Source organism: Thalassophryne amazonica, chromosome 14 (genome assembly GCF_902500255.1).
Source record: "Thalassophryne amazonica chromosome 14, fThaAma1.1, whole genome shotgun sequence".
Lineage (NCBI taxonomy): Eukaryota > Metazoa > Chordata > Actinopteri > Batrachoidiformes > Batrachoididae > Thalassophryne > Thalassophryne amazonica.
The window spans coordinates 49753990-49822881 of record NC_047116.1 but is presented as its reverse complement, the minus strand read 5'-3'; the positions used below and the strand labels follow the sequence as shown (position 1 = coordinate 49822881).

Here is a 68892-nt window from a genome sequence, read left to right as displayed (position 1 = left end):
TTTTTTTTTTAGTTTTATACTTAAGGGAATTAATCCTTATTTGCAGGAACAAAAAGAAGCGTTTGTACTGAAAAATGTGACTTGCAGGATTTAAAAATAACTACACATTATTTCATGACAGCACTGTGGAAAATTGAGTCCTAACATTTTTTTTTATAGAAACCCAAAAGGGACACCATTGTTCTGTCTAACGACAACAACACTACAAATATCTAGTGTTTCATATAATCTTTTTTGAATTTCCGATCCAACACCTTAAATAAATACTATGAAATGCCTAAGCATTTCACATTTCATGTTACACATTTGACCATATTCTCCAGTCAGTAGAGTTTTGGTTCAGGCAGAAAAATCAATACATTGTGTGTGTGTGTGTGTGTGTGTGTGTGTGTGTGTGTGTGTTTGTCATTACTCAACGCATTCTAGGCTCTGTGCAGCAATTACCATCCGCAGACATTTCCGAATGCTGAGATCTGACAGTCCACTAATTACTAGTCATTGCAGGTAGTTTCCCAGTAATCCTCTGAAGGATGTGCAAATTCTGTAACTGTGCACCTCCTCAAGGTCCGGTATGAAGCACAGTCTGGAGGTCATGGGATGAATCAAATCACGGTATTTGACACAGATGGTACCAATCTGGGTCACACTGCACTGCAAGGGTATTCAAAGATTATTTCTGTTGGGTTCTCATAAAGGTACTGAACAAATATGTAAATTAAATGTCAGGTGCGAGTGGGACCATGTGCTGGTGCCCCACGTCTCCACATCCACACTAAATAACCAGTGGGATCCTGAATGCGCAAACCACCCAGACAGACAAACAGTCCATTCTATACCTCTCAAATAGTCATCTGTTTGCTGTAGCAACAAAACACACAAACAAACAAACCACAACCAAAAAAAACAAAAAAAACAAAACAAGGTACCTCTTGCACACATGCACAGATGGAGGGTGGTGCTATATAACCCAAAGGTGCGTAGGGTGGGGAAGACGTATTATCAGCGGTGGAAAACCCCCGGTTTCAGTAAGTAAAGGTCCTACCATGTATTACTTCTACCTGTGCACCTAAAACAGGTGATTTCACTGATTAGCTCATCTACCTGCCTGAAGAGTTTATCTAATTAGAATCCATTGGATTATTAGGTGGATTGGACAAATATATCACAGAAGTTTTACTTGCTGAAGCCGGGGTTTCCACCTCTGATCATTATGCATATTAATTTTGGAAAAAACTGGGCAGATGTTATAGACATTGCTAACAATGATACAGTGTACAGAGTCCACAGTGTTTGAAGAGGTTCTATTGCAAAAATCTTGACTAAAAGATGGGCCAAACTTTCATAGGGTGAGGAAACCTAGTGTATGATTAGGCATTTCAGTTTTACAATGAGTTGGATAAGGTATGGAAATATAAAGATGTAACATTTCAGATACAATTTGAGAGAGGTGAAATAATAGACTTGAGGCCAGATTTGATGTGTTCTTCAATTTTTCAATTTCAATTTATTTTCATTTATATAGAGCCAAATCACAACAGAGTTGCCTCAAGGCGCTTCACACAAGTAAGATCTAACCTTACTAACCCCCAGAGCAGCAGTGGTGAGAAAAACTCCCTCTGAGGAAGAAACCTCAAGCAGACCAGACTCAAAGGGGTGACCCTCTGCTTGGGCCATGCTACAGACACAAATTACAGAACAATTCACAAATATACAGGAAATATACAGGAATATACAGGAAATGCTGTTGGTGCACAGAACAAGAGGGTCTCCAGCACAAATACCACACCCATCTCTGGGTGGAGCTGCACCTTAAACAGAGAGAAAAAAAAACAGAATCAGGCATCAGAATCAGATTCTAGTGGTTAAGGCGTTGGGCTTGAGACCAGAAGATCCTCGGTTCAAATCCCCAGCCTGACTGGAAAATCACTAAGGGGCCTTGGGCAAGGTCTTTAATCCCCTATTGCTCCCGGTGTGTAGTGAGCGCCTTGTATGGCAGCACCCTGACGTCGGGGGTGAATGTGAGGCGTTATTTGTAAAGTGCTTTGAGTGTTGTGAAAGTGTAGTGACACGGACCCACAACAGGGGCGCAAATGAATGGTCAATAGATGAGCCAAAAAGTAACAATTTAATGTTGTGAAGGTGCACAACGAATATACAGACAATCTCAGAATCTGATAACAGTCAATCCACAAAGGTGACGTGTGGGCAGGCTCGAGGATAGAAGACGTCTGTCCTGAGAAGAGCCGGAACCACACGATTTCCGCCGCCACCCGAACCTGGTGAATACTGGAGCCGCCAAGTCCCGAATTCCCAGGTGATCACCGTCCCCGACTGTCGGATCTGGTACTGCTGGCGAAGAGCAAAGACAGTCAAGTGTGGGTGTGTGTACACCCCGTTAACAACAACGGTGGGAATGCCACCTCCACCTCTAATACATACTCGTGCAGCGTCTGTGTAACCACTTATCTGACGGGAAGTAGGACAAACAGTCGCGACCCACGCCGGTCCTCCGGTTAGACAGCTGCAACACAATCAATCAATACAGGCAGGAGAAAGTTACCTCCATAGAAGTACGATATCTCGGCGATGAGGTGGAGATGACGTCTGGGTTTTATGGAGTGAGATGATGAAGAATGAGTGACAGGCTGTCAGGAAATAATGAGTGACAGCTGTCACTCCCGGCTGTGTCCGTGGGGCAGTGCCCTCTCGTGCCTGAAGCCCGCACTTCAGGCAGGGCGCCCTCTGGTGGTGGGCCAGCAGTACCTCCTCTTCTGGTGGCCCACACAACATTGAGTGTCTGATGCAGATGGAAAAGTGCTATATAAATACAGTCCATTTACCATTAAATAAAAAGAAAGACAAGAAATACAGTATAATTTGCCAGCATTAAACAACAAGGAAACGCAAGAAATACTAACGTGATTGCTGGTCACTAGCCCTAAGCTTCACTAAAATACCAGAATTTAGATAAAGTTGAGGCTTCTGCACACTCTGTTTACTAATAAAATGAATTAAAGAGTAAAAAGTGTGTTCTTGTGTGAAAATTATTTTAGCTCCACTATACCTTCAACCTGTGATTAGTGGTACTACACACAAAAGTCCAGATACAGCCACAGAAGCCTCCAACTCCTTTAGCGTTGCCATGGGTTTCTTGGTGGCTACCTCACTATTCTCATTGTATGGTCACTCAGGTTTTGAGAACTGTCTACTGAAGACAGATTTATCAGAGAATACCATACGTATTATATTTATTAATGACTGATTGTAAATGAAGTCGCATACATATTCAGTGATTTGCAAATGTTTATTACAGTGAGAATGAACACCTTTTCTGTCCGTTTCACTTTGGTTGTTTCCACACATAACAAGTCAGAAGGTTTAAATTCTAACTGTTGGGGATATGTTTGCATGTTCTTGAATGTTGCCTAAATGGAACACGCTTGTCAGACTACAATAGCAAAGATTTTTCCTTTAACTTAATATAAATATTGGCCTTTTTGCCTCAGTATGACTCTAAAGATGAGTAAAAATAAATTTGCTGGTACTGTTCCTGCAGTAGTAATATAAAGAAAGTTAAGGTGAGTCGTGGAGGCAGATATGTACTTTTCAACACTGGTCCAACACATTTCTGCTCTTTCCCTGTTCTGCCATAAGCTGATTATCTCATTCAGGTGTGCTCAGCCATTTAAAAGCTCACAGACAGCTAAATGTGGTAATCAGTTTGTGGCAGAACAGTGAGAGATCAAAAATGTGCCAGTTTGGATGGGTGGGGTGGGGGTGTCTGAGGACCAGGACTGGGAACCACTACAATAAAAAACAAACATGGTTTGACAAACTGATGTTTTTAATTTAATGCTGTTGTTGTGTAACTGTTTCATTAACATACAATGTAGTTTTCATCCAGCTTTTTTGTGATTCATAGAAAACTCTGATTCTTATTCTGAGTCTCACTGTTGCACAGAAACAAGGGAATCAATTGTGGATCAGTCAGTAGGGAATTCCACGCTGTTTCAGACTACGTGGAATGTAGATTTCCGATTGCAGCGATGCAGTTTATGCAATAATCAGCAGTGTTTGATCATCACAGCTTGAGAAGTAATGGGGTTTTCAGAAAATTTTAATTTGATGCTTGAAACATGTCACAACACGGCTGTCTTTCATGTATGATACAGTACTCCTCCCTATACTGTAACTATTTGTGTTTCAGCACCACAGGCTACATATTCTCTTGGCATATGTTATTCAGAGTGAGAGCCAAACTGTTTCTGCTTGTCTGAGCAGGACTGTGAGGAGCCCTGGGGGGGCTCTGTCTGTTCCACAGGATACTGGGATGCTCGCTGGAAATGCCCCATACTCCTCATCAAGCATTGAACAAGTCATCTTTTATGTCTCATTATTGTAGATTTACAAGGAAGTAGCTGAGAATAGTCTGACAAGTATATTTCAGATATTTAAATGTGCAGTTTTTTAAAAAGATCTAGGAATTGGTCTGCCTCAGAAATTAAAGTGCGTCACTGTGTGTTTGACACAGCTGAATGGAATTTAAACATAGCAAATACAATGGTTAGGTGAGAAAATGATCACAATTACATATTGCAAAAACTCAGTAATGATGAAAAGTTTGAACAGTTATGCTCCTGATAGACATATAGTTTTTAGTATGCACTTCAAAGTGCATGTCCATTTCCAACTGCAAAGTGTTTGTTGTTGCTGCCGAAGAAAGCACGGAGATGCCATCATGTGCAGAGACAAATTTTCTGCATAGAAGGCACCATCAATCAAAATGCCTGAGCGTTCATAACCAAAGACATTCTGCTACTGTAGTACTAGTAGTAGTAATGATAGCATTTATTTGTGTAACACTTTCTGACCTAGCGTTCAGTGCTTTCCAAAATAAAACTGTATGTTAAGCTTCAGGTTTCTTCTGGTTTCCCTTATCAGGATAGTCTTCAAACTGCCAGCATTATTAAATTGCCATATTTGCGCATCTGAATGTCTTGAGGGCTCCGCACAAAATTTTACCTGAAAAGAGGAAGGATGTTTTGCACAAGCTCGGCCAAATATTGTTTGTCAGACTGCCAATTTCAATAAAATGTCTGATTTCCACAAAAATAAATCACTTGTCTGTGTCTGTTTTTGTCCTATCATTTTGTCATTTTTTTAAATGTATTCCTTGTCAGCTGATGTCTGGCCCTTTTTCATTTCAGCAGCAAAAAAAAAAAAAGTTTTGAACATGCACAACTTATTTTGCGGATGGAAAAAGGACTTATGTTTAACAAAAACAAACACAAAGTGATAGCAGTCACCCTGTGACTGGCGCCACAAAGCTAGCCATTGTCACAGAACAGTTCCCGTTTCTTAAAGTGTCTTTCAGAATAAGAGCACAGGTGAAATGGATGACATCATCACAAGTCAGATGCAGATGAAAGGAGAAAAATGTGAACTTTTTTGCTTTTTACAATGTGTTGGGGTTCATGGAATTAATTTATTTTACCTGGGCATTTAATAAGCTTTAATTTAAAAAAAAAATTTGGGTGGGTGTTTAACCAACTTTCTTCAAAAAAGGGTGTGGGCTTATGCATGACCCTGGGCCCTTAGATGCACGAATGCGGTATATACGGTGATAAATATCAATGTGGAAAAGTGCAGTGACACTATATTTTACTATATTGGCTAAGCCTAGCACATACATCTTACAACTTCCAGCTTTGACAAATATTGTGTGATTACAGCTGTTTGAACAAACCTGTGAAGACATGTTAAAAGAGATGTGTGTTTTTAACTTAGAATGTAGTCAAACAGTAAGATCATATCTGCTGTGTTTCAGCATGCATGTCTGAAAAGAACTTCTGTGAGAGACAAGACCCCTTTCCGTCCTAACCTGATAGCTAGACCTCGTAACATCCTTTTTGTTAACCATCCCCCCACCTCTCTTTATGTTTCTGCCTCTCCCACAGCGTCTGTGACACAAATCACTGGAAATGTGAGAGAACATGACATTTGAATAGTGGCATGTCATTCAGACATGAACTTGGTCCATGCATTAAGAGGAAATGTTGAAGTTTAGTCTTTGTAGTAACTGCATTACTATTCGTTTTCTTATTTCAGAGAATTTGTAGAAGATTTTACTCAATTTTGTCAGTATGTGTAATGTATTAGGGCTGCAAGTAACAGCACTTTGACATAAACTCACGCAATTAATTAAAGTTTGCCTTAACCATGAAAACTGCGTCCAATTTGGCAACTTTCCATAAATGAAGTGATGCAAGGAAACTCTTGCATCAGCTCAACTCTATATGATCATAAGTTAAATCATTGGACATGATCCATCACATAGTGTGTATAAAAGGGCACACATTGTGAGACATTTGTTTTTGACATCAAATAAAAATAAAATTATTTTGTGTGTGCAACAATAATACTTGTAATAATGATAATAATAACAATTATACTGTTTAATGCCAAAGTGAAAATAAATCTGATCTATTTACACTTAGATATTTACAAGTTCTTAGTCTGCAAAAGTCTGAAAATACTTGTATTAAAAACTGATCACCACCAAAGACGCAACTTCAGATTTCTTGACAAAACTCCAAAGAAGATTTTTTTTTTCCGGTCAGTTCAATTAAATTTATATAGACAGCACTAAATCATAACCTGTCAGCTCAAAGCCCCATATGCAAGTATAATGCCTGTAAATAACTAGTTTTTTTTGCCAGTTTTCTTCAGACAAGTCAGGGGATAGATACATGAACATTTCCAAGTCACTGAATATGTCTTAGACTTTATTTGCATAAATTGTGAAGAAATGTAAACAATATGGCACTCTATGGTAAATCTTTATGGAGTAGACAATTCTCAAAAACTGACTGACTGTGCAAGAAGGAGAAAAGTGAGGAAAGCCACCAAGACACCCAGACAACCCAGAAGAAGGTATAGGCTTCTATGGCTGTGATTGGAGAAATTGTGCATAGTTATAGAGCAGGGATGGATACATCCCCTGACTTGTCTGAAGAAAACTGGCAAAAAAAAAAGACATTCCATTACTTATGGAACCCATCATCTTGGCTTTTGTATTTTTAATGAATTTATATCAAGGTATAGAGATTTGCTTTCAGTTAGAGTTTAAGGAAGATAGTTTTTGAAATTTTTATTTTTCATATTTTTTGTATTTGAAATGGCATAAACATATTAAAATATGTGAAATACCAAGTGTTCCAGTTATTTTGGAGGGCACTGTATAAGAACTGTTCAATGGTGCCATGATATTACCTGATGACAGTATTCCAAGAATGCCCTTGTGTTTCTCTTTTCTGTTTGCTTTTACACTGCTAGCATACAGCATGACTTCAGCTCCGGCAGCAGTGTTGCAGACTGTGTTGGAAGTTCATCCATGTGTTCACTGGAGTCTTTGTCTCTGTTTTCACTGGTGTTCATAGTATGTGACATGTTGCATTTGTTAGTGTGTCTGCACATGCACTCTGACCATTTGTGGGCTGACACAAGCGACCTCAGTCAGTGTGTTTCCTTTAAATCTCCACTCTGAGTCACCTGGAGACATGAGTGGACATGCCTGCATGTCCGCCGAGACACTAACTACATGATGAGTCACAGCAAGGGGTCAGTATCCTCTCTGGCTGAAATAACATCAGGGAAGGTGTAGAAAAGCTGCAATGAGTCTTGTAGGTATTTAAGTACTATGGAGATCTTCAGGAACTATGTGTATATATTGTACATGCAAACTTGAATAATGTAATATGATCCAGCACAACATTATTATTATTTATTTAGATTTTGTTGTCATTTGGTCAGGTCTCAAATGCATCTTTATGGTTGAGGGCAAAGTCTGTGGTGTTGAGTTATTGGACTGCTTTATGTTGTAACTTTTTGGTTGCTCCATATTCCCTGCACTCGTAACAGCGTAGTAGGGCTTCTGTGATTTGTCAACATAATTGTATATTTTTTATTACACTGTTATGTTAAAGAACATAACATAACATTGCCAGGCCAGATATATATATTTAATCACAGCAGTGAAAAATAATATGAGTGAAGGGATGTGCGGTGGTGCGAAGCTTGCTCATGATACACTGAGTTCCAAACAGGACGTGCCAAATTTTGAGTCCACAGTGAAACAGGAAATGTGACATGTCAAACACTTTCTGGATCAACACTTCCAAGTTTGACAGACGAGATCTCATGGAATCTCGCGGAAATACAGTGGCAAGTTCAGACTGAAACAGGAAGTGCTAAATTTTGAGTCCACAGTGAAACAGGAAATAAAATGTCAAACACTTCCTGGATTGACAGACAAGATCCACAGAAGCTCGCGGGAATACAATGGCAAGTTCACACTTAAACAGGAAGTGCCAAATTATGAGTCCACAGTGAAACAGGAAATGTCAAATGTTGAACATTCCTGGCATGGGTAGAGCTAGAGCGGAGGCCAGGGTTGCACATTGCACTGGACCCCCGAAAGCTGATTGGACACAGATGATTGACATGTCTCAGCACATGCAAAAATAAAAACAAAAAGCTGCATTTTGAATTCAGTGACACATATTGACTGCTAGGCCCCTCCAGTACAGTAGTTGGGTGTGTACTCTAAAAGTTCTAATCGACCTCAGTAGAAGAAGAAAAATTTTGACTAAGATTTTAAACTGAAAACGTTATTTGAACTGCAGACTCCAAATGACACCAAAGTTATATCGGTGAGTAAACGACCGTATTTTATGCGGCCCAGGTTGTTAAAGTGGCATTTTCCTTTAATTCAGATTGCCTTAAATACTACACTAAGTTTCATTGATGAGCCAATGTACGAGGGCTGTCAATAAAGTAACGGTCCTTTTTATTTTTTCAAAAACTATATGGATTTCATTCATATGTTTTACGTCAGACATGCTTGAACCCTCGTGCGCATGCGTGGTTGAGTGTGACGTCATACAGCCCCTCGTCGTCGAAATTCCTTTGTCTGAGAAGTTGCTGAGAGACTGGCGGTTGTTTGATCAAAATTTTTTCTAACCTGTGAGACACATCGAAGTGGACACAGTTCGAAAAATAAGCTGGTTTTCAGTGAAAATTTTAACGGCTGATGAGAGATTTTGAGGTGATTCTGTCGCTTTAAGGACTTTTCACGGTGCGAGACGTCGCGCAGCGCTCTCAGGCGGCATCATCAGCCTGTTCAAGCTGAAAACCTCCACATTTCAGGCTCTATTGATCCAGGATGTCGTGAGAGAACAGAGAAGTTTCAGAAGAAGTCGGTTTCAGCATTTTATCCGAATATTCCACTGTTAAAGGAGATTTTTTTAATGAAAGACGTGCGGACGGATCCGCGCGTCGGGACGCAGCCGACGCGGTGCGGCGGCACAGGAAAAACACCTCCGTGTTGATAACCATTTGTAAAATCCAGGCGGCTTTTGATGGCTTTCAGTGGAGTGAGTATATATGAGAAATTGTTTAACAGGCAGGACATGTTCCAACTTGTCCTTAAGGCTTTCAACAGAGGTGTTTTCCTGTGGCGGAGCGTCGCGGCGGCTGCGTCCCGACGCGCGGACCCGTCCGCACGTCTTTCATTAAAAAAATCTCCTTTAACAGTGGAATATCCGGATAAAATGCTGAAACCGACTTTCTGAAACTTCTCTGTTCTCTCACGATGTCCTGGATCAATAGAGCCTGAAATGTGGAGGTTTTCAGCTTGAACAGGCTGATGACGCCGCCTGAGAGCGCTGCGTGACGTCTTGCACCGTGAAAAGTCCTTAAAGCGACAGTCTCACCTCAAATCTCTCATCAGCCGTTAAAATTTTCACTGAAAACCAGCTTAATTTTTCGAACCGTGTCCACTTCGATGTGTCTCACAGGTTTAGAAAAAAATTTTGATCAAACAACGCGCCAGTCCTCTCAGCAACTTCTCAGACAAAGGAATTCCGACGAGGGGCTGGACGACTCCTCCCACAAGGAGTGCTCACAGGCGAATGACGACACCGACAGGCGTGGAAAAACTCACGCATGCGCACGAGGGTTCAAGCATGTCTGACGTAAAACATATGAATGAAATCCATATAGTTTTTGAAAAAAATAAAAAGGACCGTTACTTTATTGACAGCCCTCGTATGTTTAGTGTTTGTAATGTAGGTAGACAAATATGACTTGGTAAGAGTCACTCGCAAGCCGATAAAGTGTGGTCAACCCTGGCGTTGAGCTTGGACAGCAAAAATGTAGATGAGTTGGTGAGTTAGTCTATCCCAGCCAGCTTGTACAAATAATAACTCAAAAGAGTTTATACAGTCAACCTTCATGTGAGCATCATTCATCTTCTGCCACTTATCTGGGACCGAGTTGTGGTGGCAGCAGATGAGTCAGTTGTCCCACACTTCTCTGTTCTTGGCCAACCGTGTAACTCTTCCTGGGGGATCCCATGCCAGCTTGGAGACATAGTCTAGTTCCTCCAGCATGTCCTGGGTCTTCCCAGAGGGCTCCTATTTGTTTGGACCTGCTTGAAAGACCACCATAGGGAGACAAGCATGGGGCATGGACAGGGGCATAAACCAAACAGGCTTGCGCAGCTGTTATCAGTTATGGATAGTTGATGGGTGTTGGATAAATTATCAAACATATGAATGGCTGTATTCCAAACATAGTTTGTCTGAAACTTGAAGTCTGGAGCACTTTGTGTGCTTAATGCAGTGATTTTCAACCTTTTTTGAGCCGCGGCACCCTTTTTATATTTACAAAATCCTGCGGCACACCACCAACCAAAATAATATTATAATTCTATTACCTCTGGTTTTGCGCAAAACCCAATTATCGCAATAGAAAATCGATACAGAAAACCACCGCATTCGAAAATCCTCAAGCATTTTGCGCCTCTGATCTCAAGTAGGGCTGTCACGATTAGGAAATTTCTGGAGACGATTAATTGTCAGACAAATAATTGCTATTGACAAATATATTGTCTATTTTTTTCCCTTTATATTCTACTATTGTAGTATAATACACAACTCTGGAAGAACATTGGCTTCTGTGAGTGGAGAAGAACTGGGAATGGTGCAACATTTTATTTTATCTCATTTTACATACAGTCCCCACTTTTTCTGAATTGTGGTTGTTTCTGTTGCATTTCTGAAATTGTTTTCTCCTCATCAGTCACGTTTGGTGCTTAAACACTGCATTAAGCTCAGATTGAACAAATAAATACCTTTGGAAAATAACAGCTGTTAAAGTTCAGAGTTCTCACCCTGCTTTTTGTGATCTGTGCGTTTGAACATTTTTTTTTTTTTGTGGCTCAGTTCATTCATATATTCTCATTTTTTAAATGTGTTTTAAAGATATTTGACTGTTTATTTCATCTCATGATCTCATAAATTCAGCATACGACGCGCACATGGTGTGAACAGGATGGTAACGGCAGAATCACACCTTTAGAGAAAGTTCAGAGAGAAGTAAAAGCAGCTTCACGTTTTGTTTTGTTAACATGTTCACTCAGGTTAAAATCCTCTCTCTGCTCCGCGCTTGCTGCACACTGAACGTGTCGCGCTGCATTCAGGAATCTCCCTCACCCACCCCCTCCCTCGCAGTCTGCAGCCTATTAACTCCACGCTGCGCGCACACACAGGCACAGACACAGATACACACACCGACAGCTCCGCATTTTAGACGGCTTTTGAAGAAGACGGCACTGTTTTAATCGGCTGTCAGCCTCCTGTTATTGTCCCGCCTTAAGACGAGAGCGAGGCTGCAGCACAATGACGTCAGATTCTGAGTCGTTTTATGCTTTGTGGATAAAATAAATAATTCACGGTAATCGCGAATATGAAAAATAATCGCGAATATGAAAAATAATCGCAATTGACGAATATTGTAATAATTGTGACAGCCCTACCCACGGCACCCCTGACGTTCGATCACGGCACCCCGGTTGAGAATCACTGGCTTAATGCTCTGCTCTGTCCTGCAAACAGCTAATCCCTGCAGTGAGAACATGATGCTGTGGAGAAGAGAAACTAAAACTGGAATTAAATAATTGATAGAATGTGTGATTGGAGTCTGACAAAACTTTTTGTTGGGACTACAACTAAAGGTGTCCTGACACTTGCATGACTTTGATCCGCACACTCGCACGCACTCCGCTGCGCACAAGAATAAACTTGTCTCAAACTTGTAAACTGTTGTAAACTGTGCACAGCTTCATGCAAGTGCGCAAACAAAATTTTGAAATGTTCAAAATCTCCATCACACATTCATTGCGTGAACTTAACATGAACATTATGCAAACAATTAAAGAACACTGCATGTGAGTGCGAGTGATTGCGTCAGCGCACCGTGTCAGAGTGCAGCTTGTCTGAACGATTATAACGAGATGTTTAAATCTATCATAAACATACTTTTAGTCCCCTTCACACATAACATGAAAGATGCAGAAACCGGAAGAAAATCTGCAAACCAAACACAAAATGGGGAACCACAAAACATTCCACCTGCTGTCGTGAGGAACGCACGGTCGCACAGGTGTGCACCACACACCGGCGACGATTTCATGCATGCTTGTGCATTTGCACGAACACAGTGCGAGCAGCTGGAATGTATTGCACCACATCACACTTCTGCTGTGGAAAAAAAAACACACACGCCATAAAAGACCAGCGCATTTTATTGAATCCCTCTTATTGAGCAGACAGTACAAGCATGAACCGTCTGTTCCTCTGTAGATGACCCATGGTCATAGACATACAGTCATGACATGACATGAATGAAGCACTGCGCTCTGATCATGTCCACATCTGCTGGCCTGGCATGTCCAGCTGGTCCCGCATGCATGTTCAGCCCGACACGCATGTCCTGTGGGCGCGTACCGCAGGACAGACACTGCGTAATGTGGAACAGAGCTCACATGGGTGAGATGACATTTTGATCGCCTGCTGCATGTTATGATCTGAACGGTCCCTTTCACCTGGGTAGTCTGTCAATGTGCATGCCATGCGCTTGCTCGCTGCAGCCCATCGCAACAGCGATATATGTTTTTATGTATGTCCATGTGGTGGCCAGCAAGCAGACACATGCGCGTCACAGTGGACAGTCGTTAGGGTCATGTTCATCAAAACACAGTGCGTGTTCTCCAGCCGTGCATCCAGACCAGAGATCTCAGCAGCTGCTGCTGTCGATGGCCACGCCCCCTGTTCGTTCAGCGCACACCACCAACGTGTCACTCTCTGTTTCTGTGTTATGTGATCCTTTGTTTTTGTAATTTGTTATGTAATTGTGTATGTATGAGTGTAGTACTTATTAATATACCTGTCCTGGCGGAGGTCCTCTGTGTTGACACGTCGTGTGCACTGAGCTGTCATTTGCAGCTGTCAGTGAGTCTCTGGTCAGCAATTAGCTGGGAGGTGACTTGCTGTGCTGTGTGCACTCAGACGTGACTGGCCACTTCCCATCTTGTACATACTGCATATCAGCAGTTCATGAAGTGCACTCCCACTCCCCCCCCCACACGCACAAAACACAGGCACGCCTCATGTGTTGGAGGGAGTGCACACAACACACGATACACACACATGGCACATGTGTGGATGGGGGAGCAGATACTCTGCATACCACGTGTTGCTTGGCAACTCCACAGTCGTGGGGACACTTCCAGCTGGATAGTGGTTTGTCTGCTCACTATTTTTGTGCTAACAGTGGAAATGGCCACACATTTTGTAAGTGTTCAGCCAGCGGTGTTGGATGTTCATGCGTGTCACCTGGATTTGACCAACATCTGCCGTGAGAGTGATCGAATTTGCCCTATTGACGTTTCAAATCCCGCAAAACCTCGGAGAGGTCGCCGCACTGCGAGATCTCAGTAACACTGAGAACTGCATTGAGACGCTCTGATCACGCTGCACTTTGACCGCTGCACACAGACAACACCATTAACATCGCAACATAAAACTATTTTTATATTGTGCGTAAAACTCTCGTGAATATATTCTCTGGGTTTTTAGATGTTATTATTGTGTTTATTTTATGTAAACATGCGAGAATCACAGGCTGTCTCTCCGTTATTTTCAATGCTGCTGTGAGCTACACTTGCTTCCTGATCATGTCGTTATGGGGGAAAGTGAAGTTTGCTCTTTAATGTCTTGATTATTGTTCTTTATAACACTGTTTGTCCTCTTTGTTCGAGACTAATATATATAATATGTCTGAAATTCAGTTTGCGTTTATTAAATTCCATGCAGATTAAACGTAACAGACATGGATTATTTGTTATTATTGTTTTAGCAAGTTTCAGGGTATCATGCAGGCAGTCTCTTATTAACGTGATGGAAAGCATTAAAAAAATACATTTTGTAGTATAATATTAATTTATAACTGTCATCGTGTTTTATTTCTATATGTTGTTGACTGCAGCGACTCTCTGGCACGCAAGGGATTACAGAATACATCAATAGGGTGAATGGGCTCTCACAGGACACGCTCTGTCTTTGGGCCGCTGTTGTGTGTGAGTAGTTGTAGCGACAGGTGTACGAAGTCATTAGAGGCGGCTGGGATTTTTCACAAATGGCATGCAATTCCTTTCTTCAATGCACTAGTCGGCTTCAATGTGGTATGTGTGAAGGGGGCCGTTTCAGCTGCTCACAAGAACGAATGAACATTCAACTGTTTTACCAAGCCATTCAATATAACATTACAAGTAATTACATTTTTAGACGATTCCAAATGCTTTCTCCACCTTCATTTAGCGCGCGCGCGAGAGAGAAAAAATTTGCTGCTGGAGCAGTCCTCTGTGATTCCGAAAGCGATTAGAGGTGTTTTCAACAGCCAGCTCTGAGAAAAAAATTATTAATCCGCTAGGAAATAATTATTTTATATATGTAGCATCCAGTGCACAATGCGTGGCATCCAGTGGAACAAAGCAGGGTGTCCAGCTGGGAACACAGCGGGTGGAGATCGTCACAATGAGGTGCTGCAAGTGCACGGATTAAAGTCGTGCAAGTGTCAAGGCACCTTAAGTGATGTCTGACTCACATTGAAAAGCTTCAAAAGTTGTTCACACATTGCTCCTAAGTGCACTTCAAAAGGCAGACATGACAAGCTGTGTTAAATGGGGTCTCAGTACATCACCAACTGATTCCAGACAAATGCTTCAAAAATGTCTTGATTTGGTAATGAAACATATTACAATTTCATGTTTAATGGCTATTTAGCACAGCACGTGCATTGCTTTTATGTAAATGGTATGCTGAGAAAACATTATAAATACCCTTAAACATACCTCTCTATACTGTTATACCTCTAAATATACCTCTATACCTCCAATACCTTTACAAAATACACCTATGAAGTCTGTCATACCATAGAACCAACAGATAACTGAAAAAAGCATGAGTGTGTTGTACATTTGTCATTGTATCTTTATATATTTACAAAAGCTATATATAGGAAAGGTAGAATTGGTCAGTCTGTTACATAATACCAGTGGTGTCAAAAGTACACACATTTGTTACTTAAATAGAAGTATAGATACTGCAGTTTAAAAACACTCTGGTAAAAGTTGAAGTATCAACTTGACCTCTTTACTCAAGTAAAAGTGAAAAAGTATGTGCTCCAAAACCTACTTAAAGTATAAAAGTATAAAGTAACCTTTTAAAAAAAAAAGGTAGATGCCACTATATGAATTGAAAGCTTAATTTAAAAACTGATTCGTTCTACATGTGGCCCAAGACCCGAAACCCAAAATTACCCCCCAACACCACCTGCACGCAAATGTTTCAATTCTAGAAGCTCTGAAATGCAATCTGGGACTATTCCAGACAATAAACTGCAGTGAGTGCAGCATCCATTTAGTGAAGGAAGAAAAAAAAAAAAAATACAACTTTCCTTATTCAAATTCATTCCAGTAATATTCTGCTCTTACTAGGATGCAGCAGTTTTCTAGTTTGGCAGATAGTTCTGGAGAAAATCACAACACATTGAAAATATGGTTGACCGAAACAACTGTCATTAAATAAGACAAGGATGAAGTGGAGGTGTAAGAGTCACTAGGTGTTCACAGGAAACACTTATTTCTGTATGTATGTATTTATTTATGTATGTTCATTGTTAGTTGCGTTTATATTTTCTGTTGTGTTTCTATTCAGGTTCTTTTTGCCTCTTTCTATAAAATTGTATATAATAATCATTAGATTATTAATATATAAACAAAAATAAATTTACAAAATATTACAATTTGAAAACAAATGCACTCGAATGTGATGACAGCTGCTTAATGGATTTTGGATGTGGATGTGGATTGGATTTGGATGTGTAATTTGGATATGTGTATTAGGGATGTGCAATATGTATGATGATGTGTGTAATTAAGTTATGTAAATTGTATGAGTTATGTAATTATGTCATGGCAGTTTGACTTTTTACTTGTGCAGCTCTTGGAGTCTAAGACAAATTTCCCGGAAGGGACAATAAAGTGTATCGTATCATATCGTATTAATGCTAACTTTTAACATTGAAAATGCCATAGACATGCTAACGCATTAGCGTCGCTCCCGTTTTTAAGTTATAAAATACATCTATCAACTGTTTCAGAAGACCATAACAGGTCGGTTTTAACATAGAAAAGGTAATAATACTCACAGAAGTATACTCTTTAGGGTTTTAGCGGGGGGAAATTAAGCAAAAGAAAGAAAGAATAAACAAAGCAATAGGTCGAAGCGTTGCTTCCATCTGCGAACCACTGCTTGGATTGGTTCACGGTTCAAAGCAAAGCCGTGCTGCAGAAAAGTTGATTACAGGCGCACATGACGGAATATATATATATAAACATTAACTGAAGCCAAGAGTAACGAGGCTGTTTGTTTTAAAAATGTAAGGAATACAAAGTACAGATACCTGTGTGAAAATGTAATGAGTAGAAGTCAGAAGTAGGCAGAAAAATAAGTAAAGGAGTAAAGTATAGATACCTAAAAAGTGTACTTAAGTACAGTAACGAAGAATTTGTACTTCGTTACTTGACACCTCTGCATAATACTGCATGCAAAGATCAATATTTGACACCTTTGGCCTCTAATGGATTGTGTTCAACAGGCTTTGTTGGTGTTGTAATTAGTTGGTCATCCATCCTCACAGTGATGGTCTCAGCTGTCATGGTCTAGGTTTTCATGCTTTTGTCGGGGTGTTTTGAAGACAGACGACAGGCAGGTTTAGAGTTTCAGTTAATTCGCTGCTCAGACATTTGGAAACAGTGCATTAAATAAAGTCAGTTGAGGTGGTTTGGGCTTTTAATGTGCGATACATTCTGGGCACTTGCTGTTTGAGGTTTTCTGGACATGTGTATCAAGCTGGAGGTAGTATATGCATTTTCTGGCCCGTGTGCATCTTGGCATCTCCAAGGATGGGTAGCTTCAGGGTATGGATAAAAGAGTTGACTGTCACATAACCCGGACCTAAATAAACAGATGGGAACATGATAAAAAATGAATAATGAGTTGATGAATACATTTTGACCTGATTCTTGAAAGCTTGATCAAGATTCCATTATATGTGAATTCTGACACAACAAGATAGACTGTAAAATCAAGATGATACATACCGTAATGTTCTGCTATTCTTACTCTAATTACCTCTTTCTGATTACTTGAACATATTTCCTTGCTTTCTGCTGTATTGATATTATGAATGAATGAATGAATGAATGAATGAATGAATGAATGAATGAATGAATTTATTCGGAACACAATTCAACAACAAAAACAAAAACTCATAACAAAGCAAATTTACAAAAGTCATGCGTGGCCGAAAGGGTGAGGCAGAAGCAGAGCTTATAAATACCCACCCCTGATACTAAAAAAATAGCAAACATATACACACAAACAAATTTCATAAATACATATCTACACAATAACACACATATATACATACACATACGCAGATATATACAAGTATACATACCTACATGTACATACATACATATGCACACACATGACAATACCAAAAAGAAAAAACGTGCAAACTTAGTCAGTGAACTCAAATTTACAAAATATAACCAGACAATACTGGCACACAACACACAAACCCGAAAGTAATAACAAGACCTAAGTCTTCAACTATAGCATGCAATTTTGTTATTCTTGTAATGTCTTTTAAAGCCTACTAACGTACCAAGTACTTTAATGTTGTCGGGACAGTTATTCCAGATGTTAATACCTTTGACAGATACACAAAGACTTTTTGCAGTAGTTCGGATCCTTGATTTTTCAAACAATAAAATTCCTCTCAAATTATAACTGGAGTCCCTCAGTTTAAAGATCCTGGACATGTTGTGGCAGCAGTTTATTTTTAACTTGATACATAATTTGTATGGTAAAGCAATCAACCAAGTCCCAAAATTTTAGAATACGCAAACAGGCAAACAATGGATTCGTTGGCTCACAATGTAATTTGTTACAAACAATTGTTACAGCTTTCTTTTGCAACAAAAATATTGGATTAGTATTAGTTTTATACACTCAACAAAAATATAAATGCAACACTTTTGCTTTTGCTCCCATTTTGTATGAGATGAACTCAAAGATCTAAAACTTTTTCCACATACATACATAAAACATATACATATACATACATAAAAGGCCACTCTGAAAGGTGCAGTTTTGTTTTATTGGGGGGGATACCAGTCAGTATCTGGTGTGACCACCATTTGCCTCATGCAGTGCAACACATCTCCTTCGCATAGAGTTGATCAGGTTGTCAATTGTGGCCTGTGGAATGTTGGGCCACTCCTCTTCAATGGCTGTGTGAAGTTGCTGGATATTGGCAGGAACTGGTACACGCTGTCGTATACGCCGGTCCAGAGCATCCCAAACATGCTCAATGGGTGACATGTCTGGTGAGTATGCCGGCCATGCAAGAACTGGGACATTTTCAGCTTCCAAGAATTGTGTACAGATCCTTGCAACATGGAGCCGTGCATTATCCTGCTGCAACATGAGGTGATGTTCTTGGATGTATGGCAAAACAATGGGCCTCAGGATCTCGTCACGGTATCTTTTTATCAGTTTCTGACAGTTTGTGCAGAAATTCTTTGGTTATGCAAACCGATTGTTTCAGCAGCTGTCTGAGTGGCTGGTCTTAGACGATCTTGGAGGTGAACATGCTGGATGTGGAGGTCCTGGGCTGGTGTGGTTACACGTGGTCTGTGGTTGTGAGGGTGGTTGGATTTACTGCCAAATTCTCTGAAATGCCTTTGGAGACGGCTTATGGTAGAGAAATGAACATTCAATACACGAGCAACAGCTCTGGTTGACATTCCTGCTGTCAGCATGCCAATTGCATGCTCCCTCAAATCTTGCGACATCTGTGGCATTGTGCTGTGTGATAAAAACTGCACCTTTCAGAGTGGCCTTTTATTGTGGGCAGTCTAAGGCACACCTGTGCACTAATCATGGTGTCTAATCAGCATCTTGATATGGCACACCTGTGAGGTGGGATGGATTATCTCAGCAAAGGAGAAGTGCTCACTATCACAGATTTTGACTGGTTTGTGAACAATATTTGAGGGAAATGGTGATATTGTGTATGTGGAAAATGTTTTAGATCTTTGAGTTCATCTCATACAAAATGGGAGCAAAACCAAAAGTGTTGCGTTTATATTTTTGTTGAGTGTATGTATTTCCCCATACCTCAATGCAGTAGGTATGGAATGAGCAATGAGTGATATAAAATAGTTGATGAGTGTTGGGAAATTAAATCTTGTGCTTTATGCAGAATTGCAATGGCTTTTGACATTTTGGATTTAACAAAATTAATATGCATTTTCCAGCTCAGTTTATCATCAATAACAACACCAAGAAATTTTGTATCAGTTACAGTTTCAATTTCAATATCATTTAATAATAAATTTCTGCAGGAAATCCTGGACTTGTTTCCAAATATAATACACTTTGTGTTACCAAAGTGGAGTGCTAATTTGTTTTGAATCAAACCATTGTTTAAACTTCCATAGTTCCTTCTCCATCATGTCCAAGCAGCAGTTAAAAAAAACAAAAAACAAAAAAAAACATTGAAAATAGGAATGCTCGCCTTGACCTGTCGTGGTGTCGTATTGTGATTTCTGCATAATTCCTGTGCTGTAACCAAGTGGTAACCTTTGATGGTCTCAGATGAAGCCCTACTGGAAGAAGGAAAAGTGCAGTTCCTTGACTGGCCACTTGAAGCTGGCTCCAAAGAGAGCAAATTCCCATTCAAGTCCATGTTAAAATATTCAAGTTGAGAACAGAAATAAACATATTTATAGCCTGATTCTTTCTTTCTATCTATCTATCTATCTATCTATCTATCTATCTATCTATCTATCTATCTATCTATCTATCTATCTATCTATCTATATATATATATATATATATATATACGAGGGCTGTCAATAAAGTAACGGTCCTTTTATTTTTTTCAAAAACTATATGGATTTCATTCATATGTTTTTACGTCAGACATGCTTGAACCCTCGTGCGCATGCGTGAGTTTTTCCACGCCTGTCGGTGACGTCATTCGTCCAGCCCCTCGTCGGAATTCCTTTGTCTGAGAAGTTGCTGAGAGACTGGCGCTTTGTTTGATCAAAATTTTTTCTAAACCTGTGAGACACATCGAAGTGGACACGGTTCGAAAAATTAAGCTGGTTTTCAGTGAAAATTTTAACGGCTGATGAGAGATTTTGAGGTGATTCTGTCGCTTTAAGGACTTCCCACGGTGCGAGACGTCGCGCATCGCTCTCAGCCGCCGTCGTCAGCCTGTTCAAGCTGAAAACCTCCACATTTCAGGTTCTATTGATCCAGGACGTCGTGAGAGAACAGAGAAGTTTCAGAAGAAGTCGGTTTCAGCATTTTATCCGGATATTCCACTGTTAAAGGAGATTTTTTTAATGAAAGACGTGCGGACGGGTCCGCGCGTCGGGACGCAGCCGCCGCGACGCTCCGCCACAGGAAAAACACCTCTGTTGAAAGCCTTAAGGACAAGTTGTAACATGTCCTGCCTGTTAAACAATTTCTCATATACCCACTCCACTGAAAGCCATCAAAGCCGCCTGGATTTTACAAATGGTTATCAACACGGAGGTGTTTTTCCTGTGCCGCCGCACCGCGTCGGCTGCGTCCCGACGCGCGGATCCGTCCGCACGTCTTTCATTAAAAAATCTCCTTTAACAGTGGAATATCCGGATAAAATGCTGAAACCGACTTCTTCTGAAACTTCTCTGTTCTCTCACGACGTCCTGGATCAATAGAGCCTGAAATGTGGAGGTTTTCAGCTTGAACAGGCTGACGACGGCGCCTGAGAGCGCTGTGCGACGTCTCGCACCGTGGGAAGTCCTTAAAGCGACAGAATCACCTCAAAATCTCTCATCAGCCGTTAAAATTTTCACTGAAAACCAGCTTAATTTTTCGAACCGTGTCCACTTCGATGTGTCTCACAGGTTTAGAAAAAATTTTGATCAAACAACACGCCAGTCTCTCAGCAACTTCTCAGACAAAGGAATTCCGACGAGGGGCTGGACGACTCCTCCCACAAGGAGTGCTCACAGGGCGAATGACATCACCGACAGGCGTGGAATAACTCACGCATGTGCACGAGGGTTCAAGCATGTCTGACGTAAAAACATATGAATGAAATCCATATAGTTTTTGAAAAAATAAAAAGGACCCTTACTTTATTGACAGCCCTCGTATATATATATATATATATAGAGAGAGAGAGAGAGAGAGAGAGAGAGAGAGAGAGAGAGAGAGGAGAGAGAGAGAGGAGGGAGGCTGAGGAGACTTTTGACATGTTGAAAAGGAGAACTATTGGCCAACCAGGACTAAGCATCAATAGGGTACCACAGTCTCGTTGTGATATTACAGGATTTGACCATTTATGGGGACCTTCGCTGCCGTTGTGCAATATGTCCACAGCATAGCTTCACGTGGATAAATGGTGTACTGTTTTGTTTTCGGCTGCAATCACCGAAGCAGTCGCGAAAAGTGTTTTTTTTTTCGGTTCCCAGTGGAGAAGGGAAGACGAGGTAAATGGGAGATGTTGTGTAGATAATGTACGACCCCTGCTGGAATGGTGTGTGAGTCCAGAATGTAAATGTTAATGTCCATTGTTCAGTGTTTTTAGGTAATCTGTGTATCTTCTCTAAAAATATTAATTGGTGCCCTTCATCCTTGACCCAAAATACACAAACATACCAAAGGGCAAATTTCAGCTCTCCACAGTTTGTGCGTGATCAAAATTGAACACACACACACACACACACACAGCTTTTTATCTTTCTGCAATCTGCTGTAAGCAGGTGTTTTATTTTGACAAACAGAGACAGTGGTGGAAGATATTAAAAACAATACACATTTCACTCATGGTACCAACATGACACATAAGTCACTTATGGTAAGAGGAACATAACACTTATCTAAATTGACTAAACCAATTGAACTACAAAAACACAATAAATCAATAACACTAACAACACTGTTAAACTAACATAAACCACAATAACATAATTTAAAACCTCAAACCCCGAACTCCCATGGTGCACTGCAGTCCAGTATAGAATATAGTTTATACGGGATACCAATTAAGCAACTGCAAATTATAACGAACATAATGCTTGTACGGCTGAGAGTATTTTATTACTAGTTTGAGAGGTCCTGCAACCTATAGTTCGGTGAGACTTGTATATGGAAAAAAAATCATGATGCACAACCACAAATTCTCTTTACAGCTGAAATAAGAAACACACCATTAAACTGCCTCTTTGTTTTTAAAAAATCAAGAGAGGTGGTAACTTCCTAACAGGGCTTGATTGCTTTCAGCACGCATTTAAAACTGAGTCAGGTCACACTTAAAATGTTCTTTAAACGTGTGATCATAATGTTGTTACTATTTTGAGCTTTTCCTCAGGCTCCAGATAAACTACAGTTAGCAGTTATGCTCACTTCAAACAAATAAATATGAATAAATGTCTATGAAACAGCAAAGAGTGCTGTCTAATGACACAAAGAACTGTGCCATAAAAATGCACAGGAAGAGATGTTCAGGTCTGTGTGTGTGTGTGTGTGTGTGTGTGTGTGTATGTGTGTGTGTGTGTGCTGTTACGGCACCCATGAACAAACGTTCATTTCCACAACAGAGTAACAACATGAATAGGAAACTGATAAATGTGTTGTGAGCCGATTTAAAACTGAACTAACTGTAAGGTTGCGTTGGACTGCTCCATCACTTTGGGAAATGTTTCACATAGAAATGTAATGCATAAGAGATCGGCGTTGAGCTCAAAAAAATTTGTGTGATAATCCATTGTTAAATGAGGAAGATGAAAATTCCCAAACAATTTGCTCTGGAAAGAGATTCAAATAAAACAGTCTGATCACAAAATGAGATCCTGGCAGAACTGTAGCTCAGATGATTCACAAAAAGAGCCCCTTTGCCCTTCCAGAGGGAGAAACCACCCACAATGCGGCCCACCAGGCACACACGACCTCAGCCCCACATCTCACCTGTGGCTTAAAGAAGCAGTTTGCACTTGTAACAAAAAAACATTAATTAGCTCTTAGCTTGTGATGGCCAAAGCAGTGTTTGTGTTGTAAATATATAAATAATACCCCAGGTTTTTAAACATTTCATTGCGTGGAATATTCATCTCACATATGATCATCTGTTCGATCATCTGTTCAGTGGCTGGCAGAAGCAGGTTACTCGAATTTTGTGCCCTTAGTGACAATAATTAGCTCATTAGCTGTGCTCTTTAACAGTGTGTTTGTCTTATAAATGAGTAACACATCAATTTTCTCCATTCTGCTTCTTCTTGCATGAAGTGATATATGTGACTTCTACTCCGGATAATATGGTATTGTGAAAGCTGAGATTGATATGAACACATGGACATTATACTTCAAAAAACAACAAGAAAAACTAAAAACAGTGACAAGAACCTTAAAATTGGAATAACTAGAAGTATGGTCAAATTTACAAACTACATCTAGACCCCAGAGGCTTAAACAGTACTGTTTCAAACCTGTATTGCCCCCCCCCCCCCCCAAAAAAAACTTGTGATTCTTGTGTTGATTCACATGAGTCATGCTATAATTAAACTCTCTGTTTAGAACTTTTTCGAGTGAACAGTTTGTGTGTTTAAGCGCTATCTCCTTCTTGACTTGAGGGTCATGGATATCCTGATTTATTGCTTTGTCTAGTTAACTGACAGTATGTTAGTGAACTTTGGAAAGATGAACACAGATCTTCAATTATTATGTGAGTGTTTATTTGAATATGACGCAAATTAATTTACTTCAAAGAAAGATGGTTTCATAAGGTTGTTAAATGAATACAAGGATGCAGTATTGTAACTCCCCAAAAGATTCATCACAAGTTCCTTAATCATGTTACCCTTAGGGTCAATGATGAGGGACAATAATTCCTTTATAAAGTCTTATAATAATAGTTAACACTCAAAAACAGCCTGGTCTTGGGCTGACTAAATGAGCTTTTCTACTTTTTTTTTTTTTTTTTACCATGAACTTTAGTCTCTGTGGCTGATACCTGCATGCAATATTGTTCATTTTTGAAACTTTTGTTTGGTCATGATGTTATTTCTTTGGGGTTTCAGCTGTTTACACAAACATAATTTTGCAGACAGGTTTTTAGTTGTACAACAAATTATGACGGACCCAACAGACCCAACAGGGTAAAGCTCTCAAAGCTTGAAAATGGCAAATGGACTGCATTTTTATAGCACTTTTCCATCTGCATCAGAAGCTCAAAGTGGTTTACAGTTATGCCTCACATCCACCCATTCATACAGACACACTAACACACCGACGTCAGCATGCTGCCATGCAAGGAGCTCACTTAACCCCAGGAGCAACTAGGGGATTAAGGACCTTACCCAAGGGCCCTTAGCGATTTTCTGGTCTGGCTGGGTTTTGCGCCGGGATCCTCTGGTCTAAAGCTGAACACTTAACCACTAGACCATCACCTCCCAAGAACATCTCAGCTTCTCTTTGTCATGTTGTGAGAAAATGAATGGAGTTCCTTTCTGTCACCAACTGAGGAAACATACACACAAAACATGTCTTTACTTTAAACCCAGTGCTATCAGACAGACACTTGCATAAACCTCCTGTTCCTTTTATCACTAATCTCAACCATTAGCAGATGTTGAGCGTCTCTGTCAACTGATCTCATATCTAGTATGAGAAACCAGTCTGGACAAGAAAGTGAGGACTAGATTACTATGTAACCACACAGGATTCCAAACACAGGTCCAAAGTGGTTAAATAAACACTATAGCAGAGGGGTCATAATTTATTTATGCAGGGACATGTGATTATCTTTCTGTCCAAAGAAATGGCAGAGAATCAATTGGATACATGAGCATTACACTGTGCGTACATTTGATAAGGGTTTAAAAGTTTTATATAAAGTGTTACTTTGACTAGTACCACTTTGTTGAATTTTATTTCAGTACTTTCCACCTCAATGTGTTGTCATAGTGTTACAGAGCAGTTTGTTCACACTGTTCAACTGCATACTGTCGATGTGAACGCATTTGGTCTATTTTTGTATCTCACCACTATAAACTGGAAAATAATTGTTTACATGTTTGCAATGAAACTGAATTAATTTGTGTTATTAGAAATTCTAAATTTGCTAATACTGGTACAATTTATTTATTTATTTATTTTGTTGTTACAGGTAGTTTTTTGTACTTCTGGTGCAGTTTACATAGTTGGTATTTTTTAAATTTTAAACCATTTATTAATTATGAATTGAGACTTTTTATCACGGTTAAAGAAAACACTTCAAGGATAACAAATTTGTCTTCTCTGTAAAACACTTTAAGCATCAGTGTTTTAAACTGAAAGGTAAGGTTTTATTTCTCAGCTGTCAGTCAGCAGGAGGAATCACTTTTCACTACTATGAGAAAAGAAGGAGGAGGAGGAGTTAGGAGAGGAAATATTGGCAGAGCGGCCAATGCTGAGCACACCTCTTTCTGCTCTCCCCCTTCAGTTCTTTGAATGGGGCACCTCCTCTTCACTTGTCTCTTCTGTCTTGTGGTGTATGTGTGAAGACAGAGTTCCAGGAAAGTGCATGTGAAGAGTGAAGGACGTGTTTTATTTCACTCTGGGCTACTGATCAAGTGGGTGCATGTGGGCAGGACTTGAGAACATGTTTAAGATGGGAGATGTGTTCTATTTTTTCTTTTCCTGGCACAGTGTGTGCTATATTCTGATGCTTGGTTCTGGTCTTGGGCCGGTACCAGAACTTCAGTCTCAGCATTGGACCATGAGGGGTCTGGCAGTCCAGCAGGTAGTGGAGAAGAGCCATCTGAGAGTAATGCAAAGATCAAGGCAGAGATTGTTGATGTAGGAAATATAATACAATCATTAAAAACTCTGGATGTAATGACGGAACCTCCTGGACTGCCTGCTGTAAGCTCTAAACCACAACTGGACAATGATGGTGCCTCAGAAAATCATACTTCATGGATGTCATCAAATATAAGTGAACCGGCCAATGGAACATCTCTTCGAGAGGGTATGGCTTCTGGACCATCTTATAATTTAAGTTTTCAAGGGAAAGAAAATATATCTGATCATGACTCTGAATTTACATCAGACACCCATGAAAATTTTTGTTCTGACTCTGGATTAGGGTCAGAATCTGGATTTGTTGATGGCTCCAAAAACAGTGAGGTATCAGTGTATTATAGTCACCAGGGACCAGTAGTGACAACTGACCACAGAGTGTTTGATCAAGTGCAAAATCTAAAGTTTTCTCTTGAAACCCAGAGCAACGCTGTAAGAAATAGTAAATTTAACACTAGCTGGAGTTCGAGGGTGAAGGATTTCAGTTCATCAAAATATTCTCATAAATACTCAGGTGATTTTCCATTTCCTATTCCAGCCGACACCACTGTATCGAAGGACAATCAAACGGCAAAGGATATTCGATTACCTGAAGAAGCAAAGGCTTCTCAAGAGCCTTTACCGACCTTTACTCAAGCTTCACAGTCTAGCCCTTATCATTTGCTAGCCAAGTATTTATGAACAAAGAACCAGTTGATTCCCACAAAATGTTAATCACCCCAAAACAAACAGTTGGTACTGGTCCGGTCATGACCCAATCTAACCAGTCTTCAGTGTCTAGTCAGTCATCATTTCACAGCCAGAGAGTTAGAGTTAGTCAAATCGATTATATTTTGCATACTATGAAAACAACAATAAAAATGCTAGAGCCTAGCCAAGTAACAATAATTGGCTACACAGCTGTAGACAGCCAGGCAACAACTGCAAGCAAATTAGCCAACTCAGCAGTGGGACCAGAATGCCCTCACCGCTTGTTCTTGGGTAAGGAGCTTTCTTTCTGCTCTTTCATGTTTGGGAAGAGTTTTACTGTCCCAAATGACCTCAACCAGAACAGTGTGGAGGAAGTTCAGGGACTTTTGGATGAGTGGGCATGGTTGTTGAAGTCACAATGCCACCATAGTTTGGAATGTTTTTTCTGCCTTCTCTTGCTTCCAAAGTGTGACTCTTTGGGCCTATTGCCAGTGTTGCCTTGCCGGAGTTTCTGTAAAGTGTTGCAGGACAGTTGCTGGACACTCCTAGATGAGGGCCGCCTCCCTGTGGAGTGCCACACCCTACCAACAGAGGAGACTGAAGGGTTTCAGTGCATGTCAATTAGCAACCAGAAAGGTAATCACTGGTTTGAATGAAAATCTGATTTTGGAATTCACTTTGAGCCAGTTTGCAAAATCCCCAATCCCGAGTTTGTGTTTTCTATCCAGTACCTGTGTGTTTGTTTTTCAGTGGTGTCTGTGAAAGTACAATTTTATTTAAACACAAAGAAAGCATGTGCAAGACTCATTTTTCAGAGTAGCAGCTACAAACTAACAAGCATGGAGCCTATTACCCTGTTCTTACAATATTTAACCTGCACCATGTCTGTCTTTCCCTTGTTCTCTAGTAACTTATAATGGAAAGACAGTGTAACACACACACACACACCTTATTTTTCATGATTTGACAATGTGTGAACTTTACAACTTTGCATTTTAAGTACAATAAGCATCATTGCTCAAGCAGCCAATTTCCAAGAGGTGTAGAAATTGTCAGTGTTCATGTGCAGAGGGTAAGCATTGGAACACATATTCATAACAGAACTCATATGTTTTAACAAAAATTATGGATATTATGTCAACAGTAAATTACACTGTATAGAAGGGACCGTAAAGGTTTTTATGATTGTTTCCCTGACTCAACTGAACTGTTCTGAGGTCAAGCAGTTGAAGAGCAGTAACAGTAATGTCAAATTTTGTGTGTCACAAAATTTATATATATGTATATAAAATATTGTGAATTATTATTATTATCTCAGTACATCTCAATTAGCATATATGGAGCCCAGTTTGTGTAAGCAGCCTATGCATGAAATGCATACTTTGGTATGCTGGAATGCATGTTGACAGCATGTTCCTTGCAGGCACTTGATGTTCATTTTTCCAGCCATCAGTAGACAAATTGACTTGTCATGTTACATTAAGCTCATGGGAAGCAGTTGTATCAGTCAGTTGCTGTTTTTCAGTGAATGTATAGGTTGTAAAGGTGACAGATGGTACACTAAACAAATTAATAATCATTGACATTACTTATTGTTTTCTGATGCGTAGAGTATGTTAGGTGTCTAGTCCATGTTATATTCTTGCTATATTCTGTTATGCAGCTCATAAACTGTGTCATATGTTTGTGAGGACTACTTAACAATACATGTTTTTGCAATGAAAATTAAAATCAAATGAAAATTAACTATCAATACAGTGAGCAGTTGTTACTGAAAACAGGTCTTCTGAATAACTGCAACAAAAGATATTTGTGGACTTGTGGGTGGGGGTGGGTGTACTTTAAGCCACAGATGCACTTTAACTATTTGAAGTGTTCTCATGAATATGGAACAGGCAGCGCAGTCTCGTTTGAACCCCTGCATGATATTGCGGGATTTGACCACATCCAGGGACAGTCTGCACAAATGCAGGAGAGACTAATGTCCGGGCGGAGTGTGGTAGTTTCAGCACAAACCATTCGGCCCGATGTCGCCGACTTAACTGTCTCCCCTAAAAATCGATCTGCCTTACCTTCACTGTGCATGCGTCATTTCTGTGCATCAGCTGCGGCTCACCGATTCAGTGACAGATATCAGAAGCTTTTGTACAACAATCATTTCCACATAAATTCATTTTTTTCATAATAAAAGACAGGAGAAGCGATCAGAGCACGACAGCAACACAAGCTGCTGCTGGTGCATTCACTGCGCCTCTGTCATTTCAAAGCCTCATTGATTATTGCCTTGTTTCTGCTTAAAATGACCTCGTTTCTGCTTAAACCTGACTTTTGAATGATACAAGAGGTTTCACCTTATCATCTGAAGGTTAATAATCACATTATTCGCTTTGATCGCTTTGGGTGTAGAGACTCGGTCTCAGACGAGATGCTGTGGTCCCAAATGACTCATGCGCAGTGAAGGCAGGGTGGACCAATTTTTTTTTGTGGGGGGCTGTTAGGTCTGTGACACCGGCTTGATAAACTTAAAAGCATACTCGCCGCCACCTAGTGGACATGCCGGTTTAAAACGTGCTGGTTTAAAATGGTTTCCACTAAAACCCCAATCCTCCGAATGGCTTGTGCAGACGCTCCGCTCTGGGATTAGTCTCTCCCCACAAACAGCATCACTTGTAATGGAAAAATGGTATGCTGTTTTGTTTTCGGCTGCAATCACAAAACCAGTCGTGAAAAGTTCAATTCTTTCAGTTTCCAGTGGAGAAGGGAAGACAAGGCAAATGGGAAAGGTTGTGTCAGTAAGTTTTAGCCTACACACCTAGCCAGAGTAGCGGTGTTCTCTCACCTGCACAATCGCCTTGACAAGCAGTTAATTTCCTCGTACCAAGGAGACTTTTGACATGTTGACAAGGAGAACTATTGGCTATCCACGACTAAGCATCAATAGGGTACCGCAGTCTCGTTTGTGATATCGCAGGATTTGACCACTTATGAGGGCCTTCACTCCCATTGTGCAATATATCCACAGCATAGCTTCACATGGATAAATGGTGTACTGTTTTGTTTTCGGCTGCAATCACCGAAGAAGTCATGAAAAGTGGTTTTTCCATTCCCAGTGGAGAAGGGAAGATTAGGTAAATGGGAGCGTGTTACATATTTGAGCCCCAGGTCATAAACAAACCGCAACACATGTCCACTTTATGCTGCATCGTCACTTTTTCTTTGCATTTTCACTTTGTTTGCTGTGTAATTTGCCCAAAATCTCAGAGAAAGTGCCATGTTTCTGGTTGGGGACAGATGAGGCATGTCCCCGGATATAGAAAAATTGCATCATATGCATCATATTTTAGTGCCCCTAAAATTTAGTGCCCCTTTAGTGCCCGCCCTCAAATGAGACTACAGTGCCCAATTAAAACAGTATTGTCAATATGATGCAATTTTTTTGTTCAACAAATTCAAAGTTTTGTTCCTGATAAATGTGTAAAATGACAACGAGAGTGACTGGTCAAAATATTTTGTAGTATGAAATCTGGAAAATGTCTGGAGTTACCCTTTCATACTTGTACTGTTGCACACAAACATGGTTATCTCTCTATTTAATTTTTTTCATTTGTATTTTTGTGTAAATGGCCCTTCTTCAGCTCCTCCCGAGGAGCTGAAGAAGGAGGAGCTCGGAGGAGGAGCTCGGAGTCGAGCCGCTGCTTCGCCACGTCAAAAGGAGCCAGCTGAGGTGGCTCGGGCATCTTTTCTGGATGCCCCCTGGACGCCTCGCTGGAGAGGTGTTCCGGGCACGTCCCATCGGGAGGAGGCCCGGGGAAGATCCAGATCACGCTGGAGGGACTACGTCTCTCAGCTGGCTTGGGAATGCCTCGCGGTTCCTCTGGAGGAGCTGGGGGAGGTGTGTGTGGATCGGGAGGTCTGGGCGGCTTTGCTTCAGCTGCTGCCCCCTCGATCCGACCTAGGATAAGTGGAAGAAAATGGATGGATGGATGGATGGATGGCCCTTCTTCAAGTTCAGATGTTTGTATTCTACTGATTTCATGCCACTTGCTGCGTGATGTCATCAACACACTCATTTGTTGCTTGCCCCCCTGTGTTTTCTTCACAATTTTCCCAAGTGCTTTTTTAAACAAGAAATTTTCAACACAGCTTTTGTAAACATCCTAGGTTTTTTTGGATCCTTAAATTATTTTACTTTGCACATAGAAACAAAATTATTTCACAAATGCTATAAAAACTTCCAGGGTCAAAATTATTAGCCTCCCTGATGCTAATAGTCAATTGTGTGTCCTTTTTGCTAAATAACAGCCTGCAGTCATTTGTTGTAGTTTTCAGTCTGACTTGAAGGTGTCTTTTCTGCAGAGGTGGTTTTTCTTGGTCTGCAACCTTGCAGTCCATTTCTGTCCAGGCCTCTACTGATTGTCTTCTTTGAGACTACAATTCCCGATGTGACTAAGTCATTCACTCGTGTCTTGGCAGCTGTTCTGGGGTCTTTAGACACATCTCTCACTAGTTTTCTTTCCAGAGTCTTTGAAATCTTTTGTTTCCTACCTCTTCCAGGCTTGTTCTGCACTGAGTCTCTCTTTAAATTTCTTGATGATACTTCTCACTGCAGCTCTTGACACTTGGAAACACTGTAATAAACAGTTACAATACAGTTCTTTTATTGAAGTCTAACCTAATTTGTTTTTGGAATTGTTCATTCTCACGACCTCTTTGACTTTATGAATGTTTTACTGCAGCAGTCTGGGTGTATGTTGGTAAACTGGGTATGCTAGTAAATTGTTACACATTAACATTGCAGAGATATTTGTCCCAACTCTGTGAACTCTTATCTCTCTTATAGTCTTTATTAACTTTTTACTATTTAGACTCACTCTTTAGAACCCCTGGCTTCCAGTATTTGTGAAGTGTCTGACATTTTATTGTCTGCAGCTCTGCACTGATGAGTGTTTTAAGGACTTCTTTCCTATCCTTTTGCATTGAGAATCCAAGATGGCAGCAGAGTTCATTCAACAGCTTGTTTTGGTGGTTGAAAAAGCCTTTATTTCTATGATGGAACTCTTTCTTCCTTTCAAAAAGGTTTGATGACTGGTTATTTGTGTTTGTGTTCTCTGGAATGAGTATGGCATTTAGTCTTTATCTGAGTCTGCAGGGAATCCAAGTGGAGAAAGAGTGGTCATTGACACTTGACTTTAGTTGTCCAAGTCTGTGCTAAATTTTGTTACAATTTTGACAATACAATGTCAGAAAAGCAATAAAAGAAACATCAATGGGGAAAAACTACCAATGGATGGCTCTGTAACAGTTTCCCCAAAAACTTGGTCAGCCTTTAGATTCAGGTTTCCTTTCACGCCCGCACAATGTGAACCACAGAGGAAAACTGAATTTAACTTCTTTATTTCCATTCTTCTTAAAATGTACAATTTAATGAAAATGATTTTATAAAAATATCAGTTTCTTCCAAATGTATTTAAAACAGTCCACAAGTCAGTTCACAGTGTCTGCCAAAGAGGACAATCCACTTGGCAGCTCAGTTCCTCCCACTGATCAACCCCCAAGCCAGTAGGGGGTGACAACCCTTCTGATGACCAGTGGGAATCAATTCATCATCTCCGGAAGCCAACAACCAAAATTATGTCCAGTTCAGGCTAAAGTTAGCTACATGCAGCAAGGCGTCTCATTGATACAACGTTGCAATCATCAGCTTCAGCCCTTCCTTCCCAGTCAAAGCACCTTAATCACACAGGGGACGTGTCCTCAGATAACCTGATCACATCACAGAATAAACGACACCACACACGCACAATAAATAATAAAGGGTACTTCCTTGCTGTTGAATCGATAGCGAGCATTGAGCATGTAGTTCAGATGTTCAGTCAGTCCAGACCGGGCCCAGCCAACAGAAATCAGTCATCAGGAAAGCCCTTTGTCGCTGCTGTATAAGCACATATTGGTTGGCTGGCTGGAAAAAAGAGAGAGAGAAAAGAAAAATAAACCACTGATGTTGTTAACATCAGTATGCCTATTCATAACACTGAGTATTGTTGATTTGAGTTGTTCAATTTCGTATTTATTTGGGGCATTGGTATCACACACTACAGTGGCTACATTGCTTACAGCCTAAATTTAACAAAAGGCCTTGACTGGGGAAGTAACCTATGTCGGACTTACGTCCCTTCCAGGGGTAGCGTGACTTAGAAGTTAGAATTAGAAGGGAATTGACGGTGGCATTTGTGTGTTCTTGGAAGCTTTCTTTAAAAATAGTCAAATTTACTGTAGTAAAGGTGAGATCCCAATTTAATTTTGTCTGGTTTTTTTTGGCCTATGTTCCCTTTTTGGGTGTCTGCCGCTAATTCGTTGTGGCATGGTGCTGTTGAGTGGAAACTGATATTGTATCTCATGACAGGGAGACTCAAACCTGGCACCAGTGCTCTGACATGCTGCTTGTTGTTTTCACTTGGCTCTCAGGGGGATTCCAATTATAGGCACAGTGTAGTCAGACATCTGCCAGAAACTCCTTGACCCTGTGGATTGTGTTGCCATAGCACAAATCAGGAACTGATGAGAAACCATTGCAAAACACAGTCCAGACACCCTGGAACATTTGAAGATACAGAACTGTCACATTTGATCTCTCTTTGAATTTGTATGTGCATGTGGAAGATTCCTTTTCTTCTCTTGCTGATTCCGAGAAATGTCTCTTATCTGTTTATTACCTCCCTGTCATCTCAAAGAAGCTCCACTTACAAGTGCAGCACTTGGTGCACATTTGCATATTTGCTTCTCCAAACAGATAAGTGCAGACATTGTGGCAGACCATCTTCCTTCTTGTTGTTTCAGTCTCACCACATTGCTTCTTAGGGCCCCATCACACATAGCAAGAATGTGGAGGAGCCATTCTGACATGGCAAATATTGCCATTATCCAACGCATTTGGCAGGAAAAGAGGCGTGACCAGCTGTGGTCCGAACAAATCCGGACTGCCTCGTGCACACCTGCAGGATGCAGCCCAAACATATTTCAGACAGTCAGATGACAGACTGCTGTCAGATGGCACCAACATTGGAGCTGTCACTCACCCACTCACTCAAATCTGCACTCCTCCTCACATTCCCAGCGCTAAACTGACCTCTCCATCAGTGTATGTCTCACATGACTGAGTACGCGCATGTACGTGTGTAGAACAGGTGATCAAAGCAGTGTGCGAGTGTGTGGCCGAAATGTTCGCTCAGCTGCGTGTACACTATATGTGTCCATAAACGCTGTACCAGCAACTCCACTGGAGCTGATGTCCATCTGAGCGCACTGACTGCTGTCAGTGATCACCTGCTGTTGTACAGTCCAGTGAAAAATCCCTTTAGGTGTTTGATCAGTATATACTTGCATTGTTAGATTTTATTTGTCCGGCTGGACTCCATAACTGCCGCTGAACTGTGTTGGCGGTGCACTAACTTCCCACATGTGCGCAACATTCAGATGCAGCCAGTGGATTTTCTCTTTTCTCTTTTTTTAAACTCTTTTTTGTTGTCATTTTACTTGATATGCATCATAACACAACTGTAGCTGGATTATTGTTGTGGGACGGCACTTCACATAGGATTTAATTATACGAGAGGTGGATTATGCTTTTGTTATCTGATCGATGTTGGCAGCACACAGTGCAGCGAGTGAAAGGGACTTGACCAGCTGTCTGTGTCGCGCTGTGGAATGCGAGCTACCGGAGGTGAGTTCCATGTTTATTTATGTCGTCATGTGCTGGGAAAATATTTATGCATCATGCCTACTACAGACGTAGGTGTACGCGTAATAACACGTGCGTTACAGCGATGACATCCTGTTCAGCTGTGTTGCAGCATTGTACCGAGCCTCTGACGTGCGCACATTGCCACATACATGTTATTACATAACAATATTTCCTTCGCCCTCCCTGGCCGGGGTCCAGTGGAGGTGGACAAACGTGGCACAACATGTTGGCAGGCTTTGCTGTGATCGATCTCAGAGCTCAATCAACCGCAATCAGATCGTTTCAGATTCTGTTTATGCCGTCATCGGAATATGTAAATTGCGATCAGATGGTTGTCAGATTACATATGGATTGCTGTTGGATAGGTGTCCCATCTCGACAGCACCCGGAGAATTATGAACATGTGTGTCACACTCGGGGCCACTGGTCAGTTTTAACCAATTGTGTGGACTTCTGCAGATGGCTGTCAGAAACTTTTGATATCCCGACACCTTTCAGATGTGTGCCAATTCATAACTCCGACGGCACTCTGCATGATTCCGGCTATGTGTGACGGGGGTATTAGTCTTCGGAGTGAACTGAAATTAAATTTGTTCCCTGGACCGTGATGTGGACTTCAGTTTGATGCCTTTTTCTTCACCATCAAGTCAGAATATTGCAACTGCTGCCCAGCATTTCAAAGAATACAGTGTGCAGAAAGACATTTAGGCAGACACTTCATAGTGCAACCTATTTGTGACTATTGGACTAAACAAATGTAGAGCTGAAACCGTTGTCATTTTGCGCTTCATAATGCACCACACATTTTCAATGAGAGACAGGTCTGGACTGCAGGCAGGCCAGTCTAGTACCTGCACTCTCTTACTACGAAGCCACGCTGTTATAACATGTGCAGAATGTGGCTTGGCATTGTCTTGCTGAAATAAGCAGGGACGCCCCTGAAAAAGACATTGCTTGGAAGGCAGCATGTGTTGCTCCAAAACCTGGATGTACCTTTCAGCATTGAAGGTGCCATCACAGATGTGTAAGTTGTCCATGCCATGGACACTAACACACCCCCATACCATCACAGATCCTGGCTTTTGAACGTTGCGCTGGTAACAGTCTGGATGGTCTTTTTCCTCTTTTGTCCAGAGGACACAACTTCCATGATTTCCAAAAACAATTTGAAATGTGGACTCATCAGACCACAGCACACTTTTCCACTTTGTGTCTGTCCATTTCAAATGAGCTCGGGCCCAGAAAAGGCGGTGGCGTTTCTGGATGTTGTTGATGTATGGCTTTCACTTTGCATGGTAGAGTTTTAACTTGCAATTGTAGATGTAGCGCCGAACTGTGTTAACTGACAATGGTTTTCTGAAGTGTTCCTGAGCACACACAGTAAGATCCTTTACACAATGATGTCGGTTTTTAATGATGTGCTGCCTGAGGGATTGAAGGTCACGGGCATTCAGTTGGTTTTCGGTCTTGCCGCTTATGTGTAGAAAGTCTCCAGATTCTCTGAATCTTCTGATTATATTATGGACTGTAGATAATGGAATCCCTAAATTCCTTGCAACTGAACATTGAGAAACATTGTTCTTAAACTGTACGACTATTTTTTTCATGCAGTTGTTACCAAAGTGGTGATCCTCACCCCATCTTTGCTTGTGAATGGCTGAGCCTTTTGGGGATACTCCTTTTATAGCCAATCATGACATTCACCTGTTTCCAATTAGGTGTTCTTTGAGCATTCATCAACTTTCCTAGTCTTTTTTTGCCCTGGCCCAACTTTTTTGAAATGTTTTGCAAGCATCCATTTCAAAATGAGCAGATATTTTAACAAAAACAAAAAAGTCTATCAGTTTAAACATTAAATATCTTGTCTGTGTGGTGTATTCAAATGAATATAGGTTGAAGAGGATTTGCAAATCATTGTATTCTGTTTTTATTTACGTTTTACTCAATGTCCCAACTTCATTGTAATTGGGGTTGTAGCAAATTGGCCATGAGACATACTGCCCAACGATAAATAATGCAATTTTTACTTTTTTCCCACTCTAAACTATTAAGTATGGATCAAAACACAGTGATTCCATATCAGTTCCCTTGTGTTTCATTATGTTTGAACATCAGACACACAGCATGTGATGTCTTCATTTTGATTAGGCTTCATCCATATCTCAGGAGCGGACCTGCTTCTAGGAAAAAAAAAACCCAAATCCTGCTTAGCTAACTGCCACAATGTATTTCTGTGTGTGACTGACTCACAGGTGCCAAACAGAGAGCAAAACAAAAAAAAGTCAAACCCATGTTTGTATTGGTAACTTTGTATAATTTAAATGAGTTTGTATGGATGAGGAGTACTTTCTGGAAGAGATAAAATAAAGTGCTGGAAAATTCTTGAACTGAGTTTTTGAAGAAAAGCAGACTGAAAGCTACCAAAAAGTATTAGCCCCTGTTATGTTTTTGAGCCAGTGAATTTTGAGCAGAGCAGCTTATTTCAGTGTTTTTCAAGGTCACTTTTTTATCAGGTTTAAACTTATTTTCAGTGTTTTTCAGCAACTGTTAAGTGTTTTTGTATCAGTTATCCTCATCGCTGTTTATAGTGCATAATATATGAAAATTAAAACTTATGTAATGAACACTGCCTACATAGACAAATTTAAAAGAATAATACTCCATCAGGTAGTATCCAAAGACATACACGTTGACTCAAAATTGACCATAGGTTTTCATACGTGCGTGAATGAGTTTGTCTGTCTATATGTGGCACTGTGACAGATTGGCATCCTGTCCAGAGTGTACCCCACCTCACAGCCTATGACTGTTCAGATAGGCTTCAACCCCCCCCACACACACGCACACACAGACGCACACTCAAGCAAGCAACTAATGATATTACCCAACTGCATGAGTTAGTCTCATATTTAATAATCTTAATCTCTTTTGAATATGCAAATGTTTTACATTTATAACACTATTGCCTGAATTTTTAGGGCCAAAGTTTGTGAAGTAAAGCCAGCATATATATATATATATATATATATATATATATATATATATATATATATATATATATATATACAGTGAGGAAAATAAGTATTTGAACCCCCTACGATTTTGCAAGTTCTCGCACTTAGAAATCATGGAGGGGTCTGAAATCTTCATCTTAGGTGTATGTCCACTGTGAGAGACATAATCTAAAAAAAAAAAAAAAAAAAAAAAAATCTGGAGATCACAATGTATGATTTTTTTTTTTAAATAATTTATTTGTATGTTACTGCTGCAAAAAAGTATTTGAACACCTATGAAAATCAGTGTTAATATTTGGTACAGTAGCCTTTGTTTGCAATTACAGAGGTCAAACATTTCCTGTAGTTTTTCCACCAGGTTTGCACACACTGCAGCAGGGATGTTGGTCCACTCCTCCATACAGATCATCTCCAAATCTTTCAGGTTTCAAGTTTCAGCTTTCTCCTAAGATTTTCAGCTCAAGTCTGGAGACTGGCTCGGCCACTCCAGGACCTTGAAGTGCTTGTTACGGAGCCCCTCCTTAGTTGCCCTGGCTGTGTGTTTGGGGTCATTGTCATGCTGGAAGACCCAGCCACGATCCATCTTCAGTGCTCTGACTGAGGGAAGGAGGTTGTTTGCCAAAATCTCACAATACATGACCCCAGCATCCTTCCTTCAATATGGTGCAGTCGTCCTGTCCCCTTTGCAGAAAGCACCCCAAAACTTAAGCTTCCACCCCCATGCTTCACAGTTGGGATGGTGTTCTTGGGGTTGTTCTCATCCGCTAAACACGGCGAGTGGAGTTGATACCAAAAAGCTCTATTTTGGTCACATCTGACCACATGACCTTCTCCCATGCCTCCTCTGGATCATCCAGATGGTCACTGGTGAACTTCAAATGGGCCTGGACATGTGCTGGCTTGAGCAGGGGGACCTTGCTACCCTGCAAGATTTTAAACCATGACAACATCATGTGTTACTAATGTAATCTTTGTGACTGTGGTCCCAGCTGTCTTCAGGTCATTGACCAGGTCCTCCTGTGTAGTTCTGAGCTTTCTCAGAATCATCCTCACCCCACAAAGTGAGAGCTTGCATGAAATCCCAGATCGAGGGAGATTGACAGTCATCTTGTGTTTCTTCCACTTTCTAATAAATAATCATAACAGTTGTTGTCTTCTACCAAGCGCCTTGCTTGTTGTCCTGTAGTCCATCCCAGTCTTGTGCAGGTCTACAGTTTTGTCCCTGGTGTCTTTAGACAACTCTTTGGTCTTGGCTATGGTGGACAGGTTGGAGTGTGATTGATTGAGTGTGTTGAACAGGTGTCTTTTATACAGGTAACAAGTTCAAACAGGTGCAATTAATACAGGTAAAGAGTGCGTAATAAGAGGGCTTCTTAAAAAAAAAATTAACAGGTCTGTGTGAGCTAGAATTCTTGCTGATTGGTAGGGGTTCAAATACTTATTTGCAGCAGTAACATACAAATAAATTATTAAAAAATCATACATTGTGGTTTCCGGCTTTTATTTTTTTAGATTACGTCTCTCACCGTGGACATGCACCTAAGATGAAAATTTCAGACCCCTCCATGATTTCTAAGTGGGAGAACTATTTTATATATATATATATATAAAATCTTTGTTACAGCCTTACTTTAAAGCCAAAAGAAACACGGCATCAGGCCAAAACATGGAAGCGTGTAGAAATGTACCTGAGTCAGGGCCAATGCGCCAGGTTCCAATTGCGGCCTCTTTTGGCTACCCTGGATCTGTTCAGTAATTCTGCCCTTCAGCATATTTGTAAAATAAAAATACTACTCTATCATTCTGGGAGGGGGATTTGTCCGTGCCATCAGTCTTATAGCCATCATTATTAACTACCAATACTTCATTAATTTGTCATCAAATGTCAATATAATGCTAGTATTAATATGTTGCATAACTTGACAATTAGGTAACAGTTCAAAAACTGTTTTAATAACACTAACCCAAAATCGTTATCAGATCAAATCGAAATGGATTGAATCTAACTGAATCGAAATAATTATTTCTGAATCTTAAGAATTGGAATGAAATCAATTCCTGAAATTTGAATCGATCCCAGCTCTACTTTTGAAACTTTATCAACTCATATGAATTGTTTTTTGAAATAGGAATATAAATTCACACATATGTATGTGTGTGTATAGTTCTACCTAGAATTTTTATTACTTGTAGTTCGATAACATTATCAGATGGACTATGCACATTCACCCTCATCTGAATCAACCTGCACTTATTATTTTCACAGACCATGGGTGAACGTCCCACTGCTCTATGGGATACATTCTGTTGCTAGAGCCTGTGCATGCACAAATACAACTGTTAACTGATAAACAATGATTAAAAAGTGCTAAACATAACTGGCAGGTATCCCAATACCCGCCCACTGTGCATAAAGTGATAATGTCATATCATGCGCAACCCAAGAACTGTCCGCAGACGATTACAAGAAAAGGCGAGAAGTGTGTGTTGGTACCAATATGGATATTCCGGATGATTTTATCATGGATAGTCCGACAATGAACAGCAGCCAAAGCAGCCAGCTTGATGAGGACACACTGCCGAATTTGGAGAGCAGTGCGGTACCAGCCAACACGGCAAAGTTAAAGTGAGCCAACTTTTTATGTATGCATTTGCTGAGTGTCGTGTGTTTTGAAATGACACTAAATATTGTTAATGTGTTGTGTATCTCAGTAAGTGATAATAATGCAAATAACATGCAGTTGTCATGCAGTATGCATTTTTAGTCTCTCTGTCCATGCCCAGTCACCCGCAATGACAGATATTCGCCCGCGTCTAACTCGTGCGAATATCCGTCATTTTGGGTGACTGGGTATGGATGTTGGGCCTCTGAAAATGCATACCGTCCTCCAAAAGCATGTTATTGTATTAGTATTGAAGAAAAGTTACAGTACCATCCCCAGCCACATATTCTATTTTTTTCTTTAATTCCAGTTTTACTTTTCCATATTTTTGTATATTTCATTCCTATTTGCCCACATATTGGGCCTCATTTTTCTCCTTGCAGTTGCTACCGTAACCTGTTAGCTGTTGCATGAAGTCAACCTCCAGTGAGCAGAGTGTGCCAACAATTACGTGACATGTCTAGTGTTCAGCAGGTGGCAGTCAAACTAAATATAAATTCATCCACAGCTGTTCATAATTTTCTATAATCTGTTCAGCATCCTTTAGTCATCCAGCAGGTGGCAGACATGTGTATGGGATGTTACATAAGCAAAACAAAGTTGCTTTTCTAAATGATTTGGTGTGTCAAAGTTCACCACAAATCAGTTAGTTCATCCTCATTATGCTCTATGTTTAATTTGGTGAGTTACAAAATAATATTTGTTGTTTCTGAATTATTGTTTCCATAAGCTGGTTGGAATGGCCCAAACTACTTACCACTCTCATTTACTTATTTGTTGTCCAAGCTTTCACACTGTTACAGTACAGGAAAATCAAATATCAGCACTAAACATTTGTTTGAAATAAGCATTACAATACAATGCATATAGGAAAAGTTGACCCAGAATGCATTGTTTCATCAGCATCCCTTTTTTTTGCATGCATCATGTGTGCAGATGAGTTCATATCAGTCTCTGTCTGTGTGTGCATAGAGTCTGGAGTGGCTATAGGGAAGGGTAGATGAAGAGGGAGCCACATGCTTCACCAAGGCCGTTGAAATCCTTCTGGAGGAAAAACAGCGGGGCATTGTGACCTTCGGTAGCTCATAAGGCTGCCATGATTAGGTTAGGCAGAGAGACACAGAATTCCAATATGGCCTCTCTTTAACCGTCCAGATCCAATTGTGAATATTCACTGGTGTCCCACATCAATTCCTTTGCAGGGCAGGCAATTGTTCTAAGATGGTTTCCAACTTGTGTTTAAGTTCAAAAGTTAATGCAGTCTGAGATTGTACCACCTTGCCCACCTCGTTAATCATGACGGACAGATGTGGGGTTGTGGATTTGGTAGCAGCCGTCTTGCCAATTTTCTGGTAGGTCAGGGTAGTGCATAATCCAAGAAGCAAAAGACCTCCTACCATAAAGGCAAATAAGAATAAATCCTTGACGTCTTCCACAGAGAGTGGTGCCAAGCATGCGATGCGCCATTCCCAAGCGCTGAGAACATAGCCCACAGGATAGGTTCCATCTGGGCACGTAGAGTCCCCCAGCACTGATTCATTGTTGAAAAAATGGTGTCAATAGTGTTGAGAGACCAGCTGATCAATTCCATGGTTATTCCAAATATAGTTCAAAGAATACACAGTCTGGTGAAGTTGGGACTTTTGAAGGTTGGGCCAGAGGGAAAAACACAAAATTTGAGGAGAGAGGAGGAGATGTGACCGCCCTCTGGGATGGTATGGGGGTGTGTTAGTGCCCATGGCATGGGCAACTTACACATCTGTGATGGCACCATCAATGCTGAAAGTTACATCCAGGTTTTGGAGCAACACATGCTGCCATCCAAGCAACATCTTTTTCAGGGACGTCCCTGCTTATTTCAGCAAGACAATGGCAAGTCACATTCTGCACGTGTTACAACAGCGTGGCTTCATAGTAAAAGAGTGCGGGTACACAACTGGTCTGCTTGCCATCATTGCCCCATTGAAAATGTGTGGCACATTATGACACGCAAAATACGACAACGGAGACCCGGACTGTTGAACAACTGAAGTCATACATCAAACAAGAATGGGAAAGAATTCCACCTACAAAGCTTCAACAATGTCCTCAATTCCCAAACGCTTATTGAGTGCTGTTAGAAGGAAAGGTGATGTAACACAGTGTTAAACATACCACTGTCCCAGCTTTTTTGAAACATGTTGCAGGCATCCATTTCAAAATTAACAAATAATAATAAAAAACAATGTTTATCAGTTTGAACATTAAATATCTTGTTGTTGTGGTGTATTCAGTTGAATATAGGTTGAAGAGGCTTTGCAAATCATTGTATTCTGTTTTTATTTACATTTTACACAACATCCCAACTTCATTGGAATTGGGGTTGCATATTATTTGCTAACCAGACGAATGACTGACTGAGTGCAAATCTCAAAATATAATAATAACTTCAGTCAAAATAAGACTAATAATAATAAGGCAAAGGCTATATGCCCAACCGTTGGGCAGATAAATATAATGTCTTATCTTATTCGCCCAACCATGATCGTGTATTTCACACGTTTTGTGCATCTAAACTATGTTTTTTACACCACTTTTTAAGGCTCTATTGCAGCGTATGTTTGACACATTTAATGGCGCCATCTTTAATTACTGTGAAAACACCGCAATGGATGAAAACAGACAAACTTCATAAGCATTTTGAATGGAAGCCTGTTAACAACGACGGAACAGTTTTTGAACAGAATGCTGCTTGTTGGCTGTAAGATGGTGTTAGTTTGACACTGTTCCCTGGGTGTGATGGGCCAAACAGAACCACTTTAGATCACAGCTCCTCCGCAGGCTGTGAACCCTCCCGCAGCTGGCGAGAAAATATCCGCCTTTTTTCCCTCCCGCGTTGAAACCGGAAGTGATCTTACAAGCGCACTCATTGGTCTGTTGTGGTTGGGTGTATATGCTCGTGAATTTACTTTATTGACCCAACAGTTGGGCGTATAGACACTCCGTAATAATGACCCCTGCAGTGGCCTGTATGTGACCATATGTGGTAGGAAGAATTGGTTCTATTTGACCATGTGGGCATTACTAAACGCCAGATATTTCATGTCTCACTAGGAACAATTTAAGGATTACAGATGTTGTTTCAGTAGACCTTAGTCATTTTTCTGTCTCTCTTCAGTCTTGTAATGATGTATTTTCAGCATAACATTATTTTAAAAGTAGGATTGTTGACATTTTTCGCAATCATGATAATTTCACCAGTAATTTATGGAACTTGTGTGAACTTTGACGCTCTACTACACATATCCTTTTTTTGTGTTGTTTGTTGAGTTAAAGACGTGTGCCCTTGGGGATTATTTAAATTGTGATGGTCTGTTGTCACAAGCACACATTTTCTGGGGCTGTCCAGATGTCCAAATGTATTCCCATGTTTGGTGCCGGATGCTGCGCTTTCCATCATTATGACTACTCTCTCCCACTGTATATAGCTTTATCAACTGGTCTGACTCCCTTACCTGGAATCTCAGTGTTAGGAAGTAGGGAAAAGAGATCAAACAAAAACTGTGCATTCTTGGAAATTACAGTTTTGCTTGTTTTCATGGAGGCATTGGTTTTTGGAAGGACAATGTGTAGTGTTTTGAGAATATTGTGTACCTGTATCCAGGAGTCAAATTATCACCTTTTTATTTTATTTTTTCTTTAAAAAAGAGCATCTTTGATAAAGTATGCCAAGAACTCAAAACTGTTGTACTTATTCTGATAAACATAGGATTGAATGTGTGCTACATGACAAATTGTACTTCCATTATGATCCATATAGAGATTCAGCTGGCATATTGCTGGCTCTTTGACTGACATGTGCACCCTTTTGCTGTTGTGTGCAGTTCAAGTTTGATCGAGGCCTGCTTTACTAAGGGTCCTAGCTCACTGGGCTGCGACAGCCTGTGAACGGCAACTGCAAGGGAAATTGCTTGGTTATGCGTGACCTTTGCTGGGTGGTGCTCTTCCCTCACTTCACTCACAAGGTGTCGCCAGTGTTGCGCCTGGATTTTGAATTTCTCACAGTTGGCAAGTCAACAAGACTCTTCCCAGTTTGCTCCCAGAGCCATCACTGCTATCGTGCAATCTTTTGAATGTAGTCGCTGCGACACCTAACATGAGAGATTCATGAGAGGACTGTGGGAGGAGTTGTGGTGGCGGTGGTGGTGGTGGTGGTGTGTGTGTGTGTGTGTGTGGGGGGGGGGGGGGGGGGTGGCCACATGCACAAGCTTTGGGGGAGCATGCCACAATAGCTGAGATGGTTGGGAAGGAACAGCCGCTTCTGGAAGTGGCCGAGCTGCTGTCTGCTTGGCCACAGTTGCTGGACACCAGGACAACACACATTTAATGCCTTTTTTTGGGGGGGGAGCACAAGTCTACAGGAGCAGAGCGCACAACACTAGGTCATTTTGAATCCATTTTTGTCTTGAGCACTCTCTCTTTCCATCTCTGTCTTCCTCTCTCTCTCATTCTCCCTCTCCCACTCTCCTCCCCCTCTCTCTCTCTCGCTCTTTCTCTGAGGACGTGCAGTGGGAGTCCTTTGATGTGCTTGTTGTGAGGAATGCACAATATGATGATATGCTTTCATTAAACAATACACACTCCTCAGTTCCAGCTCCAATAGTGCGCATATGTCTTTAAACCGGGAAATTCCTTCTGCTAAATGCTGTGCTCTGGATATATGACGTCATATGTCCACCAGAGCCAAAACGCAGGAGGAGGGAGGAGGATGTATCTGTGCCAAATCAATGTGCAGATTTACCTTGGACCTGGTGTGGAGACTCCAAGTGAAAAAATAAGGGAACAGCCAAAGGGACTTAGAATGTTATTGAAAAATAAATGAAATTAAATGAAAGGACACACACCCCTGAAGTGCTGCTGGATCACAGATCAGAAGCTGTCCCTGAACAATCACTGTGCACAGAATTGGAAGCCAAGGACAAAAGGAACATATAAACTGTAGATTATATGTTGGACATGGAAGATAGGACACAGATCCAGCAGGGACATCGTTCTGCAAATCGTTGAGTGTGCTGTTCTATTATTATTATTATTATTTAAATTTATTATCGTTTTATTATTTATTTTTTATTTTGCCATTATTGGGAACAGTGGAGGGAATTTCCACAGTCTATTCACATGGATAGCAAGATAATGCTGAATACAAACATGTCATTTGTGTTCAGCTGCAAGTGGTCGCTTCACTAAGATACTAACTGCGACACATACTCCACCAGGTGATAACATGACATTGAGCAGGTGAAATCACCTAGTGGAGTGGGTGATTTCACAGAAAACCTGCACCCTCTTGGCCTTTTCTGGAATCGGTTTGAGACCTCTGCATTAACAGAATGTAGACGAGGATGCTATATATGAAGTGTCATAGCTTTAGGAGGTTGAGATGTTGATTTTGTGAATAGTTTGATCAAGTCCTCAGTTTGATTTTTGGAGCCAACCTTGAGATGCAGCAACACTGTCAACTTATTGCTGATTCTTACTAGTGCCGGTGCTTGTCCCTGGATTCCTTAGCATGAAGCTGATGAGAGTCTCCAACTCACCGTAGATGGGACACTAGTCCCATGCAGGTTACTATGCAGGAGATAATGCAGGGGAATTGTCTTGTCCAAGACAAAGAGAATAGCATGACTAGCAATCAAATCCCAGTTCTACATGTATTACAGGTCCTGTCCTACTGAGGTCCCTCTTCTATTATCACACCTTAAAAATTGATCTGCTAACCAAATGTTTTATGACCAGCTGTGTATATTAAAAAATAAAGAATTACACAGAGTAATTATTTTTCTTCAGTACATAAGTTGCAATAGGGGGATTGCATGTGCCAGTGCACATTTTTATTATTTTTATTTAACCTTTATTTAACCAGGTTAGTCCCACTGAGAGACCTCTTTTGCAAGGGAGACCTGGGCAGTTATAAAGTTTCCAATTCACCTAACCTGCGTGTCATTAAATGTGGGAGGAAACTGGAGCACCGGGGGTGGGGGCACACAAACACAGGGAGAACATGCAAACTCCACACAGAAAGGCCACAGGTGGGAATCGAACCCATGACCTTCTTGCTCTGAGGCAACAGTGTTAACCACTAAGTCACTGTGCTGCCCATGCCCAGAAGTAGCCGTCGCACAATGCATTTTTAAATTTTGGACCCAGAAGATGTACCTGGAGCTGTTATTATTTTACCACTTGAGGCAGTAACAGTAGTGGAACTAAAAAGATGGTTAAACTGCAGAATTGCAAATTTAAAAGGCAAGAAAAAGGATCTGATAGGTTAAGTTCTGACTAAAGGTGTCTTGACACTTTATGAATTTGATCTGCACACTGGTGCGCAATCTGCTGTGCCAAAGAGTAAACTCGCTGTAAACCATTGTAAACTGTGAATGGCTGCTTGCAAATGCACCAAGAAAATTAAAAAATGTTCAAAATCTCTGTCACGCTTTAATTTTGTGAACTACATGTGAACATTGCAAAAACTATTCAAAAACACTGAGTGTTTTTGAGTCTTTGCTTTAGCGTATCACCTCACAGCACACTGCAGCACATCTGAACGATTATGGCGAGATGTTAAATCTATCATAAACATAATTTTACAGACACTAAAAAGAAGGAAGGGAAATCCAACTGTTTTACCAAGCCATTGCAATATAAATATTACAAATTACCTTTTAGATGATTGCAAATGCGTTCTCCACATCATGAAGTGCAGCTGTGGAAAATTCCTCTGTGATCCAGAGTAATTACAGGTGGTTTCATCAGCCAAGCTCTGAGAGCAAATGATTAATCCGCTGCAAAGTAATTATTTTATACAACGCAGCATCCAGCAGCACAAAGTGCAGAATCCAGTGGAACACAGTGGGTCGCATTGGCGTAACGAATTGCACGGTAGTGCAGGGGTTAAATGCGTGCAAGTGTCAAGGTGCCTTAACTTGCTTCTACAAGTACCTTATGAGTGATGGAGGTAAATTGCATGTATGTTCATAAAATGCTTAATATTATAATACTGGGGAAGTGATGGTCTGGTGGTTAAGCGTTATCATCTCACGCATTATGAAAATTCAGAGCAGGTGTGAATGAAGTTACATGTAGCTTTAAAAGAGCTTGTCAGTTTCATTAGGTCATGTTACCATCAACATCACCACTGTTTGTGTGGCATGAAGACCTTAATTCTTTCATTCTTTTTGTGTTTTTTTTATTAATATTTTGGTAAAAAAAAATTCTGTGCTTCATGACAGTATTTCAGGATGTGTATATTGTCCTAAATTTAAAGCATATCGTGGCTTTTCACTTTGGGGAACGTGGCCCAACAGTCAGCTGAAGAATTCTGCAGCATTCTTAAAAATGGGAAAGACCGAAGTAACTAATATAAGCAGCAGTCAAATCAGAGGTGTAAATGAGAACTGCTACATGGTAATTTGTGGTGTTGTGCAACATATGTCACTCTCTGTAGGGTACAACGCAGCAGGGCGAGTCATGGTGAAACAACTTGTATGATTGAACCACAAAACATTGCTGAAGGGCAGGCATGATCCTGGTGTGACTGTTCGTGCATGCGACAGTCTCTTTCGACCAGGAAGGACTGGGTTGATATAAGTAATACATAAAAGAGGACGCAATACAGAAGCAGGTGGTTAAATAAAAAAAGAAAAAAATGCCACAGGATTTGAACCTGCACGCTCTGATTACCATATGGAAACGTTACCACTGCACTACAATCATTGTCTTGTAACAGGAGCGTGAAATGGCTAAAATCAACAAGCAGATAAATGTATTTTCTAAAAAAAAGAAAAAAATGCGCTGTGATAACTGAGCACACAGCGTTTGGTACAGCGTATTTCTGCTGATACATGACTGAAAGTGGCATATTTGTTGCACTGTTGGCTTGTCCTGGTCTGTTCATGGCCCGACACGTGTGTCCTGTCAGACATGACATTCAGATCGCCTGCTGCATTTCCAAATGAACTGACAGTCCATTTCTCCAGCCCGTCTCAAAAGTAATATATGTTTTTATGTATTTCCATACAAGCACACACAAGCGTCTGTCTGTCAAAACATGGGATGTGTGCTGCAGGTGTGATGTCCAGAGCCAGAGATGTCTCAACAGCTGTGGGCAGCCAGCCCTGCCCCCTGTCCTGTCAGCGCACAGACCAAGATATCACTCTGTGATCAGAGACGCCTTGCCTGCAAGGGGGGGGGGGGTCGTGAACCACATGCACACGTGTTTTGGGGAGAGCCAACACTCTGGCACGCCACATGTGCACTCAGCAACTTCACAATCATGGGACACTTAGACAAATTTCACTGCCAGCTCGACAGTGATTGTCTGCAGACTGTTTTCATGATAATAGTACCAATGGACACACATTTTCTAAGTGCTTTGCAAGTGGTGCATAGAAGAACAAGAACAACCCCAGGTTTCTTTTCAGCACTGTAGCCAGGCTGACAAAGAGTCAGAGCTCTATTGAGCCGAGTATTCCTTTAACTTTAACTAGTAATGACTTCATGACTTTCTTTGCTAATAAAATTTTAACTATTAGAGAAAAAAATTACTCATAACCATCCCAAAGACATATCGTTCTCTTTGGCTGCTTTCAGTGATGCCGGTATTTGGTTAGACTCTTTCTCTCAGATTGTTCTGTCTGAGTTATTTTCATTAGTTACTTCCTCCAAACCATCAACATGTCTATTAGACCCGATTCCTACCAGGCTGCTCAAGGAAGCCCTACCATTAATTAATGCTTCGATCTTAAATATGATCAATCTATCTTTATTAGTTGGCTATGTACCACAGGCTTTTAAGGTGGCAGTAATTAAACCATTACTTAAAAAGCCATCACTTGACCCAGCTATCTTAGCTAATTATAGGCCGATCTCCAACCTTCCTTTTCTCTCAAAAATTCTTGAAAGGGTAGTTGTAAAACAGCTAACTGATCATCTGCAGAGGAATGGTCTATTTGAAGAGTTTCTGTCAGGGTTTAGAATTCATCATAGTACAGAAACAGCATTAGTGAAGGTTACAAATGATCTTCTCAGACAGTGGACTCATCTCTGTGCTTGTTCTGTTAGACCTCGGTGCTGCTTTTGATACTGTTGACCATAAAATTTTATTACAGAGATTAGAGCATGCCGTAGGTATTAAAGGCACTGCGCTGCAATGGTTTGAATCATATTTATCTAATAGATTACAATTTGTTCATGTAAATGGGGAATCTTCTTCACAGACTAAGGTGAATTATGGAGTTCCACAAGGGTCTGTGCTAGGACCAATTTTAATTTAAAATTATTCTTCTTACTTATAAGGTTTTGAATAATCAGGTCCCATCTTATGTTAGGGACCTCATAGTACCATATCACCCCAATAGAGCGCTTCGCTCTCAGACTGCAGGCTTACTTGTAGTTCCTAGGATTTGTAAGAGTAGAATGGGAGGCAGAGCCTTCAGCTTTCAGGCTCCTCTCCTCTGGAACCAGCTCCCAATTCAGATCAGGGAGACAGACACCCTCTCTACTTTTAAGATTAGGCTTAAAACTTTCCTTTTTGCTAAAGCTTATAGTTAGGGCTGGATCAGGTGACCCTGAACCATCCCTTAGTTATGCTGCTATAGACTTAGACTGCTGGGGGGTTCCCTTGATGCACTGAGTGTTTCTTTCTCTTTTTGCTCTGTATGCACCACTCTGCATTTAATCATTAGTGATTGATCTCTGCTCCCCTCCACAGCATGTCTTTTTCCTGGTTCTCTCCCTCAGCCCCAACCAGTCCCAGCAGAAGACTGCCCCTCCCTGAGCCTGGTTCTGCTGGAGGTTTCTTCCTGTTAAAAGGGAGTTTTTCCTTCCCACTGTCGCCAAGTGCTTGCTCACAGGAGGTCGTTTTGACCGTTGGTGTTATGTGCAGACGCGAGTTGAGGAGCGCGACCAGCGTCTGACTGAACCCAGCGCTAAAATAACCAGAAAGCGGTTCCAAAAACAAAACAAATTTATTTCCCTTCTGTGCAATAACTGTGTACAACATAAATGTGCGGTTGTCTGGCAAGGTGAAGGACAGCGCGCTCTCCAGCGCCCAAATGGATCGAAGCCCGATGCTTCTGGACCCAGACTCACCGCCGAACACCCCCCAGGTGGACACGACAAACTGACTCTGTGAAGGATGGAAAAGGTGAGGTAAGTCAACAGCTACAACAAATATCCTTCAAAGGCATACACTATCAGCAACACATTCAGGTCTGAATTTAAGCTTTATGTAAATGAGCAGCCTCTCACAACAGGTGGAGGATCATCATTCCGTACGCCACGGCAGTGAGAAGCGAGCTGCACAATTCTCATCAATGTTCAAATATACTGCGTAACAAAATACCAAATTACTGTTAACATTTATTCAGACAATCATCACCTCTGATGTGTGCTGACAGCATGTGTCCCTCACCCGTCCTCCTTCACAGGCACGATGTGTCAAACCCAGGCGCGGTCCTCAGCGTCTCACAAACGAACGTCACAAAGTCGAGTTCCCGGCAATTCTGCTCGAATCACTCATGGCTTAAATGCAGAACGCCATCTCATTATCTGCTTCAGCTGAAAGTCTTTAAGTTTGCACGTGAGCATCATCCACAGGTGCTGCAAGTCATTAGGCCTGCACGTGAACATCCTCCACAAGTGCAGCCAATAATGAGGGTGAAGGACTCTTCTGCCAGCACCTTCTCCACAGACAAAAAACCAGTTTGCATACCACCTGGAGAGCAAAGAAAAGAAAACAACACCAAAATGTCCAGCCAAACCCCCCAACACACAACAGTTGGGGTTTTTCCGTAATTATTGTATGGCTTTGCCTTACAATATAAAGTGCCTTGGGGCAACTGTTTGTTGTGATTTGGCGCTATATGAATAAAATTGATTTGATTTGATTTGATTTGGTGTTAGATGATCGTGCATGTCAACTGGAATTTGGCTGACACCTGCCGCGAGAGGGTTCAATGGGCTCACACAGCGCACACTGTGTCTTTCAGCCACTGGTGTGTGCAGATAGTTGTAGCAACAGGTGTACGAGGCGTTGGGAGCAGCTACAATTTTACATGTTTTGCATACAGTTCGTGCTTCATGCGCACTTTATGTGCAATTCGACCAAATTCACCCTATGTGTGAAGTTGCCCTTAACATGTCTTAATATCAAGCACAGGTGACTTGGCTATGAGAATAATCTTAAATATTAAAATATTTCAACCACAAATGTTGTGTACATCAATATGCTTAAATCGTACCGCTTGTATTATTATTATTGTTTTGGATATTAAGGTCAGGAAGACATGCCATGAAACAGCCAGAAGGGTTTGGGGCATGGTTGGTTGTTCAGACTTATGACTTTGGGCCAGACAGAAATGATTTGATCAGGGTAATCATCTTGCTAATCTGTTGGATAGGAAGTTACTATTATTATATTTTTTTACTCTCATGCATGCAAGCCAAGATGCTACAGGCTGTCTTAGATGTTATCACCCTGGCACCTGTTACATGTTGGACTGTGGTTAACATTAGAGGATTGAAGCAAAAGCCTTGTTTGTTTTAGTAGGGTTTGATCAAGGGATATTTAAGAGCTGTCATTTTCTTTTTTATACTTTGGCAGGACTGATGGAAGTCATATATCTCACCTCTCCAGTGAATGACTTAATCATGTATATTGATTTTTAGTATTTTTCCACATATAAGTTTATTAAATTATTGCAGTCTTCCTCTCTGCCATTTCCTGTAATTTTTTTCTTTCTGATGTTGGCTAAATGATGAGATATAAAATATATCCTTATTATTCTGAATTCTCAGGGTGTTTGGTACGGTTATCCTTGTGAACCCTGGGACGATTTATGTTGTGATTTAGTAGGATATAAATTTAATTGAACTGAATTGAATACTTTCTTGATTTTTTGCTGGATTCATACTTCTTTGTAATATGTTTGCTCGTTTAAAAAAAAAATCTAGTAGACTCTGTCATAAATCTTCACAAATGTCGGTGTGAGTGGAACAGAGGGGGTCTGCATAATTAATGGTGGAAAGTATTTTTATTGCCGCCTTGTTACAACTTGACTGGGTCTTCTCTTTGCTCAGATTTTGTAGAAAGCATTTGCAGTCCTCACGCAGAATACAAAATGTTCAGACTCGTGTTTATGGTTGTTCAGCAGGCAAGAGGACTGCGAGTTCAACTGATTGCCTCGTGTTTTTGCTCTCAACATAGCCAGCTGACAGCCAGTGCTCAGGGCAGTGGGGAGGCTTTGAACCCAGTGATAGAACTTGTGTGTGAGTCACCAGGTGGTAACCCAAAGCATTTCTTCAAAGATTTCCAAACTATGTCGCGTGTTCTGCCAAAACAGTGATTTTCTTTTCAGAAAAAAAAAAACAAAAAACATAATTGATGGGAACCTAAAAGGTTCAGTTGAAGAAAAATCTAAAAAAAAACAAACAAAGCAGCTGAGTATCACATTGCTCTTTGTGTTGCTTTTATTTCCAAAATGATTCAGATTTGAATGCCGTGATCTCACCAGTGTTGCCAAGGGTGATGGCCTAGCTATTGGTTCTAGTATGTGTGGAACCATGATCTATAGCAGCTGGCACAGGTCTCAAGGGATGTCTTCAGGGATATTATTTATTGATATTTATCTCTACTGTTGTGCAGAAACCATATTGACAGATATTTTTGTATTTTTTAAAATATATTTTTTCAGTCACATAATACTCTGCAAAAACATTTTTACACGTTAATGTGTGCTCACCTGCAGTCACTCAAGATAAAGGGGAAGTTTGACATTTTTCAACATTTGCAATATTTTTAGCAATTTTGAGTTACATTTTCACTTGGGACAAAAACAGAATTAATCTATATATTGTTGTTCTATATATCTATATATTGTGCAAGTTGTTCTTCTGGAATAAGTTTCATTACTGGCACATTACTGATTACACTGTCACAGGCTAAATGGTTAATTGATGTAATGACATAGGTCAAGAAGAAAACATTCTGTAAACCACTTCTTGTTGCCATTGAATAGATAAAAGTACCATTCAAAAGTGTCCGGTAGCGTGGAGTAGCTCCCTATGGAGGTAAGCATGTGCAAATTTACGTCAATATTGTCAGTTAACTTTTTAAAATGTCCAGTTATACAGTTTGTTGCTTACCTTAGCCGAGCCATCCTCTGCAGTGATGCTGTACACTGTGACTGCAATTCATCTGCTGTGTCTTATGCCGCATTCTCACCAGACTCGACATGAGCGACGGCGGAGACAGGTTGCCATGTAATCCCTATGGAAGGACGCGTTGTGGCACCACAAAAGTCGAAGCCATGCAATGGGATGCGATGGACGCGAATGAAGCGACGCAAATGAAGCGATTTTGAGCAATAGGGGCGTTTGTGGCGCGATATTGCGTTGCATTGCGTCGCGTCGCTCTCTTCCCCAAGTTGCAAAAATCTGAACTTTTTCATAATGTCATGCCGCGATGACCAATCAGGGACTGATGTAGTGACGTGGAGATGTCTGGAGTTTATACTTGGTGTGGACATGTCCTGTCTCTGGCAGCCAGCCTGTGAGCAGGACTTATGTCCCTTTTGTCCTTTATTTCACAATTATGACAGAGTTTGAAGGGAGAGCGAGCAGCAGTACCGCAGAAGCAGCAGCCAGGTTCTTTTTTTTTTTACGTGCACGCACGAACGAATTGTCCGTGAAGATAATTTTATTAACTACACAGATGTATAATAAAACAAATGGGTGACTGGTTTATAACACAGTTATGACAGAGTTGGAGGGGAGAGCGAGGAACTGCAGTGGCAGAAAGTTTTTTTTTTTTTTTTAATTGTTCACATGTGTGCATGTGAATGGGACAGGAGGTCCTCAAACTGGGTCCTGGAGAGGTGGACGTACCGCTGAAAGCGGCAATCATTGAGACGCAGCTCCTGCAGCAAATAATGAAACTACCTAAATTGGGAACATCTCATGAGGATTTTGTGAACCCAGGGATGGTGCTGCTGGTGACGTATGTCAGCTTTCCACAACAAACAGAGCACAGCATGTTGTGAAAGTGTAGTGACACGGACCCACAACAGGGGGCGTAAATGAACGGACAATAGAAGGAGTTAAATTTGAACACTTTACTGTTGTGAATGCCACAACCAAACACAGCAGATTATAGAATAAATACAAAGTCAATGGATAAAGGTGTCGTTTGGGCAGGCTCGACGATAGGAGACGTCCGTCTAGAGAAGAACCGGAACCACACGATTTCCTCCGCCACCGAACCCGAAGGATACTGGAGCCGCCAGGTCCCGAGTCCCTCAGGTGGCCACCGTCTCCGCGTGTCAGATCTGGTACTGCTGGCGAAGAGCAAAGACAGTCAAGTGTGGGTGTGTGTACACCCAGTAACAACAACGATGGGAATTCCACCTCCACCTCAAATCACAGACTCGTGCAGCTCCTGTTTAACCAATTATCTGGTTGGGGTGTGAGGCGAAGCCGTCGCTAATCACACCAAATGCCAATCCAGCAGATAAGGAAACACCACAGGAAAACGGCTGCAAAAAGAGCTCAGATTATTTGTCAGAGTTGACGATAGCTGAGAAGTTACCTCCGTAGAAGAACGATATCTCGGTGACGTGGTGGAGGTGTCATCCTGCTTTTATCCGGGGTGAGTGCAGATGATCGGTGACAGCTGTCATAGTTGATGAGTGACAGCTGTCACCTCGGCTGTTCCTGTGAGACGGCAGCGCCCTCTCGTGCCTGAAGCCCACATTTCAGGCAAGGCGCCCTCTGGTGGTGGGCCAGCAGTACCTCCTCTTCTGGCGGCCCACACAACAACAGCAACTCGCTTTGTGTGATCAAGGTCCGCCATGTTTGCTTCATGGCAGGCGGAATGGAAGCTCCTCCAATTTGTTGATCCATTGGGGCAAATTTTTGCAGTGAAAGCAGAGCGATACACCGTGCGATGGTGGCGCGTCCATCGCCAGGTGAGGGAGGCGAATTTGTGGGGTTGCGTGGCGTCCGGTGTGAACGCGGAATTACAGAACAAGCATAAGTACATGCTATAAAATAAATATAGTGGTGGCCTTGTTGGACATTAGAACTAGAAATTGAATATAAAAGACACTTACACACAAGCTCATTTCAAGCCATAAATAACTTCAAAACCACATGTATGTTAAGAGCAGAGTTGCCCATTTTTTGTTTCATTTGAAGGGTCACAGGTAAATGTGGATGGAGGGCTAAAAGTAAATATTCTGTGAATTTTATGTATTGTGTTTTATAGAAAATTAACTTTCTAAATATACAATCCAAAATCAGAAAAAAAAATGCTGATTGCATTTAGCACTTTGTCATATTGCTATTCCATCTCACAACAAACACTTCAGTCATTTTGGCATGAACACTAAGCGTTGAAGTTTTTGGGTGTTATTTTGTTTCATTCCTTCTGTAAACACATTGTCAGTGTTGCCTTTATATCATTTTAAAATTCCCCACACATTCTATATTAGGGACAGGTCAGGACGGCAGGCAGGCCAATACAATATCTGTATTGTCTTTTCCGCAGCCATGTATAGGCTTATGGGCCCTTTTATTCTAATGATGTACACGATGAATGCTTTTGTTGTTACTGTGTTAAAGCTATATGGCCTTGGAAAGGTACATACATTTTCAGAAAGTTCACCAAATTAGAGGGCAATCATTCAAATTTGCATATGTTAAAAGCAAAACCTTAAAAGCTGCTCTTACTACATAGCCAGTGTTTATTCATGATAATCTAACATTAAATGCAGAGGTGTTGTTGCTTAAAGCTAAAGGGCCTTTCAAATTTCATAAAATGGAGAAAATTTTGTTTCTACTGAAATCCAAGCATTATAATAATCTATGTTATAATAGCCAAGTGTCCTCCGTGTGCATGTATGCGTGCATGTGTCTGTATGGCTTTGATCACAAATAAACTGGGGAAACAACCGTTTGGTATGTTGATGTATTTTGGGTCAAGGATGAATGCTGCAAAAATGGAAAATTGATCGGACTAAGATTTTTGGAGAAATTGGGGATATTAGCTAACAACAGTGAACAATAGACGTTGTGCTGCAATACACCAGGGGAATTCTGGGTTTTGGGGTTTTAAATGTTTTATAAAATGTTTCATGTTAGTTTAAAAGTGTTGTTAGTGTTACTGATTTATTGTGGTTTTGTAGTTCAATTGGTTTTGTAGGTTTAGTTAAGTGTCATGTTACCATTACCATGAGTGGGAAGTGCAGTGCGTTTGATGTTTTCGACCACTGTCTCTGTTTGTTGGTGTTCTGCATTCTACTTGGGGCAGAATACAGAAAAGACAAAAAAGTCTGGCTCGGTTTTTGTTCTTCTGCGCAGCTTGCCACAATATATTAAAAGCGAAGTGGTGTCCTTGTACATGTATGCATGCATGTGTTCAACTTCAGTCACAGACAAACTGGGGAGAGCTGACATTTGTCTTTTCGTATTCTTTTGAATTTTGGGTCAAAGATGAATGCCGCCAAAACAGAATGTTGATAGGACTAATATTTTTAGACAAACTATGGATATTAACCAACACTGAAAAATGTGTGTTGATAATTACATTCTGGTCTCACACGCCATTCCAGCAGGGGGCGGTAAATCATCTATATATTAAAAACGAACTGGGGTCTGTGTATGTGTATGCATGCATGCATGATTTTTTTTTTTAGTAAGTAATAATTGTAAACATGTTAAAAATACATTGATGACACAAGAACGTGAAAACACTTATTTCCATTGTGGTCCATTCAAAAATCAAATGACAAAAGTAATAATAAAATAAGCAATTCATAAATACATTAAGACAGTAAAATTAAGATTAACAAATTGCATAATTAACAAGAATACAAGGGTTGAGTTCTTCCTCTAAAATCTAATCTTACATTAACATAAGATTTCATGTAATTCGCTTTCAAATCTACCAAATGTTGGTCATAGCATGTGATCCCTTAAATTTCTCCAACTCAAGGACAGTATCATATTATGAATCTATTATCTAAATCAGGGGTATTCAACTCGATCCAGAAAGCGCTGAGAGGGTGCAGATTTTTCTTTGCAGCCACCCATTCCACCAGGTGATTTCACTGATTAACTGATTCCGTCTGCTCAATGTGATGTTAATCAGTGAAATCACCTGCTGGAGCGGGTGGCTGCAAAGAAAACCTGCACCCTCTCGGCTCTTTCTGGATCGAGTTGAATACCCCTGATCTAAATGACAAGGAATAAAATTATGGTGGTGCCAAAGAAAACTGTTTTTATGACTTAAATCTTAACAAACCCAGTGAGCACAATACCTTTAACAGACTGCAGGGAGTGGACTCACATATTTAGGCTTTTTTCATGTCTATGAATACGTTCATTCTATCTTTTATTATTTTTTCAAAGGTTTGTGTAATTTTAGTTACTGTTGTTTTTTGTTATTTTTGTTTTGGATTGATTTGTTTTTTTTGGTTGGGGTGGGTCATTTTTGGAAAAATACTGCAAAGGCATGAGAAGGAAGGTGATGGGGACAAACACCTGGCCTGGCAATGAATCTCTTGGGTCATAGTGAAATGCTCCTTGCAGCATATGTTCATTGGCCTAGCTTGTCCAACACAAATGTTCCTTGAAAAGCTATTATCAAAGGTATTAAAAATTTGACAAGTGCTCAAAAATGGTTTTTATTTTGATGTGAAGGTTTTCTCATGTTCATCAGGGGCAATTGAGAAGGTTTTAGCCTTACCCAGAAAAAGTATGATGTGGTTGGGGGAGGTGATGGTCTAGTGGTTAAGGTGTTCAAATCCCAGCCTGACTGGAAAATCACAAGGACCCTTGGGCAAGGTCTTTAATCCCCTATTGCTCTTGGTGTGTAGTGAGTGCCTTGTATGGCAGCACCCCCACATCAGGGTGAATGTGAGGCATTATTTGTAAAGTGCTTTGAGCGTCTGATGCAGATGGAAAAGCGCAATATAAATGCAGCCCATTTACCATTTATTTTTCCATCATTTGAATTCTGAAAAACCACCATTTCTCCAATGAGTGCCAAGGTTTTGGCTCACTTTGGAGAAATGTTGGTATCTCAGAATGCATGCCCTGCCTATCCTGCGTCAGACTCAAACTTCTAAATCACTCCTTGTACTATGAATTATGTGTTTATTTTGTATTTATCTTGTCTTTTGCAAACCGTGTCACTGATATGAGTGTACTACTAGTGCAAAGAGAACTCAAAATAGAATAGTCTTATACGAGTTACAACCGTTGTTGTTGCATCCACTAGACCTGTTCAATCAACCACCAAAACCTATTAATGCCTTGTCTAACTTCAGTCTATGACATGCTGCCCTCCCTTTTAACACACATTGAATTATGTGGTCTCACATCATGTTTCTCTTCCATGTAGAACAAAGTGGAGTCTCCCTGCTGCAGCTGATTGGGGATCCTCCACCAGATGAAATCACTCAAATCTATGGTCCCAACAATATTCCAGGCTACGTATTTGGTCCTGATGCCAACACAGGACAGTTGGCCCGCACCCACCTGCCCAGCCCCTTCTATCGAGACTTTGCACTCATCTTCCACCTGAAACCAACCACTGACAAGGGTGGCATCATTTTCTCTATCACAAATGCCGAACAGAGAATCATGTATGTGGGTGTTAAACTGTCAGACGTTCAGGGTGGCAACCAGAATGTCATCCTATACTACACAAACCTGACTCGCAGCAGTCTTCTGAGGCAGCCAGGTTCCTCGTGCCCTCCCATGAGGGACACATGGACTCGTTTTGCCATTGCTGTGAAGGATGACAAGGTGATGTTCTACCTCAACTGTGATGCAGACGCTCAGTGATGCGACTAGAGCGGAACCCGGATGAGATGGACCTAGAGCCCGATGCTGGGGTCTTTGTTGGGCAAGCTGGGGGCGCTGATCCTGATAAATTCCTGGTGAGTACACAGTTTGACTGTGTAAATCAGCCTATTAAAAAATAATGGGAACAAAGTATAATGTAGAAAAACTATACAGTACTATATTTGAAATATCAAAGCTCTGCCATGGTAGTTTTGCAATGCAGCCAGTATTCGGTTTCACAAAAATTCTACCCCCTAAAACCAAAAAAAGGTGGTGTTGGTGGGGCAATATATACAGGGGGTATAAGAGGAGGTAATTAGAGATTTTAAAACTACATTGTATTTGTCAATTATGTGGTTGACCCCACTTTGTTAATTCGGGTAGTTTTAAACAAAGGATTTGCTACTGCCGATATATAATACATCAAAGCCATTAGTATGGCAAAATGGGTGGTATCATCTTTAGAGTTTGCTCACAGATCTCTAGTTTTGAACTGTCATAGACCCGGAGCTCCTACAGTGTCATGTTTGGGGAAAGCTGAGCATGTTTTGCTGTTTCATAGTCAAACGTGAAACAGAATCTGTCATGCCTGACTCACTCTTATGACTTGATTGGTCAAATTGGCCTCTCTAAACCATAATATAAATACCTCTATTGCCTCATGATCTTGTTGGCCATAGTCTCCAAGTAACTGGAAGGCCTGACCACTTGAAATATTGCTGTCCGTTGGTTTTTACCTGCCTCAAATCCAGTAATTGAGCAAACTAATGACCCTAAGCAGAAAATAGATGCTCACCCACAATTTAACTGACCTGTGAAACCAAGCACTTAAATAATGCCCCTCATTATTTTGTGCATACAACTAATTATTTTGAAAGATGAAACATGTCAAGTAAGATAATGTCATTTCACACACACATCTTCAACCCGCTTTTCTAATATCGGGTCACAGGGGGCTGGGGCCTGTCCCAGCAGTCATAGGGCGTGAGGCGTGGTGCACCCTGGACAGGATGCCAGTCTGTCGTCAGTCTGTCGCATTCACACTCGCACTCACACCTATGAATAAATTAAAGTTTCCAGTTCACCTAACCTGCATGTCTTTGGATGTGGGAGGAAGCCGGAGCACGCGGAGGGAACCCACGCAAATGTAGGGACAACATGTAAACTACACACAGAAAGGCCACAGGTGGAAATTGATCCCATGACTTTCTAATAGTGCTAACGATTAATCTACAGTGCTGCTCAATGGCATTTGACATTAAATAAAAAATCAAATGCAAAGATCCAAACTGATAATAGTTAAACATAAGCTTTGTCACCAGTCTTGGTGGAAAAACGTGTAATAACTCATAATTGCTTGGGTACTTTTCAGGCTTAAGTGATTATTTGCCTACCTTTAGATCAGCAGTCACCAACCCTGTTCCTGGAGAGCACCTACCCTGCATGTTTTCCACGTCTACCTACTGAAGTCACACCTGATTTTTAAAACTGGGGTTTTACAGCTCTTGATTGGCTGACAACACCTGATCAAGTTAATTGCCTGGAAGTGGAACAGGGACAGTAAAGGTACCTTGACCCTTGCACAAACTTGATCCCTGCACTGGCATGCAATCTTGAGTAAACTCATCATAAACTGTTGTAAACTGTGCATGGCTGCATGCCAGTGTGCAAAGAAAATTTTGAAATGTTCAAAATTTCTGGCGTGCATAAATTTCTCACCACTTGAGTGAACTAGCTGTGAACATTGTGCAGCCTGTTCAAAAACACTGCATGTCAAAGCGTCGTGAATACTTTCTAAATGCACTTTATGATTATGATTTACTGATAATTTAACCAAGTGATAATGAAATAATCATAAAATAATCAGTCAACTAATAAATAATTGCTACATAACAGCCTAATTAATGAAACAAAACTGTAATCAATAGTTAATCGATAACCAAAAAAAAAAAATCATTACTTTCTGCCCAAATAGTTTTACATTTTAATTTTGTCCAAATTGCTTGTCTTGCTTTTGGAAATTTCACTTTCTTCCCAGCTGAAGTTTTCATCTTATTTTTCCACTCTCTATTTGTTTTGATCCTTTGTATTACAGAAATTTTCCAAAGATCCTGTTGTTTGATGTTTTGTCAGTAAGATGTAAATGATCAAAGATTAATTTGAAAAAGATCTGTTCTCTGTGGTTTGGACTGTTATGTGCATCTGAGTGCATGGCCCAAAGTTAAATAGTTCTGTTGATTAAATTTTTCACCTAACTGAATCCCCAGCAAGACAGATTTGTATCTACATATTTGCACAATGCATTTATAAAACAGGCTTTATTTTTCTTTGCTTCTCAACCATCAAAGTCTTGAGCACTAAAATAAGCAGCACTGATATTTTTGGTCGTTTTTTTGGTCCTAAATTGTATTTGAGACCAGACTGACTTTGACTGTGAGAACATCAACATTTAAAGCTCTCAGTTCCAGAGTGATCATAACAAGCTGTCTCAATAAATTAAATGTTAAAAGTGGCAACATTATAAGGTCATTGAGCCTTTGCTGTTTATCATCAAAGTTTAAACAGAAAAAGTTTGGAATATTTTTCTCATGACGTAAATGTTTTAAGAGTCCTCTTCGTGCCACATTTGTGGCCTTTCATGCTGCCTGTGAATCTCCAGTATGGAAACATACATCAGATAATGTGTGTGGGACAGAGACAGCAGCACTTCACAGGCAGACGCTCAAAGCAGAGACATCAATAAACCCTCTGATTATGGGGAATTCCCTGAAAAATGTTAACAAACTCTATCAGCAAGATTTGAGATAAGTACTTGATACTCATTTGTGAACACATACAGTTCCGGTGTATTAGTCAGTATATCACAAATGCCAAAAGACCATGTCTGTGTTTTGTAACAGGGGGAGATTGGCGAGCTCAGGGTGGTGAGAGACCCCCTCGCTGCTGAGAGACACTGTGAAGAAGATGAAGATGACTCAGATATAGTGAGTATCAGCTGTAACTATTGTCATATTTGGAAATAATTGGCCCCTTGTAATTTAATTACCATAATTCTTCTATGTGGGAAAACCTTTTCAAAAAAATCCACAAGGCCGCTTAGTTAGACTTCATTTTTATGTCATTAATAAATACAAATATTATAGTGCAGTATGATAAACCCGTCCTTTGTCTATTGCATCATAAGTTATACAGCTTTATGGTGAAGTGGAGCAGAAAAGGGATTTCTAAAAACTAAGATGTGAAATTTCAACTAGTTTGCTAGAAGGCACATGGGAGACTTCAGCCTCGATTTGATCTGAGTTCTGTTAAATCATTCTTGGTTTCACTTCAATGTGACATTGGTGATGCAACAGACAAATTTTGCACCTTTCCCAGTTCCTCCAGTTGCAGCCACAGAAGCCTGTAACTCCTTGTCTGGGTGTCTTGATGACTCCTCATTCATCTCTTTCTTGCACTTTATTTCAGAACTGCCTATCCCAAATAGATTTAACAAACAGTACCATGTGGTTGGTATGTCTTAATGATGGATATAAATGAAGTACAAAACACATTCAGTGAATGGAAATGTTCATGTATCCATCTCCTGACTTGTCTAAAGAAAACTGGGGCTGGAAAAGTGACCATTTTGTGTTGACTGCATGGCATCAAATAGTCTTTGTGTACGTCATCAGACTGTGTGTGCTTGATACCTTCATGATGTACAACTTGCTTTGACATACTGCCTTTTTACTTACTATATTTAAAATTAGTCTGACCTTAAAGAGATTAAAAAAATTCTTGCCATTTTTTTTTGTGAGATCTACTATTAAATATTATCTATAATTTATTGCTGCCAGTTACATTATTAATGAGTTGTCATTATTTTTTTTAACAGATACTAGAGAATAGCCATTTAAGAGCTGATTCTGACTACCCACACTAACACAGGTGTCTCACTGCAGCCCACCAGCAGCCATCACTGTTATTTGGCAAAACATCATCTTCGCAGCTGTTCTGTCCGCTCATGATCAAAGAACCACAGTCTCATTCTTCCAGACAGAATATGTTTTAAGATTTTACTTCTTGCTATCAACATGTCTTCAAATGCTGTTTGGATAAAGTGGAAAAATACATCCAAAGTGGAAATGACAGGTTCCTGATCTGTGGTTGTGCCTTTCATCTCAGATAATAATCACACACAGTTGTTTTCCTCTATAAAGAAACTGTTAATGTACCAGGTTGTCTCCTGTCCTTCAAAGGACTCAAAGAAAATGTTAGATATAAGAATTTTGTATTGGAATTAATGCAAAGTTGTTACATATTTCCCGACTGACCATCTAGCATTTGCTTCCTACTTCATGGAAGTAATGCCACTATGCCCTACAACTAGTAGTTATTGGTCTTTGTGAATTTCCATGTAGCATGGCTTCGTCTTTGGTGCCATGATCCACTGGAGAAATGCACAAGTAAATGGACAGGTCAAACACAATGAGAACCAAGAGAGGAAACACCATTGATTAAACCAACAAGGAACAAGAGAAATAAAGTCAGACAATGACTAGCAAATAAAAGACATAGCACAAACTGACACAGCAGGAACAGAAACACATGACCACTTCAACAAAACAGCACATATAAGTCAGCAAAAGCCATGGCAATCAACGAAGAAAACAGACATGAAACCATGTTTGGTTCCTTTATATTGTAGCAAGCAGAGGAATGTTTCATTCTGAAGTAGAATCAACAAGTGCAAGAACTTCAGGACAATTGTAAATAATTCTGATTTACATTTTAAAGATGCAATTTTTGGGGCTTTGTGTTTATAATGTGTGGTGTTAAAATGCAGAGATGTGTAAATGGTAAATGGACTGCATTTATATAGTGCTTTTCCATCTGCATCAGACGCTCAAAACACTTTACACATCAATGCCTCACATTCACCCCAATGTCAGGCTGCTACCATGCAAGCACCCACTACACACCAGGAGCAACTAGGGGATTAAGGACCTTGCCAAGGGCCCTTAGTGATTTTCTGGTCAGGCTGGGATTTGAACCTCAAGCCCAACACTTAACCACAAGACCATCACCAATGTGTAGCTTACACATTGGCATTAAATCGCACCTGAGTGAATGTTTACTTGTTCTGGTGTATTTTCTGTCCGTTGAGGAACAAAGGCCATACTCTTGGTATCTCTTGGCGTATGAGACGTGAATCAACCCCCTGTCCACATGCCTCCTGTTGGGTTACAGTTAGCTTCCCAATAGAAAAAATAGCAAAACAACAAACTCACGTGATAATCACCAACTCCAACCCAATCCATCTGCAAGGATACATGGTCATCCTGGAGTGCATTGCCCACCATCCTGAGGTCAGCATCATCAGGATAATCTGGAACACAATTTTGGACGGTTCATAATTTTGTTGTTGCAGAAGGTCATTATGCTCTCCTAGAAGTGGGATAATCATCCATACATTATAAACAACAAACACTCCACAAACCAGCATCAAATATGTTTAACATCCTCATTGAAGACAACTTTGGATGCTGTAGCTCCTCTGAAAAGAGAGCTTTAATCAGAATTGCCTGACTCCGTGGTATACTCACAAACTCGCAGCTTTAAGCAGATAACCCGTAAGTTGGAGAGGAAATGGCGTCTCACTAATTTAGAAGATCTTCACTTAGCCTGGAAAAGAGTCTGTTGCTCTATAAAAAGCCCTCCGTAAAGCTAGGACATCTTACTACTCATCACTAATTGAAGAAAAAAGAACAACCCCAGGTTTCTTTTCAGCACTGTAGCCAGGCTGACAAAGAGTCAGAGCTCTATTGAGCCGAGTATTCCTTAACTTTAACTAGTAATGACTTTGTGACTTTCTTTGCTAATAAAATTTTAACTATTAGAGAAAAAAATACTCATAACCATCCCAAGATGTATCGTTATCTTTGGCTGCTTCAGTGATGCCGGTATTGTTTAGACTCTTTCTCCTCAGATTGTTCTGTCTGAGTTATTTTCATTAGTTACTTCATCCCAACCATCAACATGTCTATTAGACCCCATTCCTACCAGGCTGCTCAAGGAAGCCCTACATTATTTAATGCTTCGATCTTAAATATGATCAATCTATCTTTATTAGTGGCTATGTACCACAGGCTTTTAAGGTGGCAGTAATTAAAACATTACTTAAAAAGCCATCACTTGACCCAGCTATCTTAGCTAATTATAGGCCAATCTCCAACCTTCCTTTTCTCTCAAAATTCTTGAAAGGGTAGTTGTAAAACAGCTAACTGATCATCTGCAGAGGAATGGTCTATTTGAAGAGTTCAGTCAGGTTTTAGAATTCATCATAGTACAGAAACAGCATTAGTGAAGGTTACAAATGATCTTCTTATGGCCTCAGACAGTGGACTCATCTCTGTGCTTGTTCTGTTAGACCTCAGTGCTGCTTTTGATACTGTTGACCATAAAATTTTATTACAGAGATTAGAGCATGCCACAGGTATTAAAGGCACTGCGCTGCGGTGGTTTGAATCATATTTATCTAATAGATTACAATTTGTTCATGTAAATGGGGAATCTTCTTCACAGACTAAGGTTAATTATGGAGTTCCACAGGTTCTGTGCTAGGACCAATTTTATTCACTTTATACATGCTTCCCTTAGGCAGTATTATTAGACGGCATTGCTTAAATTTTCATTGTTACGCAGATGATACCCAGCTTTATCTATCCATGAATCTAGAGGACACACACCAATTAGCTAAACTACAGGATTGTCTTACAGACATAAAGACATGGATGACCTCTAATTTCCTGCTTTTAAACTCAGATAAAACTGAAGTTATTGTACTTGGCCCCACAAATCTTAGAAACATGGTGTCTAACCAGATCCTTACTCTGGATGGCATTACCCTGACCTCTAGTAATACTGTGAGAAATCTTGGAGTCATTTTTGATCAGGATATGTCATTCAAAGCGCATATTAAACAAATATGTAGGACTGCTTTTTTGCATTTACGCAATATCTCTAAAATCAGAAAGGTCTTGTCTCAGAGTGATGCTGAAAACTAATTCATGCATTTATTTCCTCTAGGCTGGACTATTGTAATTCATTATTATCAGGTTGTCCTAAAAGTTCCCTAAAAAGCCTTCAGTTAATTCAAAATGCTGCAGCTAGAGTACTGACGGGGACTAGAAGGAGAGAGCATATCTCACCCATATTGGCCTCTCTTCATTGGCTTCCTGTTAATTCTAGAATAGAATTTAAAATTCTTCTTTACTTATAAGGTTTTGAATAATCAGGTCCCATCTTATCTTAGGGACCTCGTAGTACCATATCACCCAATAGAGCGCTTCGCTCTCAGACTGCAGGCTTACTTGTAGTTCCTAGGGTTTGTAAGAGTAGAATGGGAGGCAGAGCCTTCAGCTTTCAGGCTCCTCTCCTGTGGAACCAACTCCCAATTCAGATCAGGGAGACAGACACCCTCTCTACTTTTAAGATTAGGCTTAAAACTTTCCTTTTTGCTAAAGCTTATAGTTAGGGCTGGATCAGGTGACCCTGAACCATCCCTTAGTTATGCTGCTATAGACGTAGACTGCTGGGGGGTTCCCATGATGCACTGTTTCTTTCTCTTTTTGCTCTGTATGCACCACTCTGCATTTAATCATTAGTGATTGATCTCTGCTCCCCTCCACAGCATGTCTTTTTCCTGGTTCTCTCACTCAGCCCCAACCAGTCCCAGCAGAAGACTGCCCCTCCCTGAGCCTGGTTCTGCTGGAGGTTTCTTCCTGTTAAAAGGGAGTTTTTCCTTCCCACTGTCGCCAAGTGCTTGCTCACAGGGGGTCGTTTTGACCGTTGGGGTTTTTACGTAATTATTGTATGGCCTTGCCTTACAATATAAAGTGCCTTGGGGCAACTGTTGGTTGTGATTTGGCGCTATATAAATAAAATTGATTGATTGATTGATTGAAATATGAATAAATAACACTGTAAACCCCATTTATTTCCCCGTTATTTACAGTTCTTCAAGACATTTGCACTTGCTGGTTCTTGGTGAATTTGTCTTCTGTCCAACACAATATGGTTTGGTTTAAGGCACCAACTTACCAACAATATTTTGTGCATTTATGAATTACAATATGCCCATTCCAGTGTGTGTGTGTGTGTGTGTGTGTGTGTGTTTAGGCTAGACTTTGTCAGACAGTACGTGGGCAATATGCACTTAAAATGTGTGATTTTTTAATGCCTCATAAATCAGAAATTTAGACTTGTAGACATGCTAAATGCATGTCTACAACAAGTCTAAATTTCTGATGTGGAAAGAAAGTCTCTAATGTGCATATATTGCTTCAGTGTGAAGATATTGTGAGCTCCAAATTTAGAAAGAATTTTAAAAATACAATTTCTAGCAAGGTCTAACTCAGCAAATATGGAACTGTAAGCCAAGCAGTTAAAGACAGAATGGCTTCGAACCATGCCTGAAATTTTCAAGCATTTAGTATTTCTAAAATCTGACGATTAGACATGGAAGTGCCCTGCTTATAAAACATAACAGTAACTACAAAGAGTTTATGATCATTCAGTTGAACTAAATTTTCAGATACTACAGGTTAGCAGCTGTCTCCATATCGGATAAAAAGTGGAAGAGCTTGTGGAAAGACAAAAGCTTTGGAATTAACTTTCAGTGTGTGACTGGTCTCTTCAGGCTTCAGGGGAAGGAAGCGGCTACAGAGAAATAACACCTGCAAAACCTGCTGTGGAGAAACATGAATGGACGGTATGTAACATCTTCTCTATCATTTAAGTTAATATTTTAAGGATTTGAAGAAAAATCACATGGTGCTCTTCTCACAGTTAAAGCCCTGTTTTAAGGAATATATAGTTTCAACAGATTTGTCATATCTGTGGGTCTTTTTATTTGTACAGGCACCAAATCATAGGTGCCTCATTCATAAAGTGATACAAAAGCATGATTAAAATTTTGGCAAAAGATAATCAACTTTATTAAAATGTGCACATCAACACAGGCATATAATTTATAATGTCACAATGTACTTGTCAATATGTGTATATAGAAAATCTTTAATCCTACTCTCAACACTGGATGATTGGCTGTAAGTATGCAATGCAAAACATTGAAAGAATATGTGAGGAAATTACATATCCAGCTGTTCCAGTGTGACTGAGCTCCAACTGCAGCCTTCTTCAGCCTTTCAGTGGTTCTGTAGTGTGTGCCACATGTTGGCGTACCAAGCAAAGGCATTATTTTAATGGCTCTCCTCGTCACTGTGGGTGCCACATGGCTTACAACAGAGATATCATATTTTCTTGACTATACTTTGCATTAATTCTACATGTTTGGATGGTTCTACAACTTGTATTTCAAAAGCATACTCTACGAACACAAAATGGCACCATCTAGCCTGCTCCCGTACACTGGTCTGAATGGGGAGGAGGGGTTGGGTCTGAGAGAGGAGCCCCTACTCAATACTCAACTTCTTTGCACTTAACAGGACATCTGCCACAGAGACAGACAGCATTTATTTAGGGCCCCA

General features: G+C 40.5%; 1 protein-coding gene and 1 long non-coding RNA gene across 2 annotated transcripts; both read left to right on the top strand.

Moving 5' to 3' along the window:
• The first annotated feature begins 26043 nt into the window (after positions 1–26043).
• LOC117524262 (collagen alpha-1(XVIII) chain-like) lies at positions 26044–59319 on the top strand. The gene is made up of 3 exons (XM_034186032.1): positions 26044–26541; positions 58917–59258; positions 59315–59319. Exons 1-3 carry the CDS (start codon positions 26409–26411, stop codon positions 59317–59319), a joined length of 480 nt encoding a protein of 159 aa, XP_034041923.1. The 5' UTR covers positions 26044–26408.
• A 39-nt stretch (positions 59320–59358) lies between these two features.
• On the top strand, positions 59359–68114 carry LOC117525233. The gene is made up of 3 exons (XR_004565002.1): positions 59359–59457; positions 62263–62346; positions 68043–68114. It is a non-coding gene; the product is annotated as an uncharacterized LOC117525233 (long non-coding RNA).
• The last annotated feature ends 778 nt before the right edge of the window (positions 68115–68892 follow it).

Excerpts from the sequence above, each read along its gene's own strand:
- LOC117524262 (XM_034186032.1), top strand. The coding sequence starts at position 26,409 with ATGACGGAACCTCCTGGACTGCCTGCTGTAAGCTCTAAACCACAACTG. Across the intron at positions 26,542-58,916 it reads TGGAACATCTCTTCGAGAGG|AACAAAGTGGAGTCTCCCTG; the intron begins GTATGGCTTCTG and ends TCTTCCATGTAG.